Source organism: Sebastes umbrosus, chromosome 12, assembly GCF_015220745.1.
Source record: "Sebastes umbrosus isolate fSebUmb1 chromosome 12, fSebUmb1.pri, whole genome shotgun sequence".
Taxonomy (NCBI): domain Eukaryota; kingdom Metazoa; phylum Chordata; class Actinopteri; order Perciformes; family Sebastidae; genus Sebastes; species Sebastes umbrosus.
Window position 1 is genome coordinate 30,574,534 of NC_051280.1, and position 67,711 is coordinate 30,642,244.

At 40.8% G+C, this 67,711-nt stretch overlaps 4 protein-coding genes and 1 long non-coding RNA gene across 9 annotated transcripts in view; 2 read left to right on the forward strand and 3 right to left on the reverse strand.

Annotated features, from left to right (window-relative positions):
- The window catches only part of LOC119498592, an 18,071-nt gene extending 12,962 nt beyond the window's left edge, over positions 1-5,109 (reverse strand). The window contains exons 1-2 of the long non-coding RNA XR_005209144.1: positions 4,336-5,109; positions 469-475 (exon numbers count right to left, since the gene is read on the reverse strand). This is a non-coding gene — a long non-coding RNA (uncharacterized LOC119498592). The remainder of the gene's footprint in view (positions 1-468; positions 476-4,335) is intronic.
- Positions 5,110-7,722: 2,613 nt separating this feature from the next.
- On the reverse strand, positions 7,723-12,741 carry dusp12 (dual specificity phosphatase 12). Its single transcript, XM_037787592.1, has 8 exons — positions 12,512-12,741; positions 11,346-11,610; positions 10,960-11,073; positions 10,706-10,824; positions 10,456-10,543; positions 10,154-10,245; positions 9,107-9,186; positions 7,723-8,273 (listed from the first exon to the last, which is right to left on the reverse strand). The coding sequence occupies exons 2-8, from the start codon at positions 11,606-11,608 to the stop codon at positions 8,130-8,132; spliced, it is 900 nt and encodes a 299-aa protein (XP_037643520.1). The 5' UTR covers positions 11,609-11,610; positions 12,512-12,741; the 3' UTR covers positions 7,723-8,129.
- Positions 12,742-19,600: 6,859 nt separating this feature from the next.
- Positions 19,601-27,432, forward strand: prg4a (proteoglycan 4a). The gene is made up of 13 exons (XM_037787714.1): positions 19,601-19,772; positions 19,854-19,970; positions 21,258-21,371; positions 21,748-21,807; positions 22,751-22,813; positions 22,888-23,043; positions 23,176-23,277; positions 23,742-23,828; positions 24,045-24,184; positions 24,562-24,721; positions 25,500-25,598; positions 26,777-26,902; positions 27,073-27,432. Exons 1-13 carry the CDS (start codon positions 19,694-19,696, stop codon positions 27,306-27,308), a joined length of 1,539 nt encoding a protein of 512 aa, XP_037643642.1. The 5' UTR covers positions 19,601-19,693; the 3' UTR covers positions 27,309-27,432.
- Positions 27,433-27,574: 142 nt separating this feature from the next.
- Positions 27,575-60,590, reverse strand: LOC119498668 (nucleoprotein TPR-like). 3 transcript variants are annotated; one of them, XM_037787711.1, is made up of 55 exons: positions 60,316-60,590; positions 59,025-59,129; positions 58,559-58,623; positions 58,065-58,155; positions 57,709-57,812; positions 56,572-56,736; positions 56,279-56,371; positions 55,652-55,732; positions 55,435-55,522; positions 55,051-55,188; positions 54,803-54,897; positions 53,693-53,890; positions 53,474-53,581; positions 52,411-52,634; positions 52,037-52,200; positions 51,698-51,822; positions 51,410-51,558; positions 51,136-51,298; positions 49,852-49,986; positions 49,423-49,563; positions 48,087-48,309; positions 47,694-47,890; positions 47,420-47,560; positions 47,177-47,293; positions 46,864-47,067; positions 45,587-45,774; positions 45,069-45,216; positions 43,328-43,465; positions 42,970-43,101; positions 42,702-42,832; positions 41,366-41,576; positions 41,142-41,261; positions 39,933-40,046; positions 39,631-39,735; positions 39,323-39,535; positions 38,628-38,666; positions 38,284-38,478; positions 37,540-37,651; positions 37,245-37,438; positions 36,212-36,282; positions 35,765-35,964; positions 34,819-35,001; positions 33,903-34,018; positions 33,406-33,480; positions 32,846-33,112; positions 32,553-32,760; positions 32,256-32,470; positions 30,825-30,896; positions 30,601-30,692; positions 30,356-30,468; positions 30,154-30,252; positions 29,877-30,018; positions 29,571-29,668; positions 28,423-28,533; positions 27,575-27,915 (listed from the first exon to the last, which is right to left on the reverse strand). In XM_037787711.1, exons 1-55 carry the CDS (start codon positions 60,464-60,466, stop codon positions 27,860-27,862), a joined length of 7,623 nt encoding a protein of 2,540 aa, XP_037643639.1. In that variant the 5' UTR covers positions 60,467-60,590; the 3' UTR covers positions 27,575-27,859. The 3 variants fall into 3 exon arrangements, with proteins under 3 accessions (XP_037643639.1, XP_037643640.1, XP_037643641.1); XM_037787712.1 differs by having other exon boundaries at positions 33,903-34,015; positions 60,316-60,466; XM_037787713.1 differs by having other exon boundaries at positions 32,858-33,112; positions 60,316-60,466.
- A 1,786-nt stretch (positions 60,591-62,376) lies between these two features.
- odr4 (odr-4 GPCR localization factor homolog) overlaps positions 62,377-67,711 on the forward strand; it is a 10,871-nt gene continuing 5,536 nt past the window's right edge. Inside the window, exons 1-9 of one of the 3 annotated variants that reach the window (XM_037788629.1) lie at positions 62,377-62,533; positions 63,395-63,499; positions 64,719-64,835; positions 65,156-65,248; positions 66,158-66,264; positions 66,347-66,383; positions 66,475-66,618; positions 66,707-66,802; positions 67,626-67,673. In XM_037788629.1, coding sequence (XP_037644557.1) covers positions 63,401-63,499; positions 64,719-64,835; positions 65,156-65,248; positions 66,158-66,264; positions 66,347-66,383; positions 66,475-66,618; positions 66,707-66,802; positions 67,626-67,673 — 741 coding nt within the window. In that variant the 5' untranslated portion in view covers positions 62,377-62,533; positions 63,395-63,400. Of the gene's footprint in view, positions 62,534-63,382; positions 63,500-64,718; positions 64,836-65,155; positions 65,249-66,157; positions 66,265-66,346; positions 66,384-66,474; positions 66,619-66,706; positions 66,803-67,625; positions 67,674-67,711 lie in introns of all 3 variants that reach the window. The other 2 variants (XM_037788631.1, XM_037788630.1) reach the window with 2 other exon arrangements.

Below are 67,711 nucleotides of genomic sequence, written 5' to 3' on the forward strand. Positions count from 1 at the left end.
ATACTGTATACTGTGTTCGTCAGTAGTATGTAGGATGGAATGTAAATCAATTTTTTTCCTAGTACGCCAGGCTGGGCTTCGCGGGTTTCTGGTTTTGGAAAGCGGAAGTAAACAGCACGGACAATAGCAAACCTCCGCTACTTTACAATACAAAAATGACCTAAAGTGACCGTTCCAGCGCTTTGCATTGTGGGATACAGTAGGCGACTGGTCCGATGCAGACTGGAGATTTTTTTCCGAATCAGTACGACATCCGGGTATTTTTGGCATTCTTTGACATACTACATTTTGGCCAAATCAGTACGTACTACTACTATAGCATGAGGTTTCAGATACAGCCTCTGTCTTTTTTTATAACAGCGGCCTATCCAGCGGTTTGGCTGGAGGGCTCGGCACCAACGCTGAATCCTTGCGTTCTGATGCTGCTTGGAGTGCATCCACTTCAAAGGTCTGCGGTCAGTCTGCAACACAAACTCTCTTCCCAAAAAGGTAATACTTCAATGAATCAATCGCCCACTTTGCAGCCAGTCCCTCCTTTTCCACAGTAGAGTACTTTCTATCCCGGTCAAGCAGTTTCTTGCTCAAGAACAGGACAGGTTTCTCTGAGCTAGCACTGCTCCTAGTCCAACACCATCAACCTGCACAAGGAAGTGTTTTGTTCAGGCAGGGCTCTTCGACGTCACAATCACGCTTTAATATCTTTTATATCTACTTATTCTCTCTCTTTCAGACTCTCAAACCAGAGTTGGTGATTATTGGAACAGTGGAAAGACTAACAAAGACACACCCACTCACTGCTTGAGGTTTTGCCCTTTTGGAAAAATTACAAAAATGTTGTGCACCCTGGACTTCTAACCCCCAAAAGGCAAAACTAGACCACACTGTCAACCATCACACCAAATTTGAAGTTCCTAAGTTAAATGGTTTTTGAGGTCTGCTCTGGAAACGAAAGTGTGACACGCGGACGGACGGAAGGACGGACATGCGGAGCGCTACATACCCCCGACTACGTCGTCGCGGGGGTAAAATTACTGTCTCTGTCAATGGAGTCTGGTGGCTTTGAAGAGCGCATATTAATTGTATGATTTGTAAGTTAATACGTTTATTATTAATGTTAATAATTGTCCCAAATCCCTGTTGATTTTATTTATTATATGTGCCAGAAAAGGGACAGAAAATACGTTTCCATCACTGCTAATCGGAGCTGGAGCCAATAAATACCCGTGACTACTGCAGAGAGTCATTTGTCCCAGGAATGAATGCAGATTATAACCTTTCCCACGGAAGACAAAAGCCAGATGTTAGTGGGTGTTGGTGGGTTTTTGTCCAGTGGGAAAGTCTGAATCTAAGGCTGGGGTCGAAAAGTTAAAAAAAAATGACGTCTTAATGTCTTTTCCTAACCGCTTTTCCTCGACCTCGATGGAAAACGTCATGAGGTCAAGGAAAGATGAGAAGGAGAATTCAGAAGGAGTTAGGAAAAGACAACCGTGGTGTTAAGAGAATCCGACTGCACTTTCACTATAGGTTCCGTAATTCTGATGTGACGGCGGCGGATGTTAGTGACGTGGTGAAACTACAATGTTCTGAAGATGGACTACAAAAGGCGTTGCTTCCCCCGTGCGTTCTTAAATAGCTCTATCAGTGACAGACTGCTTCACCCGCGGTGTGAAAGAGAGATACTGCAGGTCCTTCTGCTGCTGTCATCAACATATAATAAAGGATTATCTGACCTAATGTGGACAGCGGTGAAAAATATCACTTCATTACCAAGGTTGGAATTGAAATTAAAAAAGGAATAACCTACAAGCTACCACTAAGTTTATATGGCAAATATTGACGAAGGAGTAGAACCATTAAATGTGCATTTGTGTTATTTAAACTGTGTCAGTGGTTATTGTTTTATTTGCATGTAGACGTGCATTACGATGTGTTATGTTAGTGTATGATGAGTAGTGTGGATGTGTGTCACCATGTAAACTATGTGGACCCCAGGAAGAATAGCTGCTGCTATGCAAAAGCTAACGGGGATCTAAATAAACAAACAAAATGTGTACGTCTTCCTACTCCTTTTTGGACGTTATATTTATTTACATTGATTATTTGTTTACTGTTCATTTTATTTGTTATTGTTTTGTTTTTTACATATTTGTTACTTATTATGTCGAAATAAATAAATAGAAATAAAGTGAAACCAAATGGTTGTCACTGTCCACTCATACAGTATTTATCAACATGAATCCCAATTAGTATATGACTGTATGAAAATAATATGCATGATAAGTATATTGTTTGTTTTCATGAAGGACAGAATGGTGCGTCGCGTTAAAAGTTGCGGCCTCAAGGAATTGTGGGATATTATTATCTCCTTTCCTTTTGGTAAAGGATGGTCCAGTGTATCCTACGCTAAAGGAGATCATAAAGGAAGCATTGAAGTAACATTTAGAGGATTCAAACAGCTCTTATCACGGCTGTTATGAGATACTTCACTACATTAGGAACCTTCCTAAGAGAGAAAAAGACTTTTCGACTGCAGCCTATAGTGTGTTTTCTAGTATTTGGTTATAACGGAGATTTCTGTTGGGAGTCAATGCAGCAGCAAAAAACATTGATTGAGTCATGGATTCCTGTTATAGTCATAGACTCTGTGTGTGTGTGTGTGTGTGTGCTCTCCTTTTCACCCCGCTGCCTAATGACCTACACCCCCCGCCTGCCTCCCTGCCTCCCCTCCCCCTCACCACCGAGCACTGTGAGGGAGGAACACGGAGGTGTGGAGGGGGATGGGAGGAGCAGATCAACCACAGATCTGGAGATCATCCGCATCACTGAACACACACACAGACAGGGGAGGGGCTCTGAGGTCATCAGCCAGGCTACATGCTATTGGTCAGCTGGGAGGTCATAGATCTGTGCCTAGCAGAAATGTCTTTCCTTCTTTCCTTCCTTCCTGGGGCTAAAGTCAATCCCAGCATGCATTGGATGAGAATCTAGGAGGCCACCATTCAAACACGGCGCTAATACACACAGACACATATCTCCGGAGAAATTAGCATCTGCGGTCCACCTGACACCTGACGTATATTAAGATGGACGGATTCTGCAGCGGATCATGAAAACAAAATGAAGCCCAAGAAGGAAAATGCTCTACTTGAAAAACTCTGTTCAGGGTCAGATCTACTTTACTTCCTTTTTTTAAGGAGGATCATGCATCATGCATACAATATCAGAAGATCATACCAGGAAAAAAAAAACAGGAGATAAGGAGGAAGGTGTCAGCCTCTTTGAAAGAGACGTGAATGTGGGATCATTAAACATGATTTTAAAGGGCCACTTCACCCAAATGACGTGCACGTTTAGTTCCATTTGTTTGCCTATCACCTCAGTACAACAGAGTGCTACAGGGGTATTTTGGTAGGCCAACCAGGAAGTTTGTATCAGCCTGGGTTCCCTCGATAAAAAGTCAACATGATTTCTCTATTGGGTTATTATGATACTTACAAGTTTTGTTCAGCAAGATAATCTCTACAAATGAACATTACTTCTATGATTTTTGAAGTGCAAATGCAATCGCCAGAAGTAGGGATGCACCGATCTACTTTTTTTCAGACCGAGTACAAGTGCTCACATTTGGGTACTCGCCGATACCGAGTACCGATACGAGTACTTCTCTGTGCCAAAAGACCCTCGTTAACAGCCAGCTGGAGTGTGTGAGCGACACACGGCAGGCTGGGGAGTCCCACATACGAGGTGGTGCGCCGTGACCGGCTCTAGGTCGGCTTGGAAAGGCTCGGGGCGAAGGTTGATTCCCGGGGCCATGGTCTAAGGGCTCGCTGCCCGACTGTCGACCGGGCGGACTGTCCTCAGTGCGCCCCAACCGCATCGTGTCCCCAGGGCGGGGCTCGGCTCAAGTAAAAGGTGCCAGGGGTCTGCGGCGATGGCTGCAACCCACCCGGCCCGTCTTGAAACACAGACCAAGAACTCTAACGCACGCGCGAGTCAGAGGGTGCAAGCAAAACCCTGTGGTGCAATGAAAGTGAGGGCACCACCGGCCGTCTCACCTGCACCGTCGGGGAGGTGGAGCGTGACCGCGTGCGATAGGACCCGAAAGATGGTGACGAGAGGTTAACGTCACGCTGCCGTATCGGTACCGTTGTATCAGAGCCGGTTTGCGAGTTCAAGTACGAGTACATGAGCACAGTATCGGACCCGATACCCGATACTGGTATCGGTATCGACGAATCGGCGTGATGACGTTTGCAACATGTTAGCAACCGCCTTTATTAAGACACGTAAAAGCTTCAAAAAGTGTGGTATTTATTGATATATTTTATGTCAAACATTAAAATTTCTTCAGCTTGTGTTAACCACAGATCTTATTTCAGAGCATCTTACTAAAATCCCATTCACAAAAACTCATTGACTCCGAGACGACGGAACCGGAAGTGCAAAAATACCAACTCATCTCCAGGTTTTAGGACTTAATTTGAACAAGTTAATGGTGGCGGACTCGCTGTCACATGGTGACGTCACATTCCCAGTGTCAACACTGTGTGCGTTCAAACAGGTAAGTCAACAGGTGATTGGAACACACATCTAAGGATGTCCAACATGTCCGCCAGCGTTTCATCAGCTGAATGCCTCCTGCAGAGTTCAATAGAGCAGCACCTGGTTTAAAGCTCCATCCTCCATCTGTATGAGGCAACAGTTGCCTGATGGTGATCTCATCCTGGACACAGCCGCTCTCACTGTAACTCTATCCCCCGTTATTCTCCCCTCTCACACTGTGTCTGTGTGTCTGCTAGTGTCATGTAGTAAGGGCTCGGTTATGAAACATCTGGGGAGATGACACCGATGACAGATTACACTGTCTTATACTCAGTACCCTGATGTTTAGTATCACTGTGTTATTCCTGTATTGTACCTACAGTGATTGATTGAGAGTCTCAGATTACTTTTCTTTTGTCTCTTTGGTTTCACTGGAATATTCCTCTAATCCCATAATCCTGAAGAATATTATTCTGAGTTTGAGGTTTCCTACTCTGCAGACGGACCAGTGCAGGCAGCAGGACTTGGCTCACACTGACCTCTGGTGGATCACAAAGGAACTGAATCGAATGCCAGCACTGCTTTTAGAATTAGAAACGGGATTAACGCCAATTTTCACATACAAGGAATTTGCCTTGTTGGTGTTTGGTCCATAACTAACAACATAGTGAGAGAAAATAAAAAAGATATTAGCAAGTACTGCAAACATAATCAAAAACATGCGAGAAACTGCTGAACAGTTTGAGCAGAAATGGGCAAAATATTGTCCCCTAAGTGTGCAAAACTTGCAATTATGTACAGAGATGATAGTACAAAAGATATCCAAAGATGTGTTAATGTAGTGTGTATTTAATGTCTGAAAACTTGGCAGCTGCCAGCATGAGAGCCAACAAATTAAGAAGACATTTAGATCTATAAATGATCTAATATTACATCCAAGTCACGTCAAAAAGAAAGTGATTTGATAAAGTTTAACCGTAGTCCTACCAACCTATTTAACATACTAAGACCACAGACTGATTAAACTATAAGAAACAACCATCATTGGAAAATGTTAACTTCTCAAAACATTATTAGTTATATAATTAATCTCATCTGAAGAAAAACAGATTATTATATATTATATTATATATTTCTTCCTCCAATGGGGGGGAATGACCTCCAGATATACGTGAATGTAAATGGGTTCTATGGGTACCCACGAGTCTCCCCTTTACAGACATGCCCACTTTATGATAATCACATGCAGTTTGGGGGCAAGTCATAGTCAAGTCAGCACACTGACACACTGACAGCTGTTGTTGCCTGTTGGGCTGCAGTTTGCCGTGTTATGATTGGAGCATATCTTTTATGCTAAATGCAGTACCTGTGAGGGTTTCTGGACAATATCTGTCATTGTTTTGTGTTGTTAATTGATTTCCAATAATAAATATATACATATATTTGCATAAAGCAGCATATTTGCCCACTCCCATGTTGATAAGAGTATTAAATACTTGACAAATCTCCCTTTAAGGTACATTTTGAAGCAGTTAAAAAATGTGTGATTAATTTGCAATTAATTGCGATTAACTATTTTAATAAAATAATAAATAATAAATTAATGATCACATGGACACTTCAGGTTCAAAAAGCTAGTCCTCTACTTTGAGCACAAGGCCCATCTCAAAAACGTGCCAGTCTTACAGTCTGGCCAAATCAAATTTTATGTACTTGCAAAATCAGTCTCAAACATAAATAAACAGAACAAAATCATAAAATTTCATTGTACCCATTGTAGTAACTGCTCGTTTATTTACCTTTTTGGCCCCAGAAGGTTGCTGTAAATAAGATTGCTGAGTCTACATCTTCAGAGATGATCCCATCTGATGGTTTTAACTCACCTGGAGATCCGTCAGTCGCTGAAGTGGCTCCACGCAACTCCTTTCAGGTTTGATTACAAAAACATTTGGTTAAAACATGACCGTAAATGTTGATCTGCCTCTACTTGGACGAAGAAGAGTTGTGATGGATTATCTTCTGGTTGTCCGGTCCAGATGAATCTTCATAACTGCATCCTTTGTGAGACGCTCCCTCTGCATTAGAACATCTTCACCTCTTGTAAGTTAGCACACTTCAAAAGACTACAAAGATCAAAAGCATTCATAATATTCTTGTAAATTCATATTGAGTTACGCCAAACAAGCAATGTAGGTAAAGAGGAAGAAACAGTCTGCTTATTGTTCATTTAATGAGGTGAAAGTGAGAGGAAGTGTGTGCCATTGGCAACATGTTTAAGAACAGAAGGGCTCTTCCTCCACACAAACTGAGGAGGCAGCAGGTGGGAAGTCCACCGATCTCCAGCTGGAAGAACGACAATTCAAAATATCACACAACGTGGACAGAAGAAGGAAATGTTTGCTTCCCCACTGTGAGACATTCTGCACTTAGGCGGAGCTGATTGAGGGCCGAGACGACAATTCCTGCTACAAGAGCTGTGCAGCAAAGATGCATCTTCCTCCTCCTCTTCATCCTGCACATTCACCACCAGCCAAACTGAGAGCATCCCGATTGGTGGGCGACTCGCTCTACCTCTGAGCCGCCCCCATATATCATATTATAAATAAAACACATAATAAAACGTTACTAAAATAATCTTTCACACATTTAAAATCTCAGATTACAGGAATAAATTGCAGCAGATGTATCTTTTGATACTTAAATGTGTTTTATTTTTCATTTATTTACATGATTTGAGTGTTACAGAACAGTCATCTGTCCTACTTTCAGATTTAAAAAAAGAAAATGATAGAACGTCCTTCTACTGGAATATTAGCTGTGGTAAAAAAATCACTTTTTGTGTTACTTGACTCAGTAAATGGTTACCAAGTGGCCAAAAACAACAACAAACAGTCAATGCAGTTTTAAACCTGCTATCAATGATTCTGTTCGGCCACTTGGGGGCAGTGAAATCAAGCTGTGTACCTTGACATATCATCACCTTTTAAGTTGATCTAGCAAACTTGTAAGCAAACAGTTGCTTATTAGGCTCGTTCGAGATGAACTGCGCCTCGCCTAGAAAGTAGACGAGATCAGGCGGCAGCAGCAGCAGCACAGGGCGTAGACAAAAAGCTGCAATCAAGTCGGACAGTTTCCAGCAGCCTTCAAAGAATTTACAGGAATAGTTACATCCTGTTAGATCCGATCTGTAGGCTACTTGTAGTTTTCAGACAGCGTTGGGATTTATTTATATTTATTTATAATGTGCGTGTATCTGGCGTTGGATTCTATCCTTTATTATTTTTATGTCCCCCTTGTAAAGCACTTTTGTAATGAGCACTCATTTCGATAAGTGCTATATAGATGACCTTCATTATTTGATTTTGCGAATGCCTGGCTCATCTCGAACGAGCCCGTTTACACATCCAGCAGTTACGGAGCAACATTATCATTCTTTGGAGCCGTGCTTCTGTCTTGATGAATGTATATCCAACATCCTCTCCCTTTTTGCTCTGTGTTTGGTCTCCACCAACTCCTCAGAAAAATGTCTGTCCCTTTAGCTGCTAAATGCTCCACTGTGTTCACCAGCGAGTCTTTAACATGCGTTGTTATTTCTGTACGTTGAGTTGTCGGATCTCGTCCACTCTGTTGCGGTGCAGCTGGAAGGCGGGATTGACCCAGCGACCACACGAACACTGATCACCGCACCAGCTGAACGAGCCCAGCTTAGAGCTACACTTAGGACACAGCAGCTACACAGGAAAAGAGAAGAGGGAAGTACAGTAAGACGCAGATAAAGTGATCAGTGTATATGACCTCCACAGTGGTGGGAAGATGATCATAACTAACATTGTGTGGAACCACAGCTAATCCGTTGAGAGTGATTGGTGCATTTGTGCTTTGTTTATTCCAACAATTGTTCTCTTAAAAGGGACTGTTTGTAACATTTTAAGCGTATAAATGTACCGGGTCGGGACACATGCGTGCTCGCATGTGCGCGCTCGCAGCAAGAAACGTTATCACCTCCGACCAAAACTCCGGTTTCTCCCTGCTCTCTCCGGCTGCGGTCGGGAGGCGATAATGTTTCTCGCTGCGGAGCCCCGCTGCTTCCTGGAGGCTGGAGCAGGAAAAGCCAACACTAGGATCAGCAGTGATTCATGGAGAGACCTTCGTCTGGTCAGCTAACATTACTGCCAAGCAGCTGAAATATAGAGTAATATTGTGCTTTTAGCTGACGTGTGTCGCCTCACTGTGTTGAGCGATGCTCATTCATGTCTATGTAGAGCGAGCACAAGCGTGAGCAACAGGACGCTGACTTTCGTTGACTTAACGGCCACAGGTGTCGCTGTTAACAAGTAATTCTGAAAGTTACAAACAGTCCCTTTAAGAAGGGACAATTATGGCTCTAAATATTAGTCTAACTATTTGTGACACACTGAAGAATTCAGACAATTGTGAAATTAAAAACTCCGTCTGATTATACATGAAACCTCAAAGTTGACTTGATTAAAATCAGTTCAGCTGAGTCTGTCCATATTTTATAACACCGTATTTCCTGTCTGACCTGTGTGTGTTTATGTATTACCTGTCCATCCATCACTCCGAGTAGAGCTTGTTCCATCCACTGCACTGGTGCAATAAAGTAAGACGTACACTGGACGTCTCCTAGACAACAACACATTTCACATCATTACTTATTATAAACTACATGTTCAGTTTGTGTGATTATTGCAATTGGATTTTTTCACCGCATGCACAATATCAGACACCAAAATAGAATGCAGTTGTTATTAAAGGTAGAATATGCAAGAGTTTTTCTAAAACAATGTATAGACTGATACTAAAATAATCCCTCTCAATCATCACTTATGCCCAACTAGAAGTGTGTGGTGGTGTCTGTTTCTACAGAGACCCTGCAGCCGGCATTTTGCTGTGGGTCGGGACGTTTCTGGGTGTCAACAAACAGCCTTTCAGCCCGACGTGGGGGTGTAACCTCCAGCCAATAACAGTGTGCAGAGTGTGCAGCTTTCAAGCCTACATGGACGAGAAGTCCTTCAAGTGCTATGACAAAAATATTAAAATCTCTAGTTGTCCTAGTTGTGATAAATCTACAAGTCCATCTGCTGATGAAGATCATGTGACATAATTGAAAACTACAGAACAGCTACTAAATGCTTTGTAATATTTCAATATATACAGTATGTATAATATATTACATGTCACTTATATTATTATTCTTTGCCTTACTTCTATTTGGGACTATTCCCATGATGCTTTGGGGGATGTAAACAGGAAGTATAATGTTGCCATGGTTTCAGTTACTTAGCTGTGGGCGACAATTTTTTTAATTTAGTCTATATTTGTTTACATTTTAGAAAATTAGCACCGTTAAAAAGTATGTTGAATTAGCTATTAGCAGTTAATTTTGGCAATGAAATGTTCTGGAGTTATGTGGAGCATCTTTTCTAAGCGGGTATGTGGACGTTTATTCTGTGTTTTCAGACGACCGGCATGCACCGATCCCTTTCACCTCACGCAGTATCTCTGCCTCTCCGTGCCCCACGTTCAACTCAGCCGTGCCTCACAGTTTGAAATCCTCTGGGCTAGATGAACAGTATGATTGTGTTCTTACCAGTGAGGCTACTGGACTTCTTGTGACCAAAGGCTGGCGCTCCTTCTCCTACTGGGTGACTGAGAATACTGGAGTCACGGAACAGAGTTCGTCTGCAGAGGAGGAGGAGGAGCAGGAGGAGGAGGAGGAGGAGGAGGAGGAGGATGATAAGTACGGAGCTGGAGTCAGGATTTATATTTCCTAAAATGTCGAATTATTCCTTATTTGTGAAACCGTCTTTGACTATTCCCATATGACATGAATGGGATCTCAGCATCATTATGAAACTATTCAGTCACTGTATGAACGTTTCCACCTTTCACCTGCACTTTCTGCAGCGGTAGGACGCTTCAGAGGAGCTGGAGTGGGCGGGGTCAGCGGCGAACAGCTCCTTGGGAATGTGCTGCAACTCTGCTCTCACACACACACACACACACACACACACACACGAACAGAAGATATGTTGGACATCAAATTAATCCATGTAAGAAAAGAGTGTGTTAACTACTGATCTGTACCCAATCTGAATGATTGTGTGTGTGTGTGTGTGTGTGTGTGTGTGTGTGTGGTTACCAGGGTACTTCTCAGTGAGCTTGGTCAGTCTGTACTGTTTGTACAGAGGACTGGAGGAGTCCACGTTACACTGCAGGGCCTCGTACAGACACAACTGCTCCTCAAAACCACTGTTGACCCTGAAACACACCAGCTATCAATCATCTGTCCTGCATCTAATAATGACATCCATTCTGACAACGTACTGCTCACCCAAACTACAAAATAACCCAAGTGGTATCTGACCTGCAGATAAAGAAAAAACCTGTACTTACTGTACGTCCTGTTTGACAGTCTTCAGTCTGTTGTAAGCCTCAGTGAAGCCCAGCTGGTGTCTCTTCATTAGATAAGCAGTAATGATGGTGGCACTGCGACTCCGACCGGCCTGGCTGACAAACACACAATTAAAACTTAATTTATTGATAATTTATTGCCACTTATTGCTGATTAAAATGTATTGCCCTTGGAGCCCTTGGAGCCGTTTACGTTTACTGTTGGCATTTCATATTATTTTGACAGACCTGCTAAATAACGCACCGATGCTGCCAATGAATATGTTTAGTCACACTTGACAGATTTTTGGTCGAACTCTGAAACCCTGATGAGTAAAACACTGGATGGAAACCCGTCTAGAGGCATCCCGTTGACCTTTGACCCTTACCAGTGAACAAGTGCAGCTCCGCCTCCACCCACAGCCTCCTGAATGAACAGGAAGCAGTCGTCCATGTGACTCAGGAGGTCAGAGGTCACCTCATCCAGAACATTGACCCACTTCCTGCGGAAGTTCCCGTCAGCAGGAACCAGAGGGGCGGGGTCCACAGAGTCCACGGACAGGATGTGAGTGACGGCTGCATCGGCCAATGCCTGGCTGTCATTGAGGTCGGCCGCAGTGCCGATGTACAGACCCGGGTCCACCAGGAGCATGACTGCAGACATAAACACAGAGCTGAGCCTCATTTCTCTTTACATATGCAACAAAAAGATCAGGAATTAAAATGTGATTACATTTCTCACATGATCGTGTTTTTACAAATCAACACAGGGCAAACTGAAAATATTGAAACTATTTCTAGCAGTTTTGAGATTTATAAAAATAATGCATTACTCAATTTTCTTTAGAATATCTTGTATTCCTTTATTTCAACGAAAGTCAGCGAAAGTCAGCGTCGGGAAATACACACAGCCCGTATTCAGAAACTCTGCATTCGAAACAAGCCGTCAGGATTTCTGCCCATTTGTGATGTCACAAATATACAATATTTAGACCCTTGACACAATTTTAAACATAAACATTTTAAATGTGTCCCAGTTTATTCCTGGTTGCAGTGCATGTAAATAACATCAGCTGACAAGAAGTACACATGGACCCGAGCTGTTGCCTAGCAACGCAATTCTGTAGCAATTCTGTAGCAATTCTGTTGCAATGCGCTAAAACGGGGCGTTTCAGACAGAGCATGAATACAGGTATATTCAGGCAGACAGTATGAGGAAAATAAAGTTGTTTTTTGAACATTACAGCATGTAAACATGTTCTAGTAGAAACACAAAATACAAGTATGAACCTGAAAATTAGCATAATATGGGAGCTTTAAACTAGTCGTGATTATCTTTTTGCAGCCTTACTGTGTTTTTCAGGCTACATATGAAGCAACAGATTGATTCTCTATAAACCAGATAGAACTGATAGAAATGATAAAAACCAAGACAAGCTATAAATAAATAGAGGACTGCTTTGACTTCGTCCTCGAACATGTCAGAACAGCTGAACACTGACATGACATCATCAGGAGGAGGATAACAAGCTGATGTAGTTATCTCTGATCTCACCTGGTCAGCTGAGCTCTGCAGCTTCTCTCTCTGGTTGAGGCACTTCAGGTGTAACTCGAGTTTAAAATGCGGTGTAACGTTACTGAGTAAAAAAACAACTGACTACAGCAACTACACTCAAAAACACTTGAATACTAAATACAAAAGAACACGTGTTGATGGTCACTGAAGTGTTTGGTTCGTCTTTTTACACTGTCCGGGTGGAAACACACAGGAAGTCTCTTTACTTCTTCTGCTTCTTTAAGGTTTATTGGTGGTTGGCAAACAACGATTTGGTGCATTACCGCCACCAGCTGGTCTGGAGTGTGGAGCATTCTGGCTAATAATTACTATATCCCAAAAACATAAATAAAAGAAAAAGAAAAAAGAAAAAAATTAAAGAAAAAGAAAACAAACAACCTCATATTTTTCCAATCATATTAAAGGGACTGTTTGTAACTTTCAGAAATGCCTGTTAACAGCGACACCTGTGGCCGTTAAGTCAACGAAAGTCAGCGTCCTGTTGCTCACGCTTGTGCTCGCTCTACGTAGACATGAACGAGCATCGCTCAAAACAGTGAGGCGACACACGTCAGCTAAAAGCACAATATCACTCTATATTTCAGCTGCTTGGCAGTAATGTTAGCTGACCAGACGAAGGTCTCTCCATGAATCAATGATGATCCTAGTGTTGGCTTTTCCTGCCTCAGCCTCCGGGGCTCCGGAGGGAGTAACGTTATCGTCTCCGACCCGGTGCCGGTGGTCAGAGACGATAACGTTTCTCGCTGTGGAGCCCCCGTCAGTTCACAAGACACGGGAAACCTCTGTTGGTCTGGAGGAGCTGCAGCAGTTATTTCTGCACAAACGTCCACTGTACATTCACTAGATATTCTCAGAGCTACGAACTCTTCTGCAGTGTGTAGTGTGCGCGCATGAACGTCTAGAGGTGGAACGAGAACGAGTGCGGTGTGTGAGTGAAGGCAAGCAGGCAGAGGAGCAGAGTACAGCAGAGACTCCGGTCCTGGAGACCAAAGCTACGGTCTCCCCCGCATCCTCCGACCGCGGCCAACACTGTTTAACAGACGGGCTTCACTAGATACAACTTTGAGGTTTTGGTGTTTCCGTGTAGTTTGTGTTGGAGTCTGATGGTACGGGTCCACAGGGAGTCTGAACAGCGCAGCCACACGCGAGCGCGCGCATATACGAGTTATCAGTCCCGATACCCGATACCCGATACCTGATATGGTGCATCCCTAGTATCTAATGTTATTGTTTCTCCTTTTAGTATGTTGTGTCACTGGGGATGGGTGGTGTAGAGTGTTCTGTCTACTCGAAATGAGCAAAAGCCAATAAACATAGTTTTGGAATAAAATAGTGGAAAATCTAGCTAGATGGAAATAAGCGTGGCTTGTACTCGATGCATCTCATTCCAACGAGTCCAGGAATAATAGAATTTCACAGCACTTTTTCACAGCACGTCTATCAATAAAACTACAATGACTGGTCAAGGTATCACTGTTGAACATGATATAAATAGGGAATATGAATAAGAATACTCTAGGTAGGAGCCATGACTGCCATTTTAGAGATTATATTACATAAACCTGTTTGAGAAAAGCATTTGTTCTCACAAAAAGTTCCTAATTTGAATCAGGTCCATGTGACCACGAACTGAGAATAAACAAAAAGAGAACATTCTTTATCCACGAGGAAAATAAACTTTAGCTATAAAGCCGAAATAACGAGCGGGAACAAGTGAGGTCAGTGACGGGAAGATACCAGGAGGACGAGGTAATGCGAGCAGACGCTGGTCACCGACCCGTAGTCTCATGATCCAGGAGTCGTTACCAGTGTCAACTGAAGAACGTATAGGAGCATTAAAATGGTATAAAATGAATGTGAATCTCCAAACATCCTGGCAGCTACAGAGAGAAACTAAACCTACAATCACATGTTGATCTCTATTCTTCTTTCAGTTATGTTTCGTTGTCCAGACACGCTTTAAATACATGTTTCATAACGTCTGTCTGGCCTCCTGTTTGTCAACAGCAGCTGAATGTGTGGTGGTGCTCAGTGTGCGTTCCACAGTCTGTACATGGTCACAATGTGGGGTGCTAATAAAGTTTTATGAGCTGCTTTAATCTGACCAATCACAATACCTCACTGTGACCACACCCGTCACCGAGAGCTCATTAGAGGGCCGCCATCGCACATAATTGACTGTGAGAAATTGGAAAAATAAAAAGGCGAGCACACAACAGGTGAATGGGAACAGAGTGGGTGTGTTGATGTGTTCGGTCTGCTGCGGTGACTCATTCATACTGTATCATCTCTCTAGCAGATGGCCTGTAGGACCGAGTGTCAACAAGCTGATTCATAACAGACGTCAAACAGCCTTTTAACATACTTTATTTCAAACTTCTGTTAATATTAGGGCCGTCAATCGATTCAAATATTTAATCCCAATTAATCGCATGATTGTCTTTGATTAATCGCAAATTACTCACACATTTTTTATCTGTTCAAAATGTACCATAAAGGGAGATTTGTCAAGTATTTAAAGGTTCTATATTGTAAAAAGGGAGATTTTCATGTCTTTTATATCATAAAGCAGGTTTAAGTGCTTTATAAATACTGTTAAACTATCAAAACGCTCAATATACGGAGAAATACACACAGCCCGTATTCAGAAATTGTGCGTTTGAAACAAGCCGTTAGGATTTCTGTCCATTTGTGATGTCACAAATATACAATATTTAAACGGTTTTAAACTTAAACATTCTAAATGTGTCCCAGTTTATTTCCTGTTGCAATGGATGCAAATAACATCAGCTAAAAGGAAATAAACATGGACCTAAACTGTTGCATAGCAACGCAATTCCGTTGCCATTCCATTGAAATGCACTAAAACGGAGCGTTTCAGACAAAGAGGTGAATACAAGTATATTCAGGCAGACAGTATGAGGAAAATAAAGTTTTTTTTTAACATTACAGCATGTAAACATGTTCTAGTAGAAACACAAAATACAAGTATGAACCTGAAAATGAGCACGATATTGGTCCTTTAATCCTCTTATCAACATGGGAGTGGGCAAATATGCTGCTTTAAGCGAATGTATGTATATATTTATTATTGGAAATCAATTAACAACATAACACACATTGTCCAGAAACCCTCACAGGTACTGCATTTAGCATAAAACAATATGCTCAAATCATAACATGGCAAACTGCATCCCAACAGGCAACAACAGCTGTCAGTGTGTCAGAGTGCTGACTTGACTATGACTTGCCACAAAACTGCATGTGATTATCATAAAGTGGGCATGTCTGTAAAGGGGAGACTCGTGGGTACCCATAGAACCCATTTACATTCACATATCTTGAGGTCAGAGGTCAAGGGACCCCTTTGAAAATGGCCATGAGAGTTTTTCCTCGTCCAAATTTAGCGCAAGTTTGGAGCGTTATTTAACCTCCATTGCAACAAGCTTGTATGACGTGGTTGGTACCGATGGATTATTTAGGTTTTCTAGTTTCATATGACACCAGTAACTTCACTCTAGCTTTAAAACTGAGCTCGCTACAACCTCCCAAAGACCGATTGCATTAATGCATTAAAGAAATTAGTGCAGTTAAAAACAATTTGTGTTAACACATCATTATCGCATTAACTTTGACAGCCCTAGTTTTTATGAAAGACATTTTATGATGGAAGTTTTATAGAAAAAACAAACAAACTCAGTGCAAACCAATGCAGTCTGTGTGCTGCCGTCCTAGGGTTGGAGTCGTGGGGAAGGGGGTTTCATTGTAAATTGCTTTCTGTCACAGTCAAGTCAAGTCAATTTTATTTATAGCCCAATATCACAAATCACAAATTTGCCTCTGTGGGTTTCACAGTCTGTACGAGACCGTCTGTCCTTTGTGACCCTCAGATCAGAAGAGGGAAAACTCGACCCCAAATAAGCCTTCAATACGGAAACAGGGAAAAACATGGAAGAAACATCAGGAAGAGCAACAGAGGAGGGATCTCTGATCTAAAGCTACCCATTTCATAGCAGGTGATAAACAAATCTCATACTAATACGTCATATGATGACGGTATCTGGTGGTCGGACTCTGCAGGCGTCTAGTATAGTCAACAAGAATGTACAAACAATGTTGATTACAACGATGGTGATGGTGGTTTTGCACCCTGAATACGCCACGCACCCCCAGTAATGTTTGTATACAAGAAACCCGTCTATAAGTAAAATATCTTTCTGCATTAGCCAGCGTCTCCTTCGACTTCTGTCCTTATTTTCTCTAGTCTAAAGGGATAGTTCGGACTGTTTGAAGTGGGGTTGTATCATGTATGTCTAAAGATGATGATGTGTTTAAATGGTTAGTTCATATTCACCAAAGTCTTTCACAAAACAAACTAACCGATCGAGGCAGTGGTAGACCAGTAACTCCTGTGTTCTGCGAGGTGAAATTACCGTTTTTGTGAATGGAGTCTGGTGGCTTTAAAGAGAGCATCGATAACGGCTTCAGTTCCCCGTCAGAAAGGGAAGTCTGACAGCGAGGTAAAGCAGTGAAAATATTCTAAATATAGCGTACACTTACCTTGGGCGTGCCAACCTCCATCTACTGTAGGTAATACACTGACTATGGATAAGTAACCCCACTCCAAATAATCCAAAATATCCCTTTAATGTACTAACGGAAGAGATGAATAAATCCAAAAGTAAACAGTCTATCCACATCAAACTAAAATAAATGTCTCACCAGATTGACCCCGCTCATTTATTTTTTCCTCTCCTTGTGAACGTCATGTGTGACACATGCAGACACTTTTTTATGACCCACGGACTGAGCTGTTAAACAATTAAAACTCCACTGAATAATTGTCAAAACCACATGACATCAGTTTTGGCTCAAGCACCTCATTCCTCAAGTTGTGCCGGCTGAGAAAACAGGTAGGAGTAATATCACGTGTGGGTGAAGCCACAGACCTCAAAAAAGCACTGAAATGTACTTAAAGGGACTGTATGTAAGTTTTAATTGGCAATGTGGGAACAGGTTGTAACCTACACCTAAAAAATGAGACCTTTCGCGACTTTCTGGGTTTCCTCTATCCGCCGGTAGACTGCTTTTTATGTGAAGAATGCAGGGCCTGTTTTTTCTGGGAAAATCCAACCGATGGGACGTTGCACTCACTCAGGACGACCAGCCCCTACCACAACTCAAACAACACAAACTCCACGGAAGCACAAAAACCCCCCCAAAGTTTATATCGAGTGAAGAAAACAAAACAGGAATGTGACCGATGTTGGAGAGGAAAACTAGGATCAACATCGGCCGGGCCTTCGATTCACGGAGGAACCTTCGTTTTGTTTTAGGTATCAAAACTGGCGAAATTCCTAATGGACAGATAAGCTAACATTACTGCCAAGCGTGTGAAATATAAAGTGATATTGTGGTTTTAGCTGTCAATCACATTCAGTCTCGTGTGCGTCACCTCACTGTTTTGACCGATGCTCGCTCGCGTCTACGTAGTGCGAGCACAAGCGCGAGCAACAGGACGCTAATGGTACGTGTCCAAAGGGGCGTTTTTTATCGCGAGGGGACGCAACGCTTCCCAGCATTGGACGTTTGGTGTGCTGTCCCTAGAAACAAGGCACTCGGCTCCTGATTGGACGAACACTTTCCCGCCGTTGGCTGCTGCTCCCAGCTTTCAAACCGGAACCAGTATGGAGGCTCGTTTGGAAACTTTCTTCTCTTATTTCACGTAAATAGTTCACTGAAATGTGTTTCGGAAAACATTTGAGGCAAGAAATAATCCACGCAGTTGATGAATCTGTCTTTATTTTGGATCGACAACGTTTATTTTAAAAGATCCTCGGGAGTTTCGAGAGGCGGCGGGTTGCGTCGGACGCCCGTGATTTACATAAAGTAGACGAACCTTCAACTTTATGCAAACGAGGAGCGGGCGTTGCGACGCCTAGTCTCTCGAATCGCGACGCCACGCTACCAGAATGCATTGCGCGGCTGCTTACATAGACAATGAATGGGGGGCCTGGAAAGCACGGAGGCTGTGGACACGTACCATGACTGTCATTGACTCAACAGCCACAGGTGTCACTGCAATCAAGCAATTTCGGATTCTTACACAGAGTCCCTTTAAGTACTATAATATATTTTGATTAAAGCAGCAGTAGGTGAGATTGGAGCAAATATGATTAAAAAAAGTTATTTTTATAAAACGGTCGCTATACCGTGACAGTAGTACATGAAACAGGTAACCTGAAAAAAATCATGTTCCTCTGTGTCCTCCGGTGCTCCTAACGGCATCTGCAAGATTTCAAAGACCGGATGAAAACAAGCACTAAGAGCTGATCTGAGGTCTGCTGTCCAGCTGCTGTCTATGAGAGCCGGCTGTCAATCACTCGCAAACTCCGATCAAACAGTCAAACTAGGCAGCGCTCATCAAATATGAATCAATATCATATTACATTAATGCCTATTTCTCTCCTCAAATGTTTTCAGAAACATCTTGTAGTGCATGGTTTAGCTGTGAAAAGATAAAGTTTGTGACGCGGCCGCCATTGCTAATAGGAACACTCTCTCTGAAATGACCTATGATTGGTCAAAGTCTCCCGTCATGGGCTAGATTTTCTAAAGTCTGAAAACAGAGCCATGAGGAGGTGCAGAAGTCTCTCAGAACACTTGAATTACAATATGCTGAAAGGTTATTATGGGATTTTTAGTCCAATGATGCCAAAATATTCTGCCTACTGCAGCTTTAATTCAATGGTAACTTAAAAGAATAGTAAGACCAAGAAATTATTTGATATTGTAAAACGTAGAATATAAAACAATACAAAGAAAAGAAGGAGAAGACCGGCTTTAAGTGACTACGGTCACTTGTAATTATTTACTTTCCATCTGTGGTCTGGTTACTGTGTGTAGGAGTTCATTTATTGCCAGTGTAGGAAGTTTAAATATGTCTTGGCAGTTTTTATTTGTTCTGTGGGCGTAGTACGAGTGTGTGTTTGTGTGTGATGCTAATTTAAAGTGTCCTGTCTCTCGTGTATAAAAGCAACAGACTGACGGACTGAAAGAAGACGAGGAGAGGTGACACACTGAGAAGGTAACTCTTTCTATTACAGCGTCTCTCTCTGTAAATCACAACTGTTGCTTCGGTTCAGCTCTTGGGTGAAGAAGATGATGATGATGATGAAGATGTCACTGTGGCTTCTGTTGTGTGGCCTTGCCGTGACCTACACTACTGCTGCTGGACCAGGTACGCACTACTGACACATCTATTTAAAGTTATGATATGCTTTATGAAAAACTAAAGTGTTATTGTGGCGTCTCTCTTCAGGCAGCTGCGTGGGTCGCTGTGGGGAGGCTTTCACCAGAGGCCAGCGGTGTACCTGTGACTTCAACTGCATGCATCATAATGAGTGCTGCCAAGACTTTCAGGCTACCTGCACCGGCGGTATGACACTCAACAGATCTACATTTATATTTGTATTGATTTATCTGTGTGAATTATGATCAAAAAGTATTAAGATATAGCAAAGATATGTAAGTAGAACAGACCAAAGAGAAGGATTAGACGCTTATTATGTCTGACTTTTAGTTTATAGTGATTAAATGTTGCAGCATAGGCGTTAAGCTTTCGTTTCCATGGAACGTTTTACCTTCTTTTAGCTCATTGTTTTGGTTTCTATTCACTTTTTAACTTGTTTTGCTCATTTTTTTTTCCAATTTTGGAGCCTCTTTAGCTCATTGTTTTGGTTTCTATTAACTTTTTAGCTTCTTTTAGCTCATTGTTTTGGTTTAGCTCATTGTTTTGGTTTAGCTCATTTTAACTTGTTTTGCTCATTTTTTTCAAACTTTGGAGCCTCTTTAGATCATTGTTTTGGTTTCTACTAAGTTTTTAGCTTCTTTTAGCTCATTGTTTTGGTTTATATTCACTTTTTAACTTGTTTTACTCCTTTTTTTTTACAACTTTGGAGCCTCTTTAGCTCATTGTTTTGGTTTCTATTAACCTTTTAGCTTCTTTTGGTTATTTATTTTGTTTCTATGGAGCTTTTCAGCCTCTTTAGATTATTGTCTTGGTTTCTAACTTTTTAGCCTCTTCATCTTATTGTTTTGTTTTCTATAAGGATTTTAGCCTGTTTTGCTCATTGTTTTGGTTTCAATTAACTTTTAAGCCTCTTAGCTTATTGTTTTGGTTTCTATAGATTTTTTAGCCTCTTTAGCTCATTGTTTTGGTTTCTATTAACTTTTTAGCTTTTTGTGGTTATTTTTTGTTTCTATGGAGCTTTTTAGCCTCTTTAACATATTGTTTTGGTTTCTAACCTTTTAGCCTCTTCATCTTATTGTTTTGTTTTCTATAGCTTTTTTAGCCTCTTTAGCTCATTGTTTTGGTTTCCTTTAACTTTTTAGCTTCTTTTGGCTATTTTTTCGGTTTCTATGGAGCATTTTAGCCTCTTAGCTTAATGTTTTGGTTTCTATTAACTCTTTATCCTCTTCATGTTATTGTTTTGGTTTCTATGGAACTTTTACCCTCTTTAGCTTATTGTTTTGGTTTCTACAAAGCTTTTTAGTCTCCTCAGGTCTCACTGCTCTCTGCTACCCTGTTTCATGCAGAATCAGGCAGACGGTTTTGACCAGTTAAAATGTTGAAACTCTGCTCTGCTGTGCTGATGATGTGATGATGATGTGACTCTGCTCTGCTGTGTTGATGATGTTCTGTTGGTCTGTCTGTCGTTTTCAGCTCAGTCCTGTCAGGGTCGCTGTGGCGAGGCATACAGACGTGGTCGGGTGTGCGAGTGTGATCCACAGTGCACCCAGTACAGCACCTGTTGTCATGACTACCAGCGACAATGCGGTAATGTCCATCAACAACAACAACCACCACAGCTAAAGCAACTCATGTATACACAATGCCCTACTGTGAAACATATACACAACTATAGTGATGTTAAAGCTGCAGTGGATGGAAATGGAGCAAATATGATTAAAAAAAAGTAGTGCATGAGACAGGTAATCTGAAAGAAATCATGTTCCTCTGTGCATGAGGAGGTGCAGGAGTTTAGTTTTCTCTCAGAACATTTGAATTACAATTTGCTGAAAGGTTATTAGGGATTTTTTGCCCATTGATGCCAAAAACGTTCTGCCTACTGCAGGTTTAACAAGCTTGGGTACTGAATGAACAAGATATCCTGATCTGAATGCTTTCTTCCACCTCGTCTCTCTGTCCTCAGATGCCAGAAGGTCAGTTTCACGCACCGCGGCTTTCAAGCCGGTGAGGACTGCAGCTTCAGGTGAGCAGTATAACAACTAACCAACCAGCAGAAGAGCTTCCCTTTCACTGACACTGCAGCTTTTACACTGGAATCTGCTATCACTCACCTGATCTATTACTGTTCAATGAATAGAGTAACCAAACAATCCTTAAGGGTATTTAAACCTGCCAAATAGGGCCATTATTGCTCATGTGTGAAGACGGAATATGAATCTGAATTGACAGAATGAAAGACATTTTGTGAATATGTATTAAATAGGGCTGTGTATTGGCAAGAATCTGGCCATGCGATACATAACATAATACAGGGGTTACAATTCAATATATTGCGATTTTTTAAAATCTAATTTTAAGAAAACTGTCATATTATAAAGAACACACCACCATACGCATAATATCTGAGTATAAAAAGTTTACTTTTTGTATGAAATCAGAACAGGGGGTTCTGCATTTGCATTTATCACAGTCCTTCTAACATCCAACGAGGGCTGCAACTAGCGATTAGTTTCACCGTCTATTAATCTGTAATTTTCTCGATTAATCGATTAGTCGTTTGGTCTAAAAAAAATGTCAGAAAATTGGGAAAATTTATGTTTTGTCCAAAGCTCAAAGATATTCAGTTTACTGTCATAGAGGAGTAAAGAAACCAGAAAATATTCACATTTAAGAAGCTGAAATCAGAGAATTTTGACTTTTTCCTAAAAATTATTCAAATCTAAAAGTTGACAACTAATCGATTAATCGTTGCAGCTCTACATCCAACACAAAAGCAACAGGCAGCTACTCAGAATACAATATATTGAGTTTTACTCTCTTCAGACAAGCTTGAAACATGTTGCTGTACTGAGTATCTGCCTTTTGTGTTCCCTTTTGAATACCAAACTGATGTTGGATAACAGCTGTGTCCTTACAGTCCTCATACAACTGATATGTATATATATATATTTTTTTCTCCTCCTCAGGGAAACGGAGATCAGAGAGCGAATGGATAATGTCCAACAGTGCGAGCGAGGAATGGTACACAGGTAGATGTTGTTTTAATGCTGAACTAATTCAAAATGAGACATAAAAACATAAAAACATTTTCTTTCTCCTGTAGGTGTGAGGAAAATCCCCGTTGGTCTACAGCCAATGCCTTTCTCTGATTATGGAGTTCCATACTCTCCAGCACGTGGCTCCTCTCTGCCCAGCTACGGTGCTCCGACTCTGGGCGGCAGTGCTCCTGTCACTCCCTCTGGCCCTGGAGCTGTTGATGGTAAAGTCAATGTCCACCCGGTGCTGTCGTTTAAAAAATAACTTGTATCCTAGATATGTTAAACACAAGTGTTAATTTGATTTATTACATTTGTCTAAACAATGTTAAATGTTGGGTTTTTTTTGTCCCCAGGTCTCAGTGACCCAGCAGGCTCCAGGCCCAGACCCAGCACCCTGCAGGATGTAGCCCAGGCCTTGGCTCTGGTGGAAGGAGCGTCTGAGGGACCAGGGACAGGTAGGACAAGTGGTCCTGACTTCAGTCTCTTGTGTCTTTACATATACAAATATTACAAATGTGATATTATATATTTAAGTCTCTAGTAATGAAAAATGTTTTGAATATTCAGTGTTTTTTTTATCAAAATTACTTTTAATCTTTTAAAATACTGAAAACTAACCACTAATCACTGTGTTCAAAATATAACTTCTTTGAAATTTCTTTAAAAAAATCATGACATCAGTTACCAGGTTACATTTGTGTAGACAATAAGTCACATAAATGGTGAATAAAGTCAGTTTTTGATCAATTTTGAGGTAAATATTGGGTTAATTTGGCAGTTTTTCCCAAAGAAATGTCAAATAGGTTACTTGCTAATTATCACCTAATTATCATGAAATTTGCGGACCTGTAAAATGAAGTGTTACCGATCAGTTTTTAACCCTTTGAGTGTGTAGGATTAATATTGTGTGTGTTTGTAGGACTCCTTGGTGATGTCAACCTATGCAGTGATTCTCCCATCAATGGACTGACAGCTCTTAGCAACGGGACCATTCTGATATTTAAAGGTCAGTATCAGTGTGTGTTGTTGCAAACTGTCACGTCGAGAGGCCCTTCTGGATAAATGTTCTATTGTTTCTACATATTAAAGTGTGTGTAATGACTTGAGGATAAAAGGATATTCTGTAAACACAGTATTGGGAATATAATTTCAATATAGTGTTTATATAATTTGTATGTGTATGATCTTAGTGTGAGCTGTTTGACTTATATGTGTGATTCAGGTGAGCTGTTCTGGTCAGTGGACCCGGTCAGTCGCTCAGTTGGTCCTCCACAGAGTATCGCAGACACTCTGGGCGTCCCCTCTCCCATCGATACCGTCTTCACACGCTGCAACTGCCACGGAAACACCTACATCATCAAGGTACAATATTACTATAAGCCATTATTACTGCAACTACGACCACTGTGTTACTTCTGCTACTGCTGCTATGACTATTACTACAACTACTCACGTTAATAATATTAATACTACAACAATTTCTGTACTGTTACATTGATACTAGATTATACAGTAAGTACTACTAGTAACATATATACTGTAGGTAAACTAAGTAAAATATGTACGTAAACTAAGTAAAATAAGTAAGCGGTGTTGGTAAACATTCTATATTTACTGAATACTGTATGTTTATGCCGAGATGTGTTACAGTAATGGCCACTCACTGTCTACACACTACAAGATCACTTCTGAAAGTTATCCTCTCTCTCACCATCTGTCCTCCTCAACCGTCGCTCCAGGGAGACCAGTACTGGCGTCTAGACGGAAACATGGTGATGGAGCCGGGCTACCCCAAACCTCTGGCATCTGAGTTCCCGGGTCTGACAGGAAGCATCAATGCTGCTCTGGCAGTACCGGCCACCACGAGCACACCAGAGACTGTGTACTTCTTTATGAAGGGTGAGGAAGACAGACAGACAGACAGAGAGACGGAGGCACAATCTAGAGCTGGGGAGGGGTTCACTGTCTTGCCTTTCTGGCCTGAATTTTGAGCCGCACGACTCATTTTAGAGTCGGACCGAATTTCAGCTTCGTCGGGCGTCGTTTGCCGTGCAGCGTACGGGGGGGGACCGAGGACCGATTAACTCGTCGGTTGAATTTCTGTCAGAAGTTACAATGTTTTGTTCTTTATTAAAAAAAAATAATTAAGTTAGTAAATGTGCAAATGTAGCTGCGCAAAATTCAACATGTGCAAGATTATTACAGGCTAAAACAGGATGGTCTTGTCATTTGCTAAGCGATAGTAATACATACGCTGCATAGCTACCTTGGCGTGCAAATCAAGAGGGGAACAATTCGTAATCCGTAGCGGGAACAAGAGTCCAACTGAAGTAGTTGTTGGATCACCTGTTAAGAGGAGTGAGGAGTCAGTATTCAATCACGGTATAAAACAGTCTATAAACTATGTTTTTCAAACAGTGTGAATCACCACAACCAGGAGAAGTCCTTGAGCATACAGTCATAAATTAGCACAAAAAATATCAGGCTGATGGGTCCAGCAGTACGAGAGATTTGCCGTGGACAGATGCAAGGATGCACACACACAACCGGATGCATAATCTCCTGGTGGAGATAACAAAACAAACTTGCAGATAGATGGACATACAGTGTGTCTTTTTAATGCTGTTTGAGTTTTTGGACTTTACCAACAGTAGCTCTATTTATGTTTGTCCTCTAGGAGACGTCATGCAGAGGTTCATCTTCCCAGCAGACAGCACCGCCTCCTGCAGCAAGACACCAAGGAGCTCCTTGAACAGACGTTTCGCTCGTCAGGCTGGTCAGTATACTCACAAAGCTTTTCCCCCCAAATTGTTGAACTGCTCCTTCAAAGGCCCAGGGATGGGTTAAAAAAAAAAATTCCAGCAAAAGTTGCAGCATAGGGACACACCAAGAACATCCACAACAAATAGGCACCAACCCACTGTTGGTCCTCACCACTAACCAAACACTTATAGAGAGTATTATCATAATGAACTCTACTTTATTTGTCCTAATGAGCATTTAGTTTGCAATAAGTAGTAAAAATCATTACATAAAACCTTAAGTTTATTAGGTTAAATTAAAGGAATGACTATCAAAGTAGACTTCTTAAAAGGAATAGGAAAACTTCTTAAAGTGATGTAAATGGGGGCAATTTAACCATTTTACGTCACTAAATCATAACTTTTCTCTGTTTTTTTTATTCAGCCTGCATAAGGCATGCAAGAAAAACGTTTTTTACTCACACGGTAATGGATAAACAAATGGTCATTTTCTGAGTGAAGTATTTCTTTAAATGTACTTTAAAGCAGCAGTAGGTAGAATTGAGCATATGATTAAAAAGTTATTTTTTATAAAACGGTCACTCTATCTTGACAGTAGTGCATGAGACAGGTAATCTAATAAAAATCATGTTCCTCTGGTGTCCTCTGGTGCTCCTAATGGCATCTGCAAGATTTCACAGACAGGAGGAAAACAACCAATCAGAGCCGAGCTGGAGCTTTGCCGTCTCTGAGCAGCTGTCAATCACTCCGATCAAACAGTCAAACTAGGCAGCGCTGATCAAATATGAATCAATATTCTGTTACTGTAATGCCTATTTCTCTCCTCAAATGTTTTCAGAATCATCTTGTAGTGTACTGTTTAGCTGTAAAATGAGAAAGTTTGTGACCCGGCAGCCATGTTGAGATCAGTTGAGGAAATACCAAGCACCGCCCAGCAGCCAGAGCACAGCCAATAGGAACGCTCTCTCTCTCTCTGAAATGACCTGTGATTGGCTAAAGTCTCCCATCATTGGATTTTTTAAAACCTGTAAACAGAGTCATGAGGAGGTGCAGAAGTCTAGTTTTCTCTCAGAACACTTGAATTATAATATGCTGAAAGGTTATTATGGAATATTTTGGGCCCAATGATGCCATCAACATTCTGCCTACTGTCACTTTAAATGCTGTTGTTTTCATTTCTCACATCTTTCAGTTCTTCTAAATGGAGAGATCAACATCAAAGTGTCTCTGAAGGGATTCCCCTTCCCGGTCACCTCGGCTCTGTCCATGCCCAGCCCTCAGAGCAGTCATCTGTACGATCACTACATCTTCTCTGGACGTAAGAACCATCCATCCATTATTCTGTTTATCCTCATTAGAAAGCAACAGGTTAGCGTAACTCTACGAGTCACTGACGGAGAGAAAAGTAGTTTAGTGTAGTAATACGTCAGTCTAGTTGAGTGTGTCTGAGCTGAAATTATACTTTTCTGTCTACTTTTTCCTCTGCAGCTCTCTTCTTCAGCTGCCAGATCTCAGGTGACCTGCCGGTACTGGCCTCACCTCACCCATCTGCATTATTCCCACCCCCACTACCTCCACCCAGCCTCAGCCCTGCTGCTGATGCTGCTGCTGCTGATGCTGCTGCTGCTGATGCTGCTGGTGCTGTGGCAGCCAACTTGGCCACTCTAAACGCTAACCCTCCCCTCCCAGTCAACTCCATCAGAGTTTGGCTGCGCTGTCCCTAGCAACATCCTGCCAAGGAGACACTGTTCTGGTATTTTCTGTATCAGCGCAACAAATTCTACTACGCAAATATACTGTCTAACGCACAAAACGTTTTTCTAATACATTCATATCATGATTTTTAACTCCCGGAAGAAAGTTTTGTTTTGTACGATGTCAACTAAATACAATCAAATATTTTAACAGCTCCAACCTTCTATAAAACCCCAAAGCTCCAAACTGCTAAAGACACATGAGAGATAACTTAATAACGACTGGGACGATACGCTTCTATCCATTATTCAACTTTATTATTAAAACAAGTGTATTAAATGAAGATGCTAACAAAATAACAACGCTCTGTGAAACACACAACTAAAAACTCATCACTGGGTTTCACAAACAATGTGACCACACACACGCATACAAAGCATCTACAGTACATCCCATATCTCTTATATAATAGTGTGATTATTGAGAATACTGAATGTCTCAAAAAAGTCAACAAAAAAATAATCCAGGGAATAAGTGTCGTCTTTTCGTTTCCTTATTGGATGAGATGGTGACATCATCATTAGGCGAAGCCCCCTCTGCCCATGGCCCCTCCCCTTCCTCCTCGAGAGAAAGTGCCTGAAAACAAACGAAGAGGAGAAAGAATTAACGACCGAGATGATCCAGATGATCCAGCATCATCATTTCTGTGCCCACGTTTACGCTGCCCTCTGCTTATTGCACTTTAATAAACAGCTTCATCATTATACCCTGGAGTGGAGTTTATTCTGCAAGTGTACAATATCAGTGATTACTATATTATTGGAGGTGTTGTTTTACTGGTCCGGCCCACTGGAGATATATGTATGATATATGTATGAGGCCCATGAACTAAAATGAGCCTGACACCCCTGGTGTAGAAGAACTATGGTGGCCTTCAGGTGCATTTACAACCACCAAATTCAAGCTGCCATTTCAACGTAAAAACGCAAAGTCTCTCTCTAGAACCAGTGTTTGGTTTGTCCGTTCTGGGCTACTGTAGAAACACGGAGGAGCAACATGGCGGACTCTGTGAAAGAAGAGCCCTATATAATCTTTACTGACACACTGAAAGTCCAGTCGTCCAGGACGGTTTTAGTTTCTTACCTCTGCGGCTGAGTAACGTCCTGGTCTCGACCCTCCCTCCTCTGGTCCCTCTGCCCAGCAGGCTGCTCATCAGACTGGGCAATGTGCGCCGCTGGGCGGCACTGCTGGTGTCTGTGAATGAAACCGGTGATGAGCAACGAGGCTTCGGTGACTCTTCATTTTACCGGTCCGCAAACTTCATGGTAATTAGGTGATAATTAGCAAATAACCTATTTGGAATTTCTTTTGGAATTTCTGCCAAATTACCCCAATATTTACCTCAATTTATCAAAAAAATTACTTTACTATAAACATTATTTAATTATTATATTCTGCTATTTCCCAACAGCTGGTAATTTCCAGGATAGGAATCCAAAGTTAATTGATCTGCTTTATTTCCATGTCTGCTGATAAATATATACAAATTAGCAAATAACTTCTTTGAAATTCCTTTAAAAAAACTCCCTGAATCATGACATCAGCTACCAGGTTACATTTGTGTAGACAATAAGTCACATGATGGTGAGATTTGTGTCTGATCAGAAGTGTCTTCTATTAGTTTTCCACCTCCGGTGAAGAGCCGCTTCTCAAGCCTAAGGGCCCTATTTTAACTATTATATGCTATTTTAGCATATCATTATTAAATCATGTTTATAATAAAGTAATTTTTTTAATAAATTTTGAGGTAAATATCGGGGTAATTTGGCAGTAATTCCAAAGAAATTTCAAATAGATTACTTGCTAATTATCACCTAATTACCATGAAATTTGAAGGACCTGTAAAATGAAGTGTTACCGAGACTTTAAACTTTAAATGTTAAAAGGATTCCTCCAGTTGTGATGAATGTCCAGGTACATCTCTGTACAAACTGCTGTGGTTTCAATGTTTTTATTTATGGATCTATAGCAGCGGTCAGTTATAAAGAAATAACAGACCGTAGAATGCCGTGATTGACCAATCAGAATCGAGTATTCAACAAAGCCGTGTAATAAAACAAGTGAAAGGTGAAAGGTTGTGTTGATGTGGAAGCTAACATGTTAGAATGTGAACAAGTCAGTGAAGTTCTGTTTACATGCCAGAAAAACGTTGGTTGGGGTTCATAATGAAAATCGATTTGATGTAGGACCCTATGTAAACCCTATGATGTTCAGTAAACAGAATAAATTACCGGGGTCTTGGCTGGTAGACGGCAGTGAAGCATCATCACTCTGCTGTCCTGTTGGTTCCATGTCTGTTTGGCTCTCCAAAGACGATTCAATACCAGAACTGGAAAACACAAATACTGTACTCAACACACAAATACTCCATCCTAAAAACAAGTATCAGCCAAACCCGAGTATATACGTCCGGACCGTGATCGGTCAGTCTGTGAATTTGTGGCTAAATTTTTACACAGATAGTCAGAGGTCATGTCTATAATGCTAAATCCAATCTGAAATAGCTTCCCCAGTGTGACTGTTCAGAAGTCGCTCACCCCTCTCCTTCGTGCTCCATGAAGACTTCATCTCCATCATCTGCAGCGCTAGCCATCCCGGTGGAGGTGGTTACCATGGGAACCGACTGGGATGCCATGTGGTCACTACTGTCTGAAGGCAGAGACTCTGTGAAGACCGTCACTGACGGGAGACAGAGAGTCACGATGCAGCATTTGGAGATTTAAAAGTGACACGTGTTGAATAATGTCCAGAGAGTGTGTGTGTGCGTGTGTGTGTGTGTGTGTGTGTGTGTGTGTGTGTGTGTGTGTGTCTCACCTGGTGCAGCCACTTGTAAAGGCGTGGTGGGAACACTCCGTCCTCCTCCGTCTTCATCGTGAGCAGCCAGGAACAGAGGAGACTCATACATCCCCAGACCTACACACACAGTAGTAGTAGTAGTTGTAAGGCGGACTGGATGAATGTAACTATTTTGAGATCAGTTCAGGTGTGACTGTGGATGTAAGCGTGCGTGTCGTACCTCCTTGAGACGCCAGCTGTCCCAGGTCAGAGTGTGAGGCTGATGTCTGAGGCATCAGGTCTTCTGGAGGTCCAAACCTGAACCTGGTGGACAGACCTGCTACCTGAGGAGAACTGAGGAGATGAAAGACACACACGGGGAGGTAACATGAGAGATTTATCACGAGGGGAATTTTCTGAGGACTTCTTACTGTAAAATGTGTGTGTGTGCGTGTGCGTGTGTGCGTGCGTGCGTGTAGACCTTACTGTATAGCCTCAGCAAAGCCGTCAGTGCGGTGTGGGACCACCAGAGTGGGAGTACTGGGAACCATTCTGTCGTCATCATCAAAGAAATGTTGCTGCAACACACTCACAGATCTACTTCACATGCTTCATACACACAGCACGAGCCTTTTTACACCAATAACACATGACGGATATGTTCTGACACCATTAACAGTAAATGTAATCCAACACACTCCGTCTCTTACCATGCTGCCTATTCCAGGGGTCAGCTGAGGTCCGCGTCCTACTGATGGTCTGCGCAGCTGAGAGGACTGTCTCTGATCAACAAACACATTTCATCACGGTCAGTGTCTTCTACAATTTATTCAATTGCCTTCCAGGACATTTTCAAAGCACTGATCAAGTCATCTAAATGGCTAAAACAACTTGAATGAGTGAGCTAATAGGCTACCAGTGTTCAATTTGGCAGCTATTTTAGATTTAGTCTTCGCCTTTAGACGAAAATACTTATTAGTTTTAGTCACATTTTAGTCATTTTCATCATTCATAGTTTCAGTCAACAAAAAGTCATTACATTTTAATCAACTTTTTTCTCTTAATTTTGTCCTTTTTTAATTTAGTCTTAGTCCCGTGTCAAATGTTCTTTTATAGTCATCTTATTATATTGAACATTTCGGTCAATCTAGTCCAGTCAAACCAATCATTTTGTCATTTTAATCAAACTTATTTCACATTAGATTTTATCTTATCAATATCTGATAAAAAACACAGGTTCAAGAACGCAGCTTTGCTTTTGTAAAGTTTTTATTTTTTAAACTACATTTTAGTCTCGTGTTTTTTCATCAACAATGTTGCATGTGTTATATCGTCACTGTTGGTGTTTAATGACGTCGGTGCCGTCTCGTCTCAGTCATGGGAAAAAAAGGTTGATGGCGAACATATTTCGTCGTAGTTTTCATTAACGAAATTAACACTGTAGTCTACTATGAGGATGTTTGGAGAAAATTCAGTGTCCTGTGTGATAAAGCTACAGCTAACTTTAGTTAGTCCTAGGGATGTTCATAATTAACTGTTTAACCGACACTAAGAATTTTAACTGATTAATGCTATCGGTTAATACTGTTAAAAGAAAGATTAAAAATTAATTAAAAAGCTGAGCAAAAAAGCTGCTCCACCTTAAGAGAGTCTGAGCTGGAGATACAGGATACAGGAAGATGGCTCGGGTCTTGAGGAGTTGTAGCATTTATTCACCGACAAATAAACTTTACACACACTGCTACAGCTACGTTCACAGCTATAACGCCACTGACAACCCCACACTCACGGTCTGTCGCACACTTGCTATCGTTACGCCGGGCTGACACACAGTTGACATCCTAAATGGTGGAGAGTTACTGGTAAAGTTGGCTGCATGTGTCCTCGACACTACACGCAGCATCGTGGCTGCTAACTCTCCTGGACGGGTGAACTGGGGACTCAGTTGTCTGTTGTGCTCCATACGCTACAGCTGGCGCACCGCTACATGCGACGCACTAATCTTGTCAGTTAACGGTTAATAATCGGTTAATGAGGATCGGTTATTGGTTTAAAACAAATGTCAAAATTAGCACCTCTAGTTCAGTTTCATTTGATCAAGCTGTGTGTGTGTGTGTGTGTGTGTGTGTGTGTGTTTGTACCTGTGTGTGTGGGGGTCCCAGCTCCGGAGCCGGAGGTTGGATGTAGAGCCGAGGTGGGAGAGGGTGTGGCGGCCTCCGTGGGTGGGGCAGGCGGGGTGTTAGGGTGGAGGAGGAGGAGGAGGGGGAGGGTACACAAGAGGAGGAGGAGGTTGGGGGGAAGTGGAAAAGGTCTCTGGGGGGGTCGGACTCTGACGCGGCGCTGCTGCTGCCTTCATCTGGAAGAGAGGAGCGACTCACATTAGATGGTTTTATAAATGAGGAGCAGTGAGACGAGTGCGAGAGGACAGAAGGACTCACTGCTGTGTGACGGCTCAGAGGGACGCTGGGAGTCTGAAGACGCTCCACACACACTCTCCTCGGCGTTGGTGGCTCCCGATGGCTCGTCCTCCCCTCCCTCCTCTTCTGCCTCCCTGCTCTCCTCGTTACTCTCCTCTCCTCCCCTCATCCCGCTGCCACCAGCATCATCATCATCCTCGTCTTCATCACCTTCCCGATCCTCCTTATACTGAGGCAGACACAGAAAGTTATTTACTCTGGACTATAGATCAAAGCTGAAAACATTTTTAACATGATAATACACAAAACAGCACCTCTTCTTCTTCCTCTTCTTCTTCTTCTTCTTCTTCCTCCTCCTCTTCCTCCTCGTCGTCGTCGTCCTCTTCACCTTCGTCCTCCTGCTTCTCCTCCCCCTCTTTGCTCTCGTGGCTCTCGCTGTCCGTGTCGATCACGATGACGTCCCGGATAATAGCGGAGCCCTGAGAGGACATCATATCAGAGGGGACAAACTGGGACACGCCTTCCTCCTCGATGTCCTCGTCCTCTTCAGCTAAAACGGGGAAACAGTCGTCTGGAAGCTCCTGCAACCCAAACATGAACACATTATTATTAAATACTTTACACCACTGCAGGTGGTCTCAATGTCATTCCCCTGCTAGTGGAGAGGATTTACAGCTGTGAACTTAATGTGCATGTCTGTAGTAGCGTCATCTACAACTACATTGACTAACATCTGTCTCATCTGGGGCTGCAACTAACCATTTTCATTATAGATTAAAGGTACAGTGTGTAACATCTGGCGGCATCTAGTGGTGAGGTTGCAGATTGTAACCTCTCCCGTGTGCCAAGCGTGTAGGAGGCCTTAGTGACTGACCTGACTGTCATCTGGTGAATCCTGTTGTTCTCCTTCATCCCTCAGCTCTTCTTCAATCTCCTCATCCCCTTCCATCTGAAACACACCACATTACACAGCTGTAACTGCACAGTCAATACGTTAATAATGAAGGAATTGAAAGACACACAAAACAAAAAACAGTGACAACCGGGAACATCCCAGAAGAGCTGCAGTTCTGGAGATGCTCTGACCCAGTCGTCTAGCCAGCACTATTTGGCCCCTTGTCAAAGTCGCTCACATCCTTACGCTGGCCCATTTTTTCTGCTTCCAACACAAAGTTCAAAATGTGCACTTGCTGTCTAATATATCCCCCCCCACTGCCAGGTGCCATTGTAACGAGATAATCCATGTCATTCACTTCACCTGTCAGTGGTCTTAATGTTGTTATTGTTATGGCTGATCGGTGTATGGAGAATTAAGAATGAGGAACATTTTGAGAAAGCATTTGGTTGAGTCCTGTCTCTGTTTGTGTTTACCTGCAGCGCCAACGTTGGTTTTAGTCGTAGTTTTTTAGAGTTCGGAGGTGTCTGTGAACTCTCTGGTCTGCTCTCCTCTTCCTCGTCTTCATCCTCTCTGCTTCGCTTTGAACCTGCTTTAAACACACAGGATAACATCAGGATATTAGTTAACGCAATTAAGGTGGTATCCAGTCGGGCATCAACAGCGGAGGACACCTTCGCTATCACAGCCAGAGTTGCCAAGTCCGCTTATTATCAGCGACTTTGGGCTTGTTTTCCTGAAAAGTCTCATATTGGTAGTTGTGGGTTGCGTTTTTTTTGGGGCTTCTTTTTCTAAAGTGTAGTTGCTTATTTGAGCTCCTGTCTCTCTCCGACAATTCGAAGACATAATTGTAAGTGTGATATACGAGCACATCATGCCGATCTGGTTCAACATGTTAGCACTGAAAAACATGAACGAAACGCAGCACCGTTCTCTTTAACGAGGCCTACAGACATTGGATTCACGGTCTTTGCAAAAATGCAAAAAATATATTAAATGTTAAACTTGTTTAAATTTAGTTGACAAGAAAAATGTAAAGTTACAAGCCAAAAATGGATGCAAAAATGCAATGAAATGCAAGCAATCCAAAATAAATTCATACATATATATGAAGTACCGTAATCAAGTGGCCGCCTCTCTCTCTCATAGTAAGGTCGCTTGTTTTGGGCTTTTTTAGGGGGGAATGTTGCTACTTTTGGACTTGTTTCTATTGACCTGGTTGCTTGTTTCTCTCACAAGATCTGGTAACACTGATGACAGCCTGCGGTGTTCACATGAGAGGTTATTATATGTGTGGGGTGATCAACACAGGCCAATGACGGTGTGTTTTATGGCTTTATATCTGTATAGTTGCAATGGTTGCTAGTGGGTTTGGGACAAGGGCCTGCTCACCTGTTCCACTCAGAGAGGAGGACGTGGACGGTCGCTCCGCTTCCATACTGGGGCCTGTGTCCTGATGCTGCTGGGTGGGCTGGACAAAAGCTGTGGTCTGGGTGCTGGTTGGCTGAGTTATTGATGTGGGTGTGTTCACCAGACTGGAGCTGGTCGAGTGTACAGCTGCTGAACTCATCAGCACTGCAGGGTGAAACGTTATATTACACTCTGACACATCAGCTCACAAGTAAGCATTACCAACTGAACATACACTACATTAACCTTCTATATAGTCACATCTAGCCATTAGTACCTGAACATACACTACATTAACCTTCTTTATAGTCACATCTAACCATTAGTACCTGAACATACACTACATTAACCTTCTTTATAGTCACATCTAACCATTAGTACCTGAACATACACTACATTAACCTTCTTTATAGTCACATCTAACCATTAGTACCTGAACATACACTACATTAACCTTCTATATAGTCACATCTAGCCATTAGTACCTGAACATACACTACATTAACCTTCTTTATAGTCACATCTAACCATTAGTACCTGAACATACACTACATTAACCTTCTTTATAGTCACATCTAACCATTAGTCCCTGAACATACACTACATTAACCTTCTATATAGTCACATCTAGCCATTAGTACCTGAACATACACTACATTAACCTTCTTTATAGTCACATCTAACCATTAGTACCTGAACATACACTATATTAACCTTCTTTATAGTCACATCTAACCATTAGTACCTGAACATACACTACATTAACCTTCTTTATAGTCACATCTAACCATTAGTACCTGAACATACACTATATTAACCTTCTTTATAGTCACATCTAACCATTAGTCCCTGAACATACACTATATTGACCTTCAACTATCTACTACTAACTTCTACTTTTATGTTTCTCCTCATCTCTTGCTCTCACCCTCTTGGCTGTCAGTCTGTGTGGTCGGCATGACGGTGGCAGTAGGTGTTGGGATGGGGACGGTTGCCGGGGTAACCATTGGTCGGATGCTGGCGCGGGGCGTTGACTTGCTCCCAGGGGAGGGGCTTGGCTTGTTGCTAGGAGACGGAGTACTTGTGGTGGGGCGGATGTTGGCAGTGGGAGGGTCAGACAGGTTGGAGCTGAAGGAGAAAGCATGAGGAGTTGTTATTAACTGCAATTAGTTTTTTTTTGTGTGTTCTATATTACTTTAATCAACCTTTTATAACTTAGATCCATTCTAATCTGGCTCTGAATACTAGAACTAATCACATCTATGGACTGAAAAGTGAAAATTTCTATGAAAAGTGTAAATGAAAAAGCCTGTTTACAACTCTTCAGAGTAGTTTCTGGTGTTTGTGCATGTATGTGTGTGTCTTCACTAGTTACCTTCCCCTGTCCTGGGCAGGACTCTTCAAAGAGATCTGTCTCTGGTCTGCAGATCTGGTCTGATCACCCACCTGAGCACAGATACAGGTTTGTAATACTGCAGTTAGATGACTAATAACTCAGACGGAGAGGACATTGTAACACAGAGGGCTATTACATTTAGAGAACTAAGTCATACATGTAAAATTACAAGCAAAAAGTAGTTGAATGAAGTTGTAATATTTTAAGAAAAAAAGTTGCAATATATTTGTTAAAAGTCAGAATATTTGGGGAATAAAATCGAAATATTTTGGAGAAAAAAATGTAATATTTTGAGAAGTGGAAATATTTAGAATAACATTTTTTACAATATTTTAAGAAAAATATGTTATATTCTGAGAAAAAACTCATATCTCGTAAATAAAGTAGGTTACTTTGAGAGCAAAATGTCATATATTATGCTTAGATCAGGTTGATTGGATAACGAACTTGTGTTTGGATTGCAGTTCCACTTTTCCTATGACCGGTATACAGCTCAGCTCTGCGTCCCCACTTCTTCCACAGACGCTCGGGACATTAGCTGGGTAATATACAGTAGCTACTTCTTGTTAACTTTTACATTAACGATAACGAACAGCACACAGCCACTTAGGGATGGGAATTGGAAAACAGAGGGAGGTCTCCCCCTATTGACTGATGTCTGTGTTCTTTAGTCTTTCTAAGCTTCACTCATTATTTTCATGTCAGGAATATTATTTATTTTATTAACATTTTAGATTGTTTCCAGTAAGATATTAATGAGTTTATATAGTGACTTTGCTATTGTAAATATTACTGTTGCTGCTCTAGAAACAACATTTAGCATAGTTATATATAAAATACATGCATATGTATAGCTAATATGCACACTTCAATCGCATCGAACAATGTCGTTGCACATCACAGATTTGCCTCATATCGTGCAGGCCTACTGCACAGCATACTACATTATCTATTTTGGTGAGACAAAGTGATCTAATGAAACAGTCAGTGACCTCCAGCGTGATGCAGGTACCTTAGCTCCGCTCTGGTCCTGTGGTTCCTCTCTGGTGTCGGTCTGTGCTTGGGTCTCTCTCAGTTCTCTCAGCTCTCTGTCCAGTCGAAGAAATCGTCCTTCGTACTGGGACTTGAGGGCGCTCATTCTCACCTCCAGTTCCTCCTTGCTCTGTTTCACCTCCTCTATCTCCTTACTGAGTTGCTCCTTTGCACCTACAGGTGACAAACTCAAGTAAGCTGATGTAACAGAATAGCTTCCTTGATTACTTGTACTTTGTCAGCACTACTGTGCATAAGTGCTCACTAGAACTTACTGTTTAGTTGGTTGATTTTGGTCTTGGCTCCCATGAAGACCTTCTTAGTCTTCTCCTCTTTTTCAGCTATCTGCTGTCGGAGCTGCTCCTCCGTGTTCTTGCTCTCAGACAGCTGCAGGAGAACAACACCATACTAACACTGCTGCTCTGACATGATGAACACACTTTGTATTGATTTGTCGAAGGCTTTTGACACAGTTAACCATGTCACCTTGCTTAAAGGGCGGGTACATTATTTAATTTTTTTTTTTTAGGTTTTTATATCCTTCTGTAGTTTCCCAGTGTTGTTCCATATGTACCTTATGTTCCCCATGTAACCTGACATAAGTTTCTGCATTATGATACATATATATAAACATATATCCTTCTCCATAGTCAGTGACATTCAGTAACTTAGATGGCGGTCTGCATGCTCCCAGTTTGGAGAAGCAGACAGGAGTACCGGCACAGAAGTTAAGCAACATACTGCTGTGGACGCCACGTTAGTTTGGATCCGGAAGTCCCACAATAACACAAACAAACTAACCGATCGAGGCAGCGGTAGATCAGCAACTCCTGTGTTCTGCGAGGTAAAAATACTGTTATTGTCAAAGGAGTCTGGTGGCTTTTAAGACTGAAGCCGTTATATCGTGGTGTTCAAAGCCACCAGACTCCGTTGACAAAAACATAATTTTACCTTGCAGAATACGGTAGTATACATAGAACTCTCTAGAATGATTTTGAGAAAGCAGGATGTGGAAGTACCTCTTGTCTGAGTTTTGCCAGCTCCTCTTGTTGTGCCTGGTTAGCGTCACTACCAACGTTAGTGTCGCTGGCCTGGATGGACTGGGAACTCTGGTTCTGGTTGGCCTGCGTGGCTCTGATGGCTTCATTAGCCTGGTTAGCTTCGGTTAGCTGCTCCTGCAGACGCTTGATGTCGGCTTCACGCTCACCAACCACCTGATAAAGATTGTACATTAGAACAGGCAGCGTGGGGTTTGGATAGAAAAGTAAAGTCCATAAAGTAGATAAATCTCATTACTTCTCATAAAGTCATAAAGTCAGTACAGATTTATCAACACACATCACCAGACAAAACTTTTCCTAACCTTCTGCAGGTTGTCCTGTTGGCCCTGAAGCTCAGTCGCCTGTTACGAGGTAAGCACAGATACACCACTACTTATTAGTTTAACTGTTGCACAAAAATAAAACACAACAGCAGCAACCTTTTCAATAAAAATAATGACATTGTCTTTCTTTTCTGATACAGAAACACAGTCGCACACACACTGTGCAGTATAGGCATTATTAGAGCTGTGTATTGGCAAGAATCTGGCGATACGGCGATTTCTAACGGCTTGCGTCGTGCCACGGCAGCTTTTCGCTGCATCGAGCAAAGCCCAACTTTGGGCGCTGCACGCTGTGTCGCGCAGCTTAAACATGGGCTCAAACTGCGCTGTGTCGCGAGCGTAGACTGCTGGGAAACGACAGTCGGTGTAACTCTATTGTCATCATGGAAACAGTAGGGATTATACACATTGTTCAGTTACAGAAACATAAATTGGGAGAAATATGGGAGAACTGTGACCCCGGGAGGAAACCGGGAGAGGGCGATGAAAAATGGGTGTCTCCTGGGAAAATCGTGAGGGTTGGAAAGTATGTTTACCGTATATGTGTGTCCATTGTGTATGAGACAGAACTATAAAGGCTAGCTAAATGTATGTGTAAGTATACGTATAAATAAAGGTAAGTATTTAAACAAACAAAGACAGAGAGTAAAGAGAAAGGCAGTCCTCGGCGTCACCTTGCTTTCTGCTTGGCTGAGAGCAGTCTTGAGGTTGCCGACTTCCTGGTTGTGGCTCTGCTGACTGCTTTGCTGGGTCTGCTGGAGCTCTTTCTGATTAGTGAGGTTCTGCTGAAGGGACTCTTTAGCCTGCTGGAGCTCCCTCTGGATCTGCTGCATCTGGTTCTGACGGGACTGAGCTAAAGACTGAGCTGATTTTAACTGGTTCTGTGCCTGTAAAAAATAAAAATATCAACTATAAATCCAGCAAAATAGGTTTGTATAATATTAGTGTAGAGTGTTAATGTGTTCTTGGCAGAACTTCCTACCTGCTGGCTGTGGGTCTTGGCTTGCTGAAGCTCTTTCTGACTCTGAGTCAGCTGGTTCTGATTCTGCTGCAGTTGAGTCTGGGTCTGGGACACCTGGGACTGGACCTATAGAAGCAAAGAGGTGACAGTCGAGCCAGTGATTCCTGCCTTTTACCATGCTGAAACCTTCAACACTGGTCTGGTGTTATTACCACCTAAAGCTCTCTAAAGGAGTTAACAGCAACTCACATTGTATTTATCGCATCCTGGCTGGATCATATACAGACTTAGTCATAGTTTATAATTTGAATGTGCCGCGGTACCTGTGTCAGCTGGTTCTGTTTCTGTGTCAGCTGGTTTTGGAGCTCCTGGAACTTTTCCTTGGTCTGCTGGTTTTCCTTCTTAACTTCCTCCAGCTCCTGCTGGGTCTTCTGGGCCTGGTTGGAGGAAAAAACATGTAAAAAATCTACGGACACTTTCTAACAGTCTGGTTTAAACTTTAAGGGAACAGAGCCATGTCTGTTAATATATTCTACCCATAGACTGTAGATAAGAAGTGGACGTAGTCACCGTGACGTCGGCATTTTGGCCGTTACCACCTTGGATTTTGTCAACATTTTGATATTTACAACCAGAAGTGACAGAAGAGGGTGGAGCTAAATACAACCGAACGCTGAATAGGACATTTTTAGGTGACGAAAAAGATTATAACTAACTTTCATGAACTGAAAACACACCGTGAAAGGGTTAAAGTTCTAAGACGAAAACACGGACAACTCCGTGGTAGCGACCTGTCAATCACAAGGTGGGACCATAATGTACTAAATGAACATCATGCTGTATTGAAGAAGACTTGAAACTAGAGATTGAGACCATAAACTCATGTTTACAATGTTTACTGAGGTAATAAATCAAATGAGAAGTAGGCTCATTTTCTCATAGACTTCTATACAATCACACTTCTTTTTGCAACCAGAGGAGTCGCCCCCTGCTGGCTGTTTGAAAGAATGCAAGTTTAAGGCACTTAAGCATTGGCTTCACTTCTCAGAACCAGAGGTAGCTGCCGGATTCTAGCCCAACAAAATCCTGAGTTCTTTGTTTAAGATTTTTTTGGGGCATTATTATCTTTGTTGGACGGATGACAGAGTAGAAATGGGGAAGAGAGAGAGAGAGAGAGAGAGAGAGAGAGGGGTATGACACGCAACATCTTCTTATGTATCATCCTATAATTATATGATGATTAGATGATCACTGAGTGACTTTTCTGATGACATAAAACGCCTGTGAGACAACAACATTCAAGTAAGATGAGTCTAAAGAAATCTTGTTTACAATATGTGTCAGAGTGTGAAATATTCGCAGGCAAATTTTGTATTTTTGTGTCGTCTATTTGTCACACCCCCCGTTGTGTAACGGCCTTTAAATGTGGAACTATATGTACTGTATGTAAAGCAAGATATTGTTAATTAAAAAGGTGGTGCTCTATCGTTGTATGTTGGGTTAATAGAGGCCTAAAATGTCTTCCTGCTCACCTCCTCCTGTTTTTTCTGCGCCGCGTCTTTCAGCTCCTCTACAGACTTGCGTAGCTCCTGCTGCTCCTCCTGGCTCGGGGCCGCCTCGCTTCCTGCTTTAGCAGCCGTTTCCTCAACCAGCTGGAACACACACAAACACAAACACACAATTCACTACTTCAGTTTTCATCCATACTAAACTTGTTGTCTACCTTTAACGCCATGAAACAAACAGCAGTCCCCACCTTGTCATGCTGGGCTTTGAGCTCCTCGTACTGGGTCTTGTAGCGACGTCCGATCTTCTTGACCTGGGTGATGGTCTTGTTCTTCTCCACAATGTCGCTGTTTTTCGTTTCCAGCTCTTTCTTCGCAGTGTCTCTCTCCGACGTCAGACGGGCCACAGAGTCTCTGAAGGCTTGCAGCTGAGACTGAGCCGAGTTACTGCTGGCGCTGGATCTGATGCACACACAACAATAATCACAGTTAACAATCTGCTACTGAGCATAACAGCTGCTGGAAGTTCTGCTCTGGTCATCTGAGCTGTCAAATTACAACGGTTAGGTACAAACCACAGGACATGGACCACAGAAATGAGATTATTCTATTATTAACAGCCAGTCTCTGCATACTCCGATGGCGTGTAAGGGCCATAGTAGGTAAAAAAAAGAAAAGAATTACAGAGCCGGGGGAGGGGGGTAACATTCAGGGGGAAAAAAGGTTTTTCCGGAGATTAAAGTTTTAAATTTACAAGAAAAAACAAAAAAAATGTACAAGAAAAAAACGTGAATATTCTGAAATTATAAAGTCATAAATTTCATAGAAAAATTTCTGAGATTAAAGTAACAAGGTTAGCCGCCGTCTAAATTTCGTAAGTAGTGTTCTTATGGTGAGGGTGGCGAGGCGAAGGTCCTGAAAGATACACACGTTTTTTTTCCTGTTCTTTCGGTGTTATTTATGAACATAAATCTGACATTGGTATGCCTCGCACTTTATCCTCATGTTACCCCTGTCGTACGTTTTATTTTGTCAGATAAATCCTAAAGATTGCCGTTTCCAATGTCCTCTGAACGAGGTGAAGGTCCTGAAAGATGTATATATGCGTTTTCTTTCGTGTACTTTCTGTGTTCTTTTATCAACATAAATAAATATTAATATATTTTGCACTCGACGGCTCACATTACGAGTGTTTAACGTTGGCGTCTGTGGTGTGATGAGGTTGATCCAACCTTGCAAAGTGAAGCGATGTGGTTCCTTGACAAAAAAAACAACAACAATTTTTCCGAGTTTCTTTTCTCATAAATTTGTGAGTTTTTTTTCTTGTAAATTTACCACATTAATCTCAGAGAATATCCATGTTTTTTTCTTGTAAATTCTGATTTTTTTTCGGAATATAACGCCCTCCTCCAGCTCCGTAATTTCTTTTTTTTACCAACCCTAATGGCTCCAATACGCCATCATAGCATTCAGTTACTAATGCTACATTTTCACAGTGTTTTGGTAAAACCAGGCTACTTCAGTGCTTTTTGTTGCATCCAGCCTGATGGTGTGTGTGTGTGTGTGTGTGTGTGTGTTCTTCTCTACCTTGCCAGTTCAGTCTTCAGCTTGGCTGTCTCTTCAACCAGCTGTGCGATGCGTCTCTGCTGAGCTTCTCTCTCAGCGCTGAGTTTCTGTCTCTCCTCAACATCGCCGTCTTTCTGTTGGCTAACCAGTTGCTGCAGACGGACAGTCAGTCAGTCAGTCAGTCAAGTTTAACAGAAACTAATGAACAAACATGGACCGTATATATAATTGTGCACTAAACAACAGAACATAGGTGCAATAAAATAAATATAAAACATAATGCAGCTACCTGTGTTTTGGCCTTCCAGCGTTTCAGGTCCTCCTCTAGTATCCTCTTATCAGCCTGCAGGGAGCCATTTTTCTCTGACAGTAGAGACAAAGAGTGATGTAGTGGGCTGATGTCTGACTGGAGCTTTGTAACCTGATGGAGACGGAGAAGAACAAAAGAGGAGAGATGTTGAGAGAGATTCAAACACCCTTATTCTCCTTGACGAAACTTCAACCGGAAAGATGTTCAGGGAACAAATGAAGCCGATTCTCTGAAACCAGCCACAGCTAATAATGACGGGAAGACAGGACAGGACAGGACAGGACAGGACAGGACAGGACAGGACAGAACCGCGACATGCAAAACACTTGAATCTTACTTTAGCCTGAGCTTGCTGCAGCTCTTGTTCCAGTTTATCTCGGTCCATTCTCAGCATCCTGGTGGTTTCTTGGAGGGCGCTGATGGTCTCCATCTTCTTCAGCTGTTCCTCCTGCTGGGCCAGAGTCTTCGCTGTAGCCTGAGCGAGAAAGCGAGGGCAAACAGACAGATGCATTATAATAAATTCTCTCGTACCACTTTTGCCCTTTTTAGCTCGAAGTTAGCCTTATTAATTTGTCAAAGTAAGAGTAGGCTACTCTGCTGAAGGCAATACCCTCCTTCACAGCCTGAAAGAACAAATAGTAAGTAGTTGTTGGAAGCCTTTATTACGTATTTCACATCCATGCTTTTCTCTGCAAATTCCACCGTTTTTTTCCGACTTTTTTTCCCCGACTTTTTTGTCCGACATTTTTCAGATCTTTTGTTTCGGACATTTTTCCGACTTTTTTGTCCGACATTTTTCAGATCTTTTTTTTTTCTGACATTTTTCAGATCTTTTTTTCAGACTTTTTTTGTCCGACATTTTTTTCAGAAATTTTTCAGACCTTTTTTTTCCAGACTTTTTTTTCAGACATTTTTCAGATCTTTGTTTCCAGACTTTTTTTTCGGACATTTTTCAGATCTTTTTCTTCAGACTTTTTTTTCAGAACTTTTGTTTCGGACATTTTTCAGACTTTTTTTTCGGACATTTTTCAGATCTTTTTTTTTCAGACTTTTTTTTCGGGCATTTTTCAGATCTTTTGTTTCGGACATTTTTCAGACTTTTTTTTCGGACATTTTTCAGATTTTTTTTTCAGACTTTTTTTTCAGAACTTTTGTTTCGGACATTTTTCTGACTTTTTTTTCGGACATTTTTCAGACTTTTTTTTCCGGACATTTTTCAGATCTTTTGTTTCGGACATTTTTCAGACTTTTTTTTCGGACATTTTTCAGATCTTTTTTTTCAGACTTTTTTTTCAGTACTTTTGTTTCGGACATTTTTCAGACTTTTTTTCCGGACATTTTTCAGATCTTTTTTTTCAGACTTTTTTTTCGGACATTTTTCAGATCTTTTGTTTCGGACATTTTTCAGACTTTTTTTTCGGACATTTTTCAGACCTTTTTTTTCAGACTTTTTTTTCAAAACTTTTGTTTCGGACATTTTTCAGACTTTTTTTTCGGACATTTTTCAGACTTTTTTTCGGACATTTTTCAGATCTTTTGTTTCGGACATTTTTCAGACTTTTTTTTCGGACATTTTTCAGACTTTTTTTCCGGACATTTTTCAGACTTTTTTTTCGGACATTTTTCAGATCTTTTGTTTCGGACATTTTTCAGACTTTTTTTTCCAGACATTTTTTAGATCTTTTTTTCAGACTTTTTTCAGATCTTTTTTTCAGACTTTTTTCAGATCTTTTGTTTCGGACATTTTTCAGACTTTTTTTTCCAGACATTTTTTAGATCTTTTTTTCAGACTTTTTTCAGATCTTTTGTTTCGGACATTTTTCAGACTTTTTTTTCCAGACATTTTTTAGATCTTTTTTTCAGACTTTTTTATCCGACATTTTTCAGATCTTTTTTTCAGACTTTTTTCAGATCTTTTGTTTCGGACATTTTTCAGACCTTTTTTTCGGACAAACACACGGATGATTTTTATGTTGTTCTCATCATTTACAGGTAAAGCTGACAAATGAGCCCCCAAATTTCCCTGTATCTCGTTACCCATCACCCGTCTTCCACCCTTCCATCGCTTCATCTCCTACCTGCATCCTCTCCCTCTCAGAGTTCAACGCTTCCTGCAGCTCCTTCAGCTCTCTGTCCTGGTGTTCCACTCGCTGTTTGTAGCGAAGGGCTTCTCCGTCAGACGCATCGCACTGAGCCAAAGCGATCTCTTTCTCACGCCGCACAAACCTACAACACACACACACACATATCCAGACTCAATCCCAATAGTTTACATAATAATAATATAATTTACGGAGCAGAGCAAACGGTGCACAACCCCTCCAGGACGTCCTGTGTCCGACCAAACAGCATCGGAGAAACGCCGATTATTAACGTGAAACTGCTTTATATTTGGAGAGGAGCAGACCTCTGTGGATAAAAACCTCCTGAACGATGAACACTGAAGGAATCCTAACCGGGAGAAACTGACTGCAATGATGGCAACAACTCCCATGATCCCACGACACTTCACTAAACTCTGTCTTTTGTTATTGTTTTGATTTAGAGACTCCTATCAGCTAACACACAGCCACCCTCAGTGTTGTTGCTGTATTACCGGAGTATTTCCAGGATCTGTTCAGTGGTCTTCCCCTCCTCACTGAATGACAGGTCGAGCTGCTGCTGCTGCTGCTGCTGTGATTGCAGCTGACGACTCTTGGTGGCCATTTCATCCATCTGTTGGTGCAGGAGAGCGTTCTGCTTCCCCAGCTCCGCACAGCGACGACTCTTATTGGACAGATCCTCCTGAAGGAGAGTCAAACTGTTACGACCGAGCAGAAACACAACATTCTCCTACAGCAGGGTTTACCACACTTTGGCAAAAACGTTTACATCAATTGAAATAATTTGTATTAATAGTAATAATAATAATAATTAATTAATAATAATTAATATTATGAATAAAAATGATTTCTATAAATGTAAACATTTTGCCTGTTGCCTTTCCAAGATCCCAAAGTGTCCCAAATTATTTAATTAATATTATTATTATTATTATTATTTTTAATAATAATAAAACATATTTATATTAATGTAAACTTTAATTAATAATAATATTTTGATCAATAGAGGCTTGAAAATGCCCAAAAAATAATCCAAAAAAATAAATTATATTAATTATATTTTGGGTACCACTTAATTTTACAGGGCTGCAAATGTCATGGTAATTAGGTGATAATTAGCAAGTAACCTATTTGAAATTTCTTTGGAATTACTGCCAAATTACCCCAATATTTACCTCAAAATGTAATCGAAAATTACTTTATTATAAACATTATTTAATAATTATGTGCTAAAATAGCATATAATGGTTCAAATATTGCCCTTAGGCTTGAGAAGCGGCTCTTTATCGGAGGTGGAAAACTAATAGAAGACACTTCTGATCAGACACAAATCTCACCATTGTGTGACTTATTGTCTACACAAATGTAACCTGGTAGCTGATGTCATGATTCAGGGAGTTTTTAAAGACATTTCAAAGAAGTTATTTGCTAATTATGAACTATTTTCCAGCGGAGATGTAAATAAAGCAATTAACTTTGTATTATTTTCGTGGAAATGTATTAAATTACCAGCTATTGGGAAATAGTGGAATATAATTATTAAATAATGTTCATAATGAAGTAATTTTCGATAAATTTTGAGGTAAATATTGGAGTAATTTGGCAGTAATTACAAAGAAATATCAAATGGGTTACTTGCTAATTATCACCTAATTACCATGATATTTGTGTTACCATATTTTGGATATGCTTGATAAACACCTGTACAGCGCTGTGTAAAAAAAGGACCACAGGAAGTATAGTTTCTTCCCTCTTGGGTTAGCCGTCCTACCTTCAGCTGCCTCTCCGCTGTGTTCAAGGCTGCAGTTCTCTCCTGCACGAGGGACGAGCTCTTGCTCAGCTGCTCCTCCAGCTCCCTCTTCCGTGCCGCATCTTGCTGCAATCTTTTCTTCAGCTCCTGCAGAGCCTCCACATCAGCAGCGTGAAGCATGAGCTCCCGTTCATACTTGGCCTGCGCCTCTCCGGCTAGCTTAGTCTGAGAGGAGGACAGAGGAGGAAACAGTTGATAAAGATATATAAGCTAACTGATAGGGACTGAGGATATTAACCAGCATAAGAGTGTGTTTGTGTGTGTGTTAATGGACCTGCAGCAGGCTGTCCTGTATGGCCTTCTGCTCCAGTGTAACAGCAGAGGCAGCTCTCTCCAGCGCCTCCTGCTGCTCTGCCTGGCTGGACTTCAGACTGCGCTGCACCTCACACACCTGGACAAGACAGCAGGGGAAAAAAACTATCGATACTTGGAGCTCTACATTGAATAGGCTGAAAGGTCAGCTGAAATTGAGCATTGAGATCCGCTCGCTCAGACCACATTCAGAGAGCAGACTTACTTGTTTTTCCACCACATCCACCGCCTTTCTCCCCTCCTCTCTCTCCTGCTGCCTCATCTTCTCCACCTCTAAGATCCTCTTCTCCAGCTGCTTCTGCATCTCGTCGGACTCCTTCAGCCGGAGCTCCAGAGGGGTGCGAGACTAAAGAATGAAGGGAGGGTCAGTTCACACGTGTGTGTGTGTGTGTGTGTATGAGAATACAAAGAGGATGGTGGAGAAGAACAGAGTATGTTGTTGTCGTTACTAAAAGGGGAAATGGATCAAAGAGCTATACCTCTTTTTCTTTCTTTAGACTGTCTTCCAGAGACAGTACCACAGCCCGGTACTGCTCTACGGTAGCGTTGGCGTTCTTTAGCTGCTCCGCTAGCTCGCTGTTTTGTTCCTCGGCGGTACGCAGGAGACCTTTCACCTCCGCAAGCTCCTGCTCTGATTGGCTGAGCTGCTGGGAGGCTGCTGGCACTGGAGAGCGTACTGAGAGGTAAACAGAGACAAAGAAGAGACGTTAAAAGGAATATTTTGTCAGATTTTCTGAGGTGGGGTTGTATGAGGGACTTATTCATAGTCGTGTATTAACTACAGTAGATGACGGTCGGCACGACCCCAGTTTGGAGAAACAGACATACTACAATATGGTCTTGGCCCTTCTTTAGTGAGTGCTGCTGTTTACCTCTGAGTGGTGCTCTGAGGGCTGCAGCTCTGGAAGCTGGGGTGCTGCCGGTGGTGGTGGTGTTGGTGTTGCTGGAGCTAGTAACGGCCTCAGAGGACGAAGCAGAAGCCAGCTGGGCTTTCAGCGCTGCCACCTGCTGTTCAGAGCTACGCAACAACTCCCTGGTCTTCTGCTGCAAGGTGTTCTGGGTCTCCAGCTGTTTCTTAGCTTCCAACAACTGAGCCTGTCGAGGCGGTGGAGGTGACAGAGGAGCAACATTACATGCTGTGTCCAGCAACACTTATTTAGGAGTAGTATACACCACCGTTCAAACGTTTGGAATCAGCTGTTGTATCGATTTTTTTTTCTTATAAATGGCTATTTAAACTGTGAGTAGTCAATCTATAGTATGTTCAGCTGATATACCAACAGTGCTAACCCTCGACTAACCTTCTATTTCTAGTGTGAAGTTTGAAGAGGAGCTGCAGCTGTTAATTCCAGCTTGTTCTGGGCTGCTTTATTGTGACCTTGACGCTGAAACAGGAACCTGTTTCTGTTTAAATCTGCTCACATTTTGATGCTCAGTTTGAAGTTTCTTTAACCAATGACTGCTGACTTCTTCTGTTCTTATTCAACTGTTGCTCAGAGGGATCTTTGTCTCTTTCAGTTGTCAGTCTGGTTGAATCGTTGTACAGCGTTTTGTTCTCAGTGTACTAAGCTAAATAACATATATTTGTAAAGATTACTTTTTACAAGCTAAAAGCAGGAGAGACAATTCAGAAATATCTCAGACATCTGACTGGACAGAATCAAGTCTTTGTGGGATGGCTGTGGCTCACTGGGTTTAGCGGGTCGTCCTTTGACCACAAGGTTAATGGTTCGATCCCCGGCTCCTCTTGTCTACATGTTGAAGTGTCCTTGAGCGAGACACTGAACCCCAAACTGCTCCCTGGGTGCTTTACAGCAGCCTACTGCTCCTAAATGCTTAAGATGGGTTAAATGCAGAGGTCAAATTTTATGTGACGATTAAAATAAAAAGTTTAAGTTTTTGTATTTTTTAAGTTTAAGTTTTTACGTTTCAATTTATTTATTTTTTTTAGGATAAAGTTTTATTTAATTTTTTTTTAAGTTTTCTTTGTTTTGTTTAAGTTTTTAATTTAAAGTTTTTTTTAAGTTTTGTGGCATTAGATTACAAGTTTAAGTTTTTTTAAATATATATTTTTAAAGGTTTTTTTAAGTTAAGGTTTTTTTTTTTTAGTTAAACATTTACATTTTTTGAAGTTCATGTTTTGTGGCAGGATATTACAAACGTTTGAACGGTTGTATAGAAATCATTAAATGTATATATTCAACGTACGTCCATTGTGCGCCCAAGGGCGTGTCTCTGTGCTACTTCCTGGTCCAGCCTGGTCTTCATTGAAACCAGATCTGCCTCCAGATGCTCTATCTTGTTGTTCAGCCGCTGGCGAGTCTCTGTCTCTGTACGCTCCATAGTCAACTACAGCAATAAAAGAGAGGAAGAGGAGGAAAACAGGAATAAATGTCATCTGAATGTCTGGTACTACTGTCACATCTTAAATCATAGTGGATGCAGTAAGATGACACAGGAAATCCATTTCACCTTTGATTGTGGCTAAGTCATGATGCTATTTATTTCGATAACCAATATCTAGTGAAAAATAGCAACTTAATGACACTTTCTGCTAGTAAACAGGAATTCATTTAATTTACTGCAATGTTTCAATTGTTCAACTGAGAATAAAACCACTGTTGCACGATACTGTACCTGGATAGTCTTGAGGTTGGAGAGCAGCAGGTTCTGGTTCCGTTGTTCAGCCAGCACGGATTCCTTCTCTCGACTGAGTCGACTCTCTCCTTGTCTCAACATGTCTTTTTCTTTAGTCAAGTTCTCTACGCGCACCTACACACACAGACACAGAGGGAGAAATAAACTATTTAGGTAATAATTGAGATAAAGACAGAGAAGAGAGCAGCGGGGATTTTGAAGACAGTGAAAATGTAGTGCAACATTTTTTGGTAATTATTAGATTCACCAAGAGAGCTGATGGTTCTAAATGGATCTGAACAAAAGGAGGTATAATCAGTTTGGTGGTTTTCACTTAAAGAGCTATGCACATACCAAAACAGATTCTCATATAGCAGTCACACTTTACAACAGGAGTAAAGGCGCCGTTATTATAAAATTTAAACAACGATGGGCAGAGCTGATTGACCACGCTGTTATGGGATAATCTGTTAGAATGAATATCTCACGTCCTATTCCTGGTTCAGTCGAGAAAGTGTGTGCATCTCTTCATGTTTAACAAGTTGGTAATTGTGTTGTTTTTTGTTTTTGTTGTATACTTGCAGTCAAAGAAAATTACAATTCAAGGTCAAAACTACGGAAGCCGAGAAATGGCAGTGCTTGTAATTCGTTTTTTTTTAATGGCGTAATCGAGATAACAAAAGCTTGTTTTCTTGTGATAACGGGTTCATTTATGTTGATTCTCGAGAAAACAAAAGTCAGGGAGCAGGTAATGTTCCAGATTAAGAGATCAACTCGTATAAAAGCACCGCCTACTGACCAATCAGAGCTCAGTGAGCAGATCGTATGATAATATTACACAAATACGAAGAAGTTTAAGTCATAATCCAGACTAAAAACAACACAGTTTAAACTGACAAATGCAATAAGGACAGCTGGCTGTATGCTGTGGGTGCTTACTGCTTTGAATTACGTTTTTATATTTATTTTTTTACTTGCTCTCAAGTCCGTTAGATAGAAGATAGAAAACTGCTTTTCAATATGAAAAAAGCTCTTAGTATGTAATCACTCTGCTCAATACCAATGCAGTAAGCCAAATAACTGTATTCCATTTAATACGTCATTAACATAAAACTAGAGATTTGTTTAAAAGTGTTTTTTTTATATTTGAAGATAAAGAATAACACCGTCTATGTGATTTCACCTCTCTTAGATCCAGCTGTTTTTAAATGTGTCACTCTGTCTCCAGTACAGTTGATATCTATCCAGCACCATTAAGATAATTAAGCTTCTCCTCTTCCTCACCTCTTCCAGTGCCAGCTTTTCGTTAGCCTGTCGCAGGTCCTGGCTCATTGTGTGGATGATGTGCTCGTGTCGTTGGGCCGTTGCAGCCATCTTTTGGTTCCTCTCCTGTAGGGCCGAGACCTCTCTGCGGTAGGCGGATACGGTGTCCTGGAGCATCTCGTACCTGACATACACAGAGACGCACAGGACAAACACACACATCGCATAAATACATATCTCCAAGAACTGAAATATGAGGCAGGTGCAGCAGCAGTGCTGGCTGGGTCTATCGAACCTCTTGTTGCTGAACTCTAGTTGAGAGGACAGCTTGGCGTGGCTGGAGCGGAGATCTGTCAGCTGCCTCTGTAGCCGCTCGTTTGTTTCATTCACCATCCTGTCGTTCTCGGCCTTCTCCTTCTTATACAGAGTGAAGGCATCATTCAGCTGCAGAGGCACAGACACAAACACATTCAGTCACAAGAGATACTGAGTTAAAAAAAACATTTATATTTTTCCCCCTACTTCATATGCAGATGAAGAAAAATGCAGATTGAAGTGTAAGTGTGCAGTATATTATATATACCTGTTTTAAAGCAGCTTTAGCCTGAGTAGTCTGTGCTGACTCGGCAGCAGCAGCTCTCTGAGGAGTAGAGCGAGTGGCTGGGACGGAGGGACGAACATGTGCAGGGTGGGATGAAGAATCCGGACCTGCAGACACACATGAAAACTTGACTAAAATGTGGGAGACATTCTTACGTAAACAAACATGCATGTAAACACAACGGGCAAAACGCAAGCAAAAATGATCGAGGTCACGTCCATATATCGTACGATATGGTGCCATCAGCGGCTGCAATCCATTCTTAAAAATCCATTATTAAATCCCCATAAAGGCCAATGTGTGTCAGTATTGTGGTTTCACCTTGAGGAGGCAGGCTGAAGCCGGTGCTCTGTGTCAGCAGGGCCTTGTACATGTCTCTCTGCCTGGCGTTGGAGTCAGCCAGCTGTTTCTGCTGGTTCCTCTGCTCTCTCAGCTGCTCCACCTCCTTCTGAAGCTTATCCACGCTGGCCTCCAGCTCGGACACGCTGAGGGGAACCACAGAGACAGAGCTAATGCTTCAAATACGCTTCAAATAGCTTCACTGCTCAGTGCACGTATTTTCATTTTGTAGTGCGTTCCACCTGCACAGTGTGTGGATTTTGTGTTTGGGAGAAATGCCCTGATGTATGCTAGATTAGCAAGAATTTATGAGACGTAAAAAAACAACAACAACAACAGTTAATAGCACTTCTTACCGCGCTGACGTTACTTGGCTCTGCCGTCTGTCCTTTTCCTCCTCCAGCTCGCTCAGCCTTCCCATCATGCTTTGGTTCTGCCGCTGCATCTCCTCCACGCTGCGGAAGGACAGCTGGCGCGCACTGACGACCTCAGAGGTGCTGGAAATGTTGGCAGAGCTGCCGTCGTCCTTGGTCACCCGATTCCCTCTGGCTTCCTCCAGCTCCACCAGAAGAGCACACACCTGGACAAGAGACCAATGAATGAATGAATGAAAGCATCTGCACCAATCTGCAGAGATCTGTTTTTATTCTATATTTGTAGCATTGTTATGACCTGAAGAGAATATTTTATCAATCCCCTGTTCACGTGATTGATAAATCATTTGATTGATAAGATAAAGCACAAGAATTCCATCAAAAAAGATCAAAGCTACGGAAGCCCTGAGAGGCAAGTAAGGTACTTTTTTTGAGTGTTTGTGGTTGTAATACTCATTTTGGCCACAAGAGGCTGAAGTGCACCACTTTCACATGTTCTAAATAGGACTAAAAGCATTCATGTGTTCTTCCAGGGGCTGCACGGTGGTGCAGTAGTTAGCATGGGGCCCTTCTGTGTGGAATTTGCATGTTCTCCGCGTGTTAGCGTAATGTAGAATGTCATTCTTTTGGCTGGAAATGTATTTTAATCTGCACTAATCTGCTGTTAAAAAAACATGAACGCTTTAAGTCCTATTTAGAACATGGGGTAGTGGTGCACTTCAGCCTCTTGTGGTCGAAATGGGTATTACAACAACAAAGACTCAAAAAAAATGTTTCACCTGTTTTCACAGATGGAAAAAAAAAACATTTTAGATCAGACTTAACAAATGGATCACCAAATTTCTTTTTCCTCACTTGCCTCTCAGGGCTTCCGTACACATCAGTTGTGTTGGCTAATGAGGTCGTAGTTTATTTTCCTACTAAACAGACTGTGGCGCACACTGTATAATCACACTGACAGAATAAAAAATGTGGATCAAAACAGATTCATTTAACTGCATTTAGCTTTCTATGAAAGCATGTATTGCTTGGTTTGTGAGTGTACCTGTGTAGATGTGTCCTCTAGCTGTCTGTCTGTCCTCAGTTTGTCTCTCTCTATGCTATCACAGCGCTGCTTGGCCTCCTCCTTCTCTTTCTGCAAACTGTAGATCTCCTGATGACAAAAAGTACACATGTTAAACTTAACAGAATATGTTGGAGTCAAAAGGGGAATAAATGTACTTGAATGTAAAGTTTGACAAACACAGAAGGAAAGTGAACAGACCGTTCGAGCCTGTTCCAGCTTGTTGCACAGGGAGGCCATGGATCTCTGCATGCTCTCGTACTCCTCTCTCTGACGCTTGAGGACAGGAGCCTTGGACTCGACCTCCTGGACGATCTCGTCCAGAACTCTGCTCACTCTCCTGGTCTCCTGCTTCTCCAGCTGAAGATGCGTCTGACACTCTGCATACGCATTGTACAGCTACAACACGGGGACAGAGGAGGATGAATTAATACTTGTCTGCTACATCAAACACAAAACCATAGTGTTACTACAGTTACTTAACCTTCCTCATAGAAACATACAGGTTGCAAAAGCCAAATTCAACACTTCAGTGGATAATACAGGAGTTTTTTTTATGTCCCTTATTCCTATCCTTGCAGTCAGACAGACCTTTCCGATGGGGAACTGAGGCTGTTATCTACGCTCTCTTCAAAGCCACCAGACTAGACCAACAACTCCTGTTTCCTCTAAAGTAAAATGACTGTTTTTCTCAATGGAGTCTGGTGGCTTTGAAGACAACATAGACAGATATAACGGCTTCAGTTCCCCCATCAGAAAGGGCTGTCTGAAGGTAAGATGAAGTGGTGCAAATACTCTAAATATAGTTTTGTTTTACTTTTGTACGTCACTTTGTAGACGGACGTTTTACCAGCATCCGGTAGTCACTTTCAGTCCAAAATGTTGGAAGCGTAGCTTTGCAGCTGGGCGCTGACGTTGCAATGGAACGAACAATATACATTCTTTGCTCCCATGCTGGTACTCCTGTCTGTTTCTCCAAACTGGAGGCGTGCCGACCGCCATCTACTGTAGGTAATACACTGACTATGGAGAAGTACCTCATACAACCCCAACTATCCCTTTAAAGTGTTATGTTTAAATAGGTTTGAGCGCTGTCAGATGCTTTAAAGCCATAGCTAGGTAATATGATGACTTATTGATGTTTTAAATGTGTCAAGAGTTTTGTCTGACGCAGTGTAAAACCGTGGAACGCAGCTCATTGCATGTAAATAACAATTTGATTATTGTATTGGTTATTATGCAAACATTTGACATATTACTGATATGAGTTCAACCCTGTCATCCAGTCCTGGTACGTCCCATTAAACTCACATCAAAAAACTTCATGCCGGGCTTCACAATGGCAGCGATGGCAGCTGCTGATGGACACACGACGTCCAACTGCTCCTCAGTCAGAGAGGGCACACCTGCAGCAGAACACACACACACATAAATAAAGGTGGTCAGGTGTGTGCAGACATACTAAATGCACATATGTACACACATAACACCGCAAATGACTCTTTGCATAGGACAACACATGCATCTAGGTATGAAATAACGTGTATGTGTGTTCTTACAGCAGTGTTTGCCTGCAGCCTTCATCGTGGCGTTTTCCAGCTCTTTCTCCATTTTCTTGACTTTCTCTCTCAGCTCCGCCTCAAGCCGCGTCTTTAGCGCTTCTCCCTCCGACACCTTCTTTTCTAAAACCTTATTGGCTGCAACACAGAGACAGTGACATCAATCACACATTAATACAGATGGGAATCTACGCCTCACACACAAAAATGGGGCCCTACTGCAAGTATGTGGGCTGTTTCACCTACCCTGCTCAATATTATTAGGATTATACTATTACAATTATCAGTTAGACTTTTAGTTCCACAGTGGTTAATTCTACCACATGGATTTACTGGAGCATGCAATTAGTATGTTTGCAAGACAACTAAAGACTGGTGCGATACCTTCCCCAGAGTCTTTAATCAGCTTGCTGAGCTCTTCCACCGCTCTGCTCAGTTCTTGATTCTTCGTCTCCATGTCTGTTGCTGCCCCCTGCAGGGAGAATAAAGACATCACACACTGACTACATGCAGGGAATAACGTGACGGTACAATGTAGGGCTAATGCCTTGTGTTATTTTAGAGAATACATTTATCCCAGGTGCTCTGCAGTGATTCTCACCTTGTAGAGTGAAGACAACTTGATGTTAGCGTTGAGCTCATTGCGGTATTTCTCGTCCATGGCACTTCGCTCGTCTTTAGACTGGAGAGACATATAAATAATGAATAACACTGCATACGTATGCATGACTTTTAAACACATTTTTTTCTTCCCATGACGACAAATATTTTTGTCCTATAGTTGCACAGGCCTGGCGAGCCACCAGGCCAACAGGAACCCCCGCAAGACCAAAAAAAATAATTATTTTAATGCCAAAAATAACGACAAATATCCAGTTTTCATTTTTCTGATAAGTTTGGTTATAATTAGTAATTTGATGCTATAAAAAGGGGGTGAAACGTCATGATCAACAGCTGCTCTGAGTGAAGTAGTCGCAACTGGAGGTTTGAGAATCAAGAAGAGATGTAACTTTGACTTTCCATAACCGTCAGGAGTCTGTGCAATAGAACATGTGTCAATTTGATGATAAATGTAGGTGTAGAGATATCATGGTTAGTTGTTGTGTCTTTGTAGTTTGTCTTGTGACATGCAGAACGCAAATTGAATGAGAAGCAAATGCGTAAATCTTAACACTCTCCAATGAAGTTCTTAGCTGAGGATGACACTGGTGTGTTTGTATCATATCACCTGTTTCAGCTTGTTGTTGAGGTCCTCGGCTCTTTTACCCTGGTTTTCACTGGTCTGCTTCAGAGAGGTCAGCTGTCTTTCCAATCTGGTCACCTGTTGAAGAGAAAAGCTATTTCAAATGCCTCATGATGTCTTCAATGAGACATTGCAGTGACACCTGACAACACAGGACAGAAAGCAGTAGCCAACGTTGAAATAGGTCAAGCTTTCCTGTCGTCTAAACAAAATAACAGTTCTCTTTGAGAGTTATATGTGACTTCCTGATGGGTTTTCTTCTTGCAAGCGTGTTTTACCTGCTCTTTGCTGTTCTTCAGACCGCCCTGCAGTTCCAGTATCTCTTTTCCTTTCTCCCTGTTGGTTTTCAACAGTTCTTCAGTTTTGGTCTTCAGTTCCGCCGTCAACCACTCGATTCTCTTCTCGTGCAACTCTTTCTCCTGCTCCATACGCTTCTCTCGGTGCTACAACACACAAAACCCAGGACATACAATCACTAAAAAGGCACATTACAAATCTGAGCCTCGCGTTCGCCACTTTATCTATAACTGTGTGGTTCCAATAAAAATTAAAAAAACGGATCAGTTAAGACATAAATACTGATTCAGAGTCTTTGCAACTGCTTAAGCAACTAAGTTGATCACAGTCAGGAGCCGTAATAATGCTGTTTTCCATGAGCAATTCTGAAAATACAGCACCATTAACAGCAGCCAACAGAATGCATAACAAAATGCATACAAATATGGGAGGAAGTGGCACTAGCTATTAAGAATATAAGATAAGAAAAAAAGTACCACTTCATTTTACAGGTCCGCAAATCTCATGGTAATTAGATGATAATTAGCAAGTAACCTATTTGAAATTTCTTTGGAATTACAACTAAATTACCCCAATATTTACCTCAATTTATAAAAAAATTACTTTATTATAAACACGATTTAATAATTATATGCTAAAATAGCATATAATGGTTAAAATAGGGCCCTTAGGCTTGAGAAGCGGCTGTGCGCTGCTCTTCATCGGAGGTGGAAAACTAATAGAAGACACTTCTGATCAGACACAAACCTCACCATTGTGTGACTTATTGTCTACACAAATGTAACCTGGTAGCTAATGTCATGATTCAGGGAATTTTTTTAAGAAATTGCAAAGAAGTTATTTGCTAATTATTATCTATGGAAATGTATTAAATAAATTACCAGCTATTGGGGAAATAGCGGAATATAATTTATTTAATAATGTTTATAATAAAATAATTTTCGATCAATTTTGAGGTAAATATTGGGGTAATCTGGCAGTAATTACAAAGAAATTTCAAATAGGTTAATTATCACCTAATTACCATGAAAATTGCGGACCTGTAAAATGAAGTGAATGTGCTACCACATGAGTTTAAACATTGGGCGCTTGTGGCTTCGATGAAATCTAGAACATACCTGTACAGAAGCCTCAGATGACTGTATACTATCCAGTTTTAGCTGCAGCTCCATCTTCACTTTGCTGGTTTCTGTCAGTTTCTCATTCAGATGCTTCACATCCTCTGCAAACACACACACACAGACATTAAAACATAAAATGGAACTCTTTATCTGAGTCGAGGGTCTAAGGATAGAGGGTGTCGTATGATGTACAGATTGTAAAGCCCCTTGAGGCAAATTTGTGATATTGGGCTGTATAAATAAACTTAACTTGACATGAAAAGCAGAAGACGACCTGTTACCACTATAAACAAATGTCTAAAAAGATAAATGTGTGTGTGTGTGTGTGTGTGTGTGTAAAGCTGATATCTTACCAGTGAGGTTTTCCGCCTCCTGCGTTCTCTTCTCCAGCAGCCTCGCCAGCTCTCTCTTCTCTGCCTCGATCTCATACTTGGCCTTTGTTTGCTGTAACCACGCACACACATTGCATACAGTGGTTGAACTATAATACTATGCAGAGTTTGGAGATCATTCGAAATATTTGGTTGTTTTAATATCATATAATAATAAGTGTTGATTAGACTTAATTGGCTTGTAATGGTAGCAGTCCTGCAAAGTCATTTTCGATGAGCTACATGTATGATAGAATAAAATATAACAGTAGTTCTGTATTGTCATTGCACTGGAGCGAAGCTCCAATATACAAGATATAAAAATATAACAATATAAGAGTGAGAGGAATACAAAACTGTTCACACGCGTGCACATTATGCCAATGTATGCACCCTTATGTATTCTGCTGATATTGAATAACGACCTAAACAATAGCAGAGCATCGTTAACACGTGAGGTGCGTGGGCCTGCTTACCTGTTGTGGTGGTTTATCTTCAGGAGTCTCTCCCTCTATTCCCTTCAGAGTGCTCAGCTCTTCATCTGCACAGGGAGAATAAGACAATAAGACACTGCTCACACTGTGGATCATGCAAACAACCATGAAAATTAGGAAGCGCGCACGCTTTAATAAAGTCAGGAAGTGGCAGTAACACTTCATTTTACAGGTCTGCAAATTTCATGGTAATCAGGTGATAATTAGCAAGTAACCTATTTGAAATGTCTTTGGAATTGCTGCCAAATTACCCCAATATTTACCTCAAAGTTTATGTGAAAATTACTTTATTATAAACATTATTATAAGCTTATTGATCAAACACCGGTATCGGATCGGTGCTCAGTATATCGGCCGATACCCAAAGCCCAGGTATCAGTATCGCTATCGGGACTGAAAAAGTTGGATCGGTGCATCCCTAGTTAACAATAAGTGTGTGAAAACTCACTGAGTTTATTATTTTCCTCCTTGAGTGTCTGCACGTCTTTGGTGGCTGCCAGGGTCTGTTCCTGAGTCTCCGTCAGTCTCTTGTCAATGTCAAAGTACTGCTGTTCTGTAGGGCAGAGAACATACAACAGTCATATACCACACAATACCAACACCACACAGACAAATACAGTTTAACTACTGTCTGATGAAAGACTACAGTTTGAAACAGCAACAGATTTTATCAGCAGTAGCTACTCAGCTTTGTTAACTGGCATCATCGTGCGCCACAGGACATAAAGTTTATAAATATGTAATATATATACAGGAAATCTTTCCTGCGTAAAGCAATAACTCTCTTCAACACCTCATCTCTGTCTAACAGAGAACTCTCAGCTCTATAGTTTCTGTCTCAGCCAGACTCCAGTCTGTTTTAGTCTGTAATATTCTTGTACATGTTGATTTTTGCACAGCTACATTTGCACATTTACTACCTCAATTATTTTTTATTAATTAACAAAACATTGTAACTTGCACACTTTGCTAATGTATACAGTATGTTATTGCACACTTGCTGATGTATATGGTGGGTTATTCTATGTTTATAATTTAGATTTTTTTTATGCCAGTTGTAGTAGTCAGGTATATTTATAGTATATTCCAATATTCTTTATATTTTGTATTCTATGGATATATTTCTCTAGTGTTGACATGTACATTTTCATTTACCTGTTGCTGTAACACAATCATTTCCAAATTTGGTATCAATAAAGTGCATCTATCTATCTATCTACATGAATGACCACCATGGTGTAATCTACAGGGTAGGATGATTCAATGGAAACCACGTTTTCTTAAATCAAAATTAAAAGAATTCATAATTGTGAATTCAGCTGCTTTTAAGTAGTGAAAAAAATGCCACGCCAAACTTCACTTGAATTTATACAAATTTTCAGTTTCCTCGCTTGATAGCAAATATGTTCAACATAACACACCTTTACCAGATAGTTGGGGATGTTTTCTTAGATTCGGCATTAATTCAACACACCATACATTAATTCCTTAAATAAAATATGAACTTTAAGAGTTGTTAGCATAGCATCTTCCTGCCAAAGTTAGCCTGAACGTGACCTCGTAGCTAACGTTAGCAGGCTCAGTTAGCATCGAGGATGACACACAATATTGTTTTATTCAGCGCCGAATTTACCAGAAGACAACTTCAAAGTAAGCTGTAATTTAACATGAGGTTTCTAATCATGTCTTATATTGTTAATCTGGTAACTAGTTTTCTCTACTCGGCGGTATGAACGTACCGCTGTCTGCTCTGAGCCGCTCATGCTGCGTCCGGAGCGCCTCGTTAGCATCCTGCAGCTCCGTTACAAACTTCTCCAGCTTCGTCTGAGCGCCTTTCGGGAGTTTATTTAACTCCGTCCGCTCCAGAACCTGCAGCAGGACGGCCGCCATCTCCTCCTGGGGTTACTCCTCCTGGAGAATATCAGTAAATAGACACCAAACTCTGGAGAAGTCTGAATGTTGTTCTGTTCACAAACCCGCTGGACTAAACCAAGAGACGGTCACGTCACACTCAGGAGCAGGATATCCGCTCCAGACTTTCAAAATAAAAAAGATAAAAGATGAAAGCAATTTTTTTTAATTTTCTTATTTTTTTTAAATCACAGTATTTTTTTTTAATATACTTTATTTCAAAAATTCAATACAGTAGATTCATAAACTAAATAAAATTCAGATTTTTCATTAATTATACAACATTAAATTATACAACAAATCAAATGTAAGTTTTTGAATTGAGTTTATGATTTGTAATACTTCACTTTTCTATTTATTCTATAGATAATTTTTTTGAGACTATAACTTGCTTTTTTTTTTTTTAACAAGCATCATTTTTATATAAATTTGCATAAAAATTTGACACGTATTTTGAAATCACGGTATTTTTAAAATATATATATACTTTATTTCAAAAGTTCAATACAGTAGATTCATAAACTAAATAAAATTCAGATTTTGCATTACAATTCCTTAAAAATATATTTTACATTGTAAAATAATATAAAATAAAATAAATAGTTTAAGATTTTTAATATATATACTTTATTTAAAAAGTTCAATACAGTAGATTAATTTCATTACAATTCCTTACAATTATATTTTACAGTATAAAAATAATATAAAAATAGAATAAATTATACAAAAAATAAAATGTAAGTAACCCCACTTTTCTATTTCTTCAAAAGATAATGTTTGTTTGAGACTTGAGGCAAATATATTTCACAGTAAAAAAATAATATAAAAATGAAATAAATTATACAACAAATAAAATGTAAGTTTTTGAATTGAGTTTGTGATTTTTAATACTTCACTTTTTTCTATTTCTTCAATAGATAATTTTTTGTTGAGACTATAACTTGCTTGTTTTTTTTTAACAAGTATCATTTTTATATAAATTTGCATACAAATTTGACACGTATTTTGAAATCACGGTATTTTTAAAATATATATATACTTTATTTCAAAAGTTCAATACAGTAGATTCATAAACTAAATAAAATTCAGATTTTTCATTACAATTCCTTAAAAATATATTTTACAGTGTAAAATAATATAAAAATAAAATAAATAGTTTGAGACTTTTAATATATAGTATATATATATATATATATATATATACTTTATTTCAAAAGTTCAATACAGTAGATTAATTTCATTACAGTTCCTTACAATTATATTTTACAGTATAAAAATAATATAAAAATAGAATAAATTATACAAAAAATAAAATGTAAGTTTTTGAATTGAGTTTATGATTTTTAATACTTCACTTTTCTATTTCTTCTATAGATTTTTTAGACTATAACTTGCTTGTTTTTTTTTTTAACAAGTATCATTTTTATATAAATGTGCATAACAATTTGACACGTATTTTGAAATCACAGTATTTTTTAAATATATATATATATACTTTATTTCAAAAGTTCAATACAGTAGATTCATGAACTAAATAAAATTCAGATTTTGCATTACAATTCCTTAAAAATATATTTTACAGTATAAAATAATATAAAAATAAATAAATAGTGTAAGATTTCTAATACCGTATATATATATATATATATATATATATATATACTTTATTTCAAAAGTTCAATACAGTAGATTAATTTCATTACAATTCCTTACAATTATATTTTACAGTATAAAAATAATTAAAAATAGAATAAATTATACAACAAATAAAATGTAAGTAACCCTACTTTTCTATTTCTTCAATAGATAATGTTTGTTTGAGACTATATATATGTATATATGTCTGTGTCCTCCCTTAACCCACCACGACAAATGATGTGCGACGGAAACACGTCATCACGCTGCGCATTGTGGTAAATTGAGTTTTGTTTTGTTTTTTCTCTGCTGACGAACCACTGAACCTCTGAACCTCTGCCAGCTGTCAAAATCAACACCCAGCAGCCTGTTTTCTGGTTTATATTTCACCCACTGTCTTTCTTCTGTCAGGTAATGTTCTTATATTTGAAATTCAAGCTGTAGGAACTCTTTTGAAGAGCATAAGGTGAGCTAAATGTAGTAAACCAGAGGGGCTTATAAACCCTTAACCACACGACTCAACGTTGAGTTTGAGTTCTACCTGGTTTAATCACATGTTGCTTTGATGTAGATAAGATGTTATGTTGTTACGATTGTTGTTTAGCTGCGTTTTATTCTTCCACATCTCACTTTCTCATTGCAGACATGCTGATAAAGTGGCTTCACTGATTTTGTGTCACCTCTCCCTCTCTCTCCATCTCTCTGCACTCTCTCCCTCTCTCTCCATATCTCTCCATCTCTCTCCCTCTCTCTCCCTCTCTCTCCATATCTCTCCATCTCTCTCCCTCTCTCTCCCTCTCTCTCCATATCTCTCCATCTCTCTCCCTCTCTCTCCCTCTCTCTCCATCTCTCTCCACTCTCTCCATCTCTCTCCCTCTCTCTCCATATCTCTCCATCTCTCTCCCTCTCTCTCCCTCTCTCTCCATATCTCTCCCTCTCTCTCCACCTCTCTCCATCTCTCTCCCTCTCTCTCCCTCTCTCTCCCTATCTCTCTCCCTCTCTGTCCATCTCTCTCCCTATCTCTCTCCATCTCTCTCTCCATCTCTCTCTCCATCTCTCTCTCCATCTCTATCTCTCTCCCTATCTCTCTCCCTATCTCTCTCCATCTCTCTCTATCTCTCTCCCTATCTCTCTCCATCTCTCTCTCCATCTCTCTCTCCATCTCTCTCTCCATCTCTCTCCCTATCTCTCTCCCTATCTCTCTCCCTATCTCTCTCCCTATCTCTCCATCTCTCTCCATCTCTCTCCATCTCTCTCCATCTCTCTCCTCAGGCAGTCATGGGTCGTAGTTACATAGTAGAAGATGCTGTGGAGGGATACCTGACTAAACTATGTGAACAACAAGCAGCTCCAGTCACAGGCCTGCTTATTGGACAGGTAAGGTTATACACAAACATCTTATCTGATTAGTAATTAGCAAACTAAATGAAATATAATCTCATTTTAAATATATTTGGACAAGTTCTTACATTATCCAACAGTTACCACATGTCCAGCTGAAAAACTGTAATAATAGCCCTGCTATATGAAGCAAATCTTTGCAGGGATGATAGTGAAATATACATTTCAGTCTTCAGAAGTGTCTAATCTAATGTAAATGTAGCCTTTATTATCATATTAGATGGCACAATGTAGTCTGATATATGATAAATGGGTACTGTAGATAGACAGAGGACAAAAGTTGATGGATAAATACTGTTAATCTGTATGTTGTCTGTATGTTTTTGCAAACATTACAGCTCCATACATACACATAGTTAAACATTTTATAAAGCTAACACTGCTGCATGTACTATATTAACACTGTATCCCAAAAACATGCATCATTCTGTGACATTTTACGCTTTTGCACACATTGATGATGCCACGATCATCCCCTCTCTCTGTAATCCTCCAGAGGTGTATAAAGGTGTGGTAGTCGCGGGTTGCGTTCTTTTGGCCTTGTTTCTAAAGTGTAGTTGCTTATTTGGGCTCCTGTCTCTCTCTCTCTCTCCTCTATACCAGTCTAGTTTGTCCTGCTGCAGGATCTGTACACAACCCTGATCTAAATCTAGATCTAATCTTGTAAAGTTACAAGCTAAAAATGGATGCAAAAATAACATGATATCTTTTTCAAAATGGTTTGAGAAGTTCTTCTATAAATTAAATCAAAAAGAAATAGTGTTAGGTAAGTTAAGTAGGCTCTTTACTGTGTGACTTGTTAAAAAAGTCCAGATGCGTTTTAGTGTTTATTAAATTAAAAGAATTACAAACAATAAGGCTAACTGGAATAACTAAACGTGAAGTGATGGTCAACAGAAAACATCCGAACCTATCTCATCCTCTTTGTGTAACTCCCGCGGTCCAAGTGAACAAGTAAAAAAAAGGTGACACCACACACCTGTGTCAATTATTGGAAGTGATGTTAACCAAAAGAACGTGTGCAGCCTAAACAAATAATAATAATAATATTAATAAACATTAGTGTAAATACACACTTTGGCTCCTACAAGTAGCATGAAAACAATCTACAAACACATGCTCAATAGTTTCCCCCTTCACAATTACAAAAAGTGCATCTATTGTTGTAATAGTCGTTTATGAATAAACTTTTCAGAGCTCAGCCCAAAGGGATTTTGTCGTCACGGCAACCCGGACACCCCAAAGGCAGGAGTCTACTGCAGCAGCTGGAAACTCTGTGGACAAGAACTGGGTGACTGAGCACGCTCGACAGGTAGGCAGGCGAGAGGGACAAGGATCTATTCCACTACACACTCCTGTGGGCGTATTGAGTATTTAAGTGTGTATTAAAGAGTGCTAGAGTGTGTTTAGAACACACTGGGACATGCTTTGTTAATAACAGGGAGCTCATGAAGCCAATGAATGATAGTGAATTAAAGAAACAGGAACAGAAAAGGCTTCCACTGATTAGAAGTCGTTCTTAAATATATCTATAGCTCAATGTAATGATGTTTACCAGAAAAATGTCTGCAGGCCTTAAAGCTGTCATGGAGTGTTACAGTTTATATTGCTCCTGGTTTTGTCTGTTTTCAGGTGTCTCGGATGCTGCCCGGAGGCCTGTATGTGTTGGGAGTCTTCATCATCACTGATACTGATGCCAAAGACACACTAACCACACTCCGACAGGTGAGATTCATATAAACACTCTGTACATGCACGTGATGCACTGTACACACTCTTAGCCTTTTCCACCCCTTCCTCCCCTCTTTTTCATAGACCCATTTTTGCCTTTTTTTAGGGGGGTACAGGGAGTCTTTAGAGGGAGATAGCAGGTCAACAGTAGATGTCACATAGAAGTGGTGTACATCATCTGAAAGCTGGGAACCTGGAGATTAATTTGAGATGCAGCTCAGTACTGTGTGTCAAGATGTTTTTTTAATTAATTAAAATAAATAGTGAAAGTGTATAAGGGCTTAGAGCATTATGATAGAAGTATATGATGTCCATCCCCATGCTCTATTATGTCTTTTAAGTTGCAGCAATTTTTGGGTTGATACCATTTGTTATACAGATTTGGTGCTGAATTTAACAATTTTTTTACCCTTCGAGAATTGATAAAAATGATCAATAATCCCTCCAAATTACCACATTAAGACACCAAGACCTTGAGGAACACCATAGAAAAAACATGCTGTGATTTGGGATCAAACACTTTTGACATTTGGAGATTTCTTCAAGAATTACATTTTTTGGCGATTGGATGGCGAACGCTTCTGTTGTGTAAAGTGATCAGAAACCCCCTTATAGTCAGTAAACCTAGGAAAGCCATCCATCCTCTGAATGCTCTAGGTCTCTAGTTTGGGGCTGTGAAGTTTCATGAGGCTGTGATTATCCTAGAGGTCACCACAGGTCATTTTATACAGTGTGGTCAAATTAAAAAAAATGGTCTCACTGCAATGAAATGGCTCCTACAGTATGGGAATTAACATCATCACACATGATTGGAATCTGGCTCAATGCCTGCTACTGACCACTAGGAGGCATAAAAACATGAATGTTCTGTTCTGCTCACCCTTGTGTTCTGTCTGTGTGCAGCTGGTTTTTGCAGCGGAGAGCTCTATCTCCTGGGACCAGCTGTGGAACCCTGCAGATGATGATGTCACAGACTGTGTCACACTGCACATCAACTCCAAAACCAGAAAGTATCCTTTTTGCACAGCCTTCTCGTCGGATCAGTTAGCTACCAGATACAGTGTGCGGATATTCTTTAACCCCACATATTAGAACCGTCTGCAGGACCTTTGACGTCAAAGATCCAAAGGTAAGTTTATATCTCTCATTTCACAACTTCGATGTAAACATGCAGCACTGTGTTGTTATCAATCATATCATAATGTCATTGGCTGTTCCAGAGCATTGCCAAGCCAGCAGACTGGAAGTACCAGTCAGGTGTGTGTTCCTCCTGGAGCGTGGTGTCATGTTGTTTAAACGTGGACATGCTGGTGCCACTACCAGACTACAGAACCGGCACAGAATACCTGGATAGATGTCTAAAGGTTAGTGTGCGCACACAGAAACGCACATCAAATTCATTTTCGGGAACTTCAGTGGAACTGTCCTAAAGGTCCTCATGCTTTGTTTCAGGAGGAGCTAAAAGTGTGGGCGCACCAGCTGGAGAGGGGAGTTTGTCTGATCGATGGCAAAAAGCTGGCAGGGGACACCGAGCTCTCAGGAGGACAGGTTGTATAAATCTATCCATCACTGAGAGTTCAGAAAGCTGATCTGTAAAATCTGCATTTACATGATTTTTGGACCCTTGCTTAAGGGCACTTCGGCAGTTCTTTCGGCCATGTGCAGACAATTGGGATTGCTCATTCCTGTCTCATAGTATTGTTTCATAACTATTCAGTTTTTGAATCTGACAAGCCTTCAGATTTGTGCATCTCTCAGGTTTAGGCTTTAATTTATTTGCACAATTTTATATATATATACTATATACTGTATATATATATATATATGACTATAATTACCTGTGTGTATTCCATTAAATGAATGTGCTAAATTGGTGTATTCTTACAGTGTGCATGACAATATTTTAGCCTTAGTCTGTCAGCTGCAGCCCCGACGGCGTGAAGCTTGGGAGCAAATAAAAAAATAAAAAAATAAAAACGTCAGAGTGGTGCGTTTACAGTCCCGCAGACTGTATGAATTGCCTTGCATTACTTTGCTACCGGTACTTTTATGCATGCTGTGTGGGTGATTATAAGATATGAAAGTAAAGCCTGCTTACCGCTTTGAATTACGTTCTTATATTTATTTTTTATTTGCTCCGGAGTCTGTTGGACACAGCTGAAAAAAAGGCTGAAAGTGTCACACGCCACAATTCATTCAAAGGGAATAATACATCTTCTAGTCTTTTATTCTATTCTGTAAGCAACATTTTAATTTAACAGAATACACAAAGTATTATAGTCACATCTACTCGTGCTCTAGATGGGACAGTGATATTATAAGTCTGTTAATAAGTATAATCTAACACACTGTGTCTGATGTTTCTCTGTAGAAGAGGAGTGTGAGACAGACGTACGCAGCTCAGCTACTCATCACACCGGTAAGAGACATAAACACACTCACGCGGTTGTCATAGCA

Bases quoted from the DNA above. Each gene is read 5' to 3' on its own strand.
- prg4a (XM_037787714.1), top strand. From the start codon at position 19,694: ATGATGATGATGATGAAGATGTCACTGTGGCTTCTGTTGTGTGGCCTT. The intron at 19,971-21,257 runs GTATGACACTCA...TGTCGTTTTCAG, and splicing joins TCAGGCTACCTGCACCGGCG to CTCAGTCCTGTCAGGGTCGC. The intron at 25,599-26,776 runs GTCAGTATACTC...CACATCTTTCAG, and splicing joins ACGTTTCGCTCGTCAGGCTG to TTCTTCTAAATGGAGAGATC.
- LOC119498668 (XM_037787711.1), bottom strand. From the start codon at position 60,466: ATGGCGGCCGTCCTGCTGCAGGTTCTGGAGCGGACGGAGTTAAATAAA. The intron at 49,987-51,135 runs GTGAGGAAGAGG...CTGTGTGTGTAG, and splicing joins AAAAGCTGGCACTGGAAGAG to GTGCGCGTAGAGAACTTGAC. The intron at 32,761-32,845 runs GTGCTGTTTTGT...TGTCTGCCTCAG, and splicing joins AAGAAGAGGAAGAAGAAGAG to TATAAGGAGGATCGGGAAGG.
- dusp12 (XM_037787592.1), bottom strand. From the start codon at position 11,608: ATGCTCCTGGTGGACCCGGGTCTGTACATCGGCACTGCGGCCGACCTC. The intron at 10,825-10,959 runs GTAAGTACAGGT...GGTGTGTTTCAG, and splicing joins ACTGTCAAACAGGACGTACA to GGTCAACAGTGGTTTTGAGG. The intron at 10,544-10,705 runs GTAACCACACAC...GTGTGAGAGCAG, and splicing joins GCTCACTGAGAAGTACCCTG to AGTTGCAGCACATTCCCAAG.